The sequence below is a fragment of the Schistocerca americana genome, chromosome 8 (genome assembly GCF_021461395.2).
Source record: "Schistocerca americana isolate TAMUIC-IGC-003095 chromosome 8, iqSchAmer2.1, whole genome shotgun sequence".
NCBI classification, from domain to species: Eukaryota; Metazoa; Arthropoda; class Insecta; order Orthoptera; family Acrididae; genus Schistocerca; species Schistocerca americana.
Window position 1 is genome coordinate 260,839,076 of NC_060126.1, and position 72,089 is coordinate 260,911,164.

The following is a 72,089-nucleotide window of genomic DNA, read 5'->3' on the forward strand; positions in this document are numbered from 1 at the left end:
AAACCAGGAAGGACTTCTGCGACAGAAGTAGATGAATATGGAAAGAGAGAAAAAATAGATAGGTCCTCACATGAGAAGTAAGAAAGGAAATAAATAGAAATGGTTGCTAAGATCAAAGAAGAGAAAGAAGATAGCCCCAAAGACAGGACACCCTTCCCGCCCCCCTTCCCCAGGATCCTTACCCCTCAGGTACGTGAGTGAGACACCGGAGGAGGTTTGGTGTTAAATCATCTCCTACATAACGGACATTCCCACCTTCACCCTTGAGGTCCCCAAAGGAAATATTAGCAACCCTATGGAAATGGCAAATGGTGAAGAATCAGGCACACTTGTTTGTAAGGGTTGTCTGAAAGGTGTGATGTGCGTATTGTGTTAGCCATGATTTGTGTGTTCTCATAAATCATGCTTTTATCCACAATACACACCCCTTACAAAACTGATAGAAACCCTCCTGTCTACATCATACCTCATAAAAGGTATAAAATATTATATATAAAATAGAAAATTATACACTACAGTCTAACAGTCATTCAGTTCATCATATTATATTATATTTTCCCTACATATAATACTTTTTTTCATTTTATTTCATTTAAATATCTCTTTACTATCTGTGATTCTCTTGGATTGTATTTATCTTGTTGTCTTATTCAGTCTTCAAGCACTAAGAATACGTAATAGTTTGAGACTTTAAGAATAGACTACAGAGTAGTTTAAGATTTTAAAGGAATTCGGTGCGGAAAAACTATTTTGGAAGAAACACCAAAAACAACTCGAGACCCGACAGTCATCACTCTGCCTGTTAACTCAGAACGTTAAGGTCCCTGGGGGATCTCATTGATCTGATATTAACTTCACTTGAGCAAGTGCAGACCAGTTCTTCTTGTTAAATTTTGTTTGTGCAAAGCAATCACCACTTCACTAGGTAACACAACATTAGGTGAAATTGTTAGTTTTTCTACTTGTTCCTGGATAAGTTTGACTTCTCTCCAGAGTTCATCTATGCCCTTCCTGGTATCAGTAAGGTCAGAAGAAGCCATAGGTGATGTATTCCCGGATGTTATTCTCTCAGTGACTTTCTGATCTATAATTTCTTCTACCTGTTCCTCCAGACTACTTACATTTTTCATATCGGAGTTTGCTGTCTTCTCTTTGAAGCTTCTTTCTACACTGTCTACTCATGTACCTGTAATTTGCAATTGAATGACAGGCATTAATTCACTATGCTTATCAATGTTCTCTTCCAAAGCATGCCATCCCTGCTTTACAGCATTAAACTTAGCATTACGTACATCCTCCAATGATCCTAACTTTTCATTAATCTCTAATTCTACACTATTACATTTCTCCTCAGTGCTCAATTCTAATCTCTTTGTCAGATCCTGTAAATTATCCTTCTGTTTTTGATTGAAGTCAGTAAACATTTGCTTTACATGAATGCTTAAAGAATCAGTCAATCCCTTCTTTAAATCTAATTTCAGTTTTGGTACTTTACTATTTAGGGTGTCAAATTCAGTCTTTAAAACCTCCATGCCTTCGCAAAGATTACTAAATTCTTTGCTCTGTGTGTCAACTATGGCATTGAACAAACATAGATTTGTTGCTTGACTATTCAAGGTTTCACTTTGGTTATTTAGAACTTCACTCTGAGCATTTAAAGTTGTACTCTGATCATCTAATTTATCATTTAATTGAATATTTACTGAGTCTAATTTAAGACTTTGATTTTCTAATCAAGAATTCATTAAGCCTAATTGAATACTCTGAGCTTTAATTAGATTAAATAACTCAGACCAGTCAGGCCCTTCTTTGGTAATTTTCATAACCATGGCTGGTTCTGAAGTTTCTCCAATTTCCTGTATACTGTCCATGCTTCTGTAGGCTTTAGCTCTTGTGATCATTTAATACAAATTTCAGTTATACCAATTACACAGTAAAAGTTCACCCCACTGTATTTTATAACACTTCTTGCTAGAGTAATAAAGTTTTTATCTCAGGCTCACCCAGTGTAGCATTCTCACTGCATAAGTGGGTGGATGTGGCAGCAGGTCAGTACTGGTGAACAGAAGGTGGTACTGGTGGCGGTGGATGTAGGTTGGTTACCGCATCTGCATCCCTGCCATGTGTGTGAGAACTGTATACTCCCTGCACTGGATCTTCTTGGTCAAATCATTCTAGGCGTATCTCTTCTTAGTCTAATATGTCAAGATTTTCTCTCCGGTTTTTAACGTTGTGACTTTCTTACATGTTCTCTTTTTTTACATTCACAAATTTTCTCCATCTGATACTTTGGGCTTAATTCAATTCCTTGGAATGATTCTTTCATCTCATTATGCTCGGTTGCTGTGGCAACATATGATATCTTCTTATCTCATTTTCATCTCAAAATCCGTGTTTTCTTCTGTCCTGTCACGGTCACCACATTCTAACGATTTAGTTGACTAAGAGTGTGTGAAGTTGGATTGCAGCCTTCCCACTTCTCTTATATGAATTGACTTACTTGGCGTACACAGCCGATCTACTTCTCTCGATAGCCAGCTTCTGGAATCTCTATGAACTTCTTCTCCAAAGAATGATGCTAGGTACAGGAATCGTAAAGACTCTCTCTCTACCTGCAAAATAATTAGATACTTGAAGAATACTTTTCAACAACTATTGGTATATTTGAGCTTCATAAAGAACAAAATTCACACTTTGCATATGAACATTTGACTTCTTGTAAGTCACTCATATTGTCTCACATTAGAAACAGATTTAAGTCCATTTTAGAAAAGAGTTGGCTTAACAACCATAACTCTATTACAAACAAATCATGAAATACATCTCACCTCCAGCAAGTCCAAGACAAGAGTTTTTTTCAGAATTCTGAATCTCAAATGTTTGTGTTACTTATAACAATGGTCACTGATATGATTAACATGGAATAACCCAGAAGTTCCTCAGTTCTTCCTAGCTCTTTCACTACAACTGCCATGGATCGACTGAAAAGTACTTGTCAGTGCCGTTCGACCGCCATGTCTACAATCTTCTCACGACAAACTTCAAACCTGCACACACAAACATGTGATCTGAGTAGACAAAATTCTATCATCCCACTCTCACATCTAAAATATCATGTGTTCAAGATGGTGGAAGGCCGAGTGTTTCTAGAATTTATGCTGAAATTCTCGAAGCACTACAAGTTGGATGTCCTGTCGTGGTGGTACATGGATTTTCTGGGCTTAAGTTTTCGAGACTATTTTACTGTTTTGTTCCTAATTACTGTTAACCAAATGCCAATGATCAATAGCTGTTTGTTGATGACAGCATATTGTTCTTAGACTGTAAGCTACATGATGTTTTTATTTCCTCTAATGCACTACTATAAAGATGGTTAAAGTTCACCTTTTGTGGTCACCTATTGGTATTAGTTAACGACAAAAATATCTGGTGAATAGTTTAAGATTTTCTTTAATAACTTCATATTATGGGCAAGGACCGACTGAGATTTGTTTTGCTGTTGTAATGTCCTATATTGTTTGATGTACAATATGTTAATAGTTCCTGTTTGATTGTATCATTCTGTTTTACATTAATGTTATTTCTGCTGGTACTTGGTTCTGTGGTTTTTAGAGAATAATATATTTACTCTTTAATTGTGTGGAAGTTTTATCAGTGTATATTTTTTGAGTGCTAAGGAATGTCATAAAGTTTATTTAATAATTCTAAGATCCTGAGTGAACATTCAGCAGCTTTCCATTGGGGAAACACTGTTTCCTAGCCATCCTGCTCAGCTGGTATAAAATCTTAATAGAGAATGGTTTGAGATAGCAGTTTTCCTGCACCACATTAATCTGTATGACCTGTGATAAGTCAAAAATATAGGTACTTGTATGGAACAGTTGCCTCCATACCCCATAGCAAAACTGTTTTACATGGTATGGCTGCCCACCATTAAATTTGTGATTTTCTGTACTGTGCCCTGTCTATTGGTCACTATAACCTGCAATAGTTGACCAAAACCTCTGTCACCAATGCAATGTTTCCCATGATGCCTGACTGATTGCAGCAGTTTTATCCAAATCAAGGTACTTTTTTAACAACCTCGATGCAATGAACGATGTCTGCAAGGCCATGGAGACACAGTCTACCATAAGCTGGTTACCCACAGTGTGACCATAGTCAAATAAGATGGCATTTAAAATGACCACTGCTAAAAAATCAATAGTTAGTCTTAAATTACACTAGAAAACAATGTTAATGAAAACCTGCGTGACAAGAACTGCAAGAACAAAAAATGTGTTACATAGTCCTGACCCATTTTGAGACTCTTTCCAGCAGCAGGATCTCTTCAAATCTCCAGAGCATGAGGAAAAGCATAGACTTCTGATCATCCAATTCCTTTGACTATATTCAATGATTCTTAGCAGGATTCAAGCATTTTTGCATGCCAGTTGTGGCCATACATCTTATTACATAGAGTTTTATATTGTTTTTTCTAATCTTTAAAGGAGTATATTTCTTCTTAACAATTATTGAATTGTTCAAATACATATAGTGAGGCTATATATCACTCTATATTTGTTGGTGCCGAGTTGTCCAGGGGTCAATTTACTATACACATTATTAAATGTGGCACATTGAGAGAGGGAGGGAGGGAGGGGGACTGAGGTCTCCGTAGAGCGATATCTGCCACTAACTTCACAAGGCAGGCAGCATATACTACAGACATCCATTAGTAAATACTTACGGAGCAGAGGAAACCACTCACCAAAAAGCGGAAGCATTGAGCTGTCAACAGACACATACAATAAAGAAGAAAAACTTGTTAGCCTTCAGAATGAGTCCTTTATTGAGCTACAATACAGATACACACACAAAACAGATACATATGAGCCTGTGCATCTCCATAGTGCCAGCTGGACACTGGATTGTGCAGGCAGGTATCACCATGTAGGGGCACAGGCACAGTTGTGTGCATGCATGTGCGTGTGGGTGGAGGGTGGTTGGGGGATGGGGGGTGGGGGGTGGGGGGGGGGGGGGAGCTCACACATGTGCTGATACTCTAGTTTGAGGAAGAATCACCCCAAAAGCTAAGGTTTCCTTCTTGTTTTTGTGTGCCTGTCGGTGACTCAATGCTTCTACATTTTGGTTAGTGGTGTCCTTTACTCCTAAAGTATTTACATTCTACTAGAATTTTCCTGCTATAAACATGCATTAGTGTAGAACCCAGGGAACAGAAGATATACAGTGCTAAAAATCATTTAAATGATTTTATATAAGTTTAACAGAAGTACAAAATGCTAATATAAGATGCTACTGCAAACAGTATTGTTTCGTAACTAAGGGTGGCACCCATCTGAAATAAGTCAATAGCAGCTGACTTCTGTTGACATCTCTGCATTTGACTCCCTCCATAAAGTGTCAACTTATTTTGTCCATACATTATGATATACCTGAGAATCTTCTTCTATAGCTTAATTAACTTGTGAATAAGACGTGGACTGCAGCCCCCGTCTTATCACACTTAAGGAGCAAAGGAGACCACTCACCAAAAAGCAGAAAAAAGAAGAAAAACTTATTAGGCTTCAGAATGAATCCTTTCTTGAGCTACAACACAAATACACACGCAAAACACATGCACATGGGCCTGTGCCCCTACACAGTGCTGGCTGGACACTGAATTGTGCAGGCAGGTGGCACTATGTTGGGGCACTGGCACAGACAAGTGTGTGTATGTGCATGTGCATGTGTGTGTGTGGGGGGGGGGGGGGGGGCTCACACATGTGTTGATACTTTAGCTTTAGGAAGGATCACCCTGAAAGCTAAGGTTTCCTTCTCTTTTGTGTGTGCCTGTCGATGACTTAATGCTTCTACTTTTCGGTTAGTGGTCTCCTTTACTCCTAAAGTATTTATGTTCTACCAGAATTTTCCTACTATAAATATGCATTAGTGTAGACCCCAAAGAACAGAATATATACAGTGGGAAGAATCATGTAAATGATTTTATATAAGTTTAACAGAAGTAGAAAATGCTATTATAAGATGCTACTGCAAACGATATTGTTAGGTAACTAAGTGTGGCATCTATCTGAAATAGACAACAGCAGCTGACTTCTGTTGACATCTCTGCATCTGACTCCCTCCACAAAAGTGCCAACTTATTTTGTGCATACATTATGATATACCTGAGAATCTTCTTCTACAGCTTAATTAACTTGTGAATAAGACTTGGGCTGCAGCCCCTGTCTTATAATGCAGTATGATATGTAGTGTGGGCAGATTGGGCTATAGTAAAACATATCTGCATTTACTGTCTCAAAGTGTATCCCAGTTAGAAATGTGCTAAAGCTTATTTTGAAGCAAATCACATGGGTGCAACCTTTACCTGTCTCATTTATATCAGTAATCTTCTACTTCCTCTGAAACAGAATCTAAAAACTAAGACAAATATAATCTGATAGTTATAAAAAATTTTCATATGACATTGGTGGTGGGAGACCACAAGGGGTAGGCTCGGCTGCCAACTTGGAAAAGTGTTATGCTTTGGTGCAATTGACAATTGCCCTTCTTGTAACATGATTGATATATCTCAAGTGTAACTGCTGAGTTTAGGAGACTGTGACATTTTGTATGCATATGGTTTGCTTGTTGCACTGTTTCCAATTGCAGATAGATTTTTTTTTCTTTTCAAAATTATGTCCCATCCTCTCTCATATGTAGAGAAACAGTTAATTCCAGTCCTTTTGAGTCTCCATCTTTTGTGAGTGTAGTGCCATCTGCATGCATTATTATGCTTTAACTAGTACTAATGGTATGTTATTCAAAGATAAAATGATGAGAAGTTCTCCTAATACTTGTACCATAGGAACACTATATTTTTCATTTGAAAATTTCGAGCGTTCGCTTTCAATAGTACTATACATTTTACTCTGATCAAGAGTTCTTTGAGTTTGTAACAAATGACCCACATTTTTTATGAGAATGAACAATAAGGCATGCAGTGAGCTATTTTATTATTGTCTTGTGTACTTATTGTTATTTTTCTGTTTAATTATTTGTTGTCTCTGCTGTTTACTTAACTAGGCAGTGAATTTAACTTAAAATTTCTCTGTTACATAATTATTTATTGTTGTTATCATTCATTTAACTATGCAGTATATTTTATCTTGTATTATTTTCTTGTACTCAGTGACATTTGCCTTGGTTTTTTTCTGACTTTAACAACACCAGTTGCATATAAAGATGATTAAAGGTGTGCAAAGCATTTGTATTTGAAGGAAAATGATCCATCTCTCATTCAATGTAATACAACAATGCAAATATTTGTTCATCAACAATTATTTTAATAAACACAGTGCTACAACAATATATATGCTTTATATTGCCATGCTGTTAGGTAAGCTCACAAGTATTAAGGCATGCTGATTTTTGTGTATGATTTTGTGTGTGTGTGTGTGTGTGTGTGAGTGTTTGCACACGCGCACGATTGCACATGTGGATACTGGGAAGCTGTCTTCGAGAGGAGGAGAGATGGAGGGGAAGAGGGAAGTCCATGTCACGTTGGCTGCGTCTGCGTGTGCCTGCTCTATAAATACCTGGACCAGATGCGCAGCTGCCAGTTGCGTTGTCTGAGCTCTTGCAGTGAACTGTCTGTCTTACTCCTGTCTGTAGCTAATTGCTGGGTAAGTTGATGTGACAGCTGAAGTGTGTGTTGGTTTTTGGATACTGTGGAAGCTGTATTTCTCAATACTAAGTTATAATCAAAGCTAGAAGACTGCTGTTATTTCACACAACATCATAGTTCTTTTTTGTGTTTTGGGGAAGTGATTCAGAAGTGGAAGACTATTTTTATGTTGTTGTAGTGAAATACAGAAGAAAAGTGATATGTGAAGACAACTGGAATGCATCTTAAAGGCAGTAAAACACATGCTGACGTTGTGTACTCTTGGCATATGCACACTACACTTTGTTCTTAGAGGTGTATGGATCAGGAGGGTCATTTAAAAACCATTTTTGCACAAGCATAAAAAGATGACATATAATCCTGTTATGGACCATCATGTACACATGCTACATAACACACCTGTACAACTATTTTGGACTTGCGCTTGTGTCTGCACATACATAGACAAATTTCAATACACACTGTTTACTCTAAAATGTCTTTCAGAGACATATTAGTTATATATGCTTGCATGCTCATTACAGATATCATTTGAGAGTCACAGCTCTTTCAAAAAGGTAGGGGGTGGGGGGCTGTCATGAACCATTTATACATTTATGTACTTCAGGTCTGTTTCTTCGTTCAAGGAGTTAAGCATCATACTTGAAGTGAAATGAAATAAAAGTATCACTGTTGGTAGTTCTTTAATATATCAGAACAAAAAATATGAAACCATTAGGTTTTTCTAACTGGGAATCAATGCTGAACCATGGACCTGATGTTTTGTGATACAATTCACATACTCTGGACAGCAAGATTTGTTTTTAATAGACTTGATGGAAATGTCACAAATAAAAAATGTAAAATGACAGTCTGAACAAGTCTGAACTATAAAAATGGCTAGTAAATTGGAAATGAGATATTCATGAACCTGAAAATAAGTAAGTTGTGTAACAAAAACATAAAAAATAAATCAGCAGTGCTTGGCTGTGAGAGGCAATGCATCAGTTCTTTGTCCTCTCACTGTTCAGTGGCAGGGCTTCCCCAAGAGCATGACCTTGGTAGTTATTTGTGGAGCTTCCCTAATGTCTTGAGATGGCACAGAAATAGCCTCCAAGCACATGGCACTCAAGTTTTCTTTGACAGTTGCCAGACAAATGAACTGAACCAAAGTGGCCAGATATCATATTTAGCCAATGTTTATTTCTATATTATCTTGATTGTTGAGGTATTACATGTACTTCATTAAATCTGTATAGCATTATTAGCTATTGTAGCTTTTGTAATAGATGAAATTACTTCACAAGGCTCTTTCCTGTCTCACAAATTTTCCTAGGTGAATGATCTCCATTTCTCTTTTGAAGTATTGTAAAAGAAACAAGTTTCACTGAACTAACAATATGTAAGTGAAGAACACTATCAACTAAAGGAGAAATGCAAAAGTACTTCCATCAGTAAACCTAGCTGCCACTGACATCATAAAAGCTTATATATATAAATGGTGCTGAACAATAATACCCAGAGCTGTGGTTACATACTGGACTTATATTCTGAAGGTTGGTTAGACTCCTACATGTCAAAGTCCCATGAGTCTTATATTTTCTGATTAAATAACTGCAGTAGATAGTACTGTGAGGTCATCACCAATACACTTCCTTTTCTTAGTATTTCCTCTCACCTGTAAAATTCATAAAATGTTAACACGCAAAAAACATTCTCTATCAAGTGGACCTGTCTCCATAAAATACATTCAGTCATCCATATTTCACTTATAACAAGAATCAATTGATTAATGACCATTGACTGAGGAAACTTTGCTGTGATAAGTATTCTGTTTTAGGACAGTAACAAAATTGAGGAGGACAGTAGTAAATACATTCATTGCAACAGTACTTTAAACAGTTCATCAGGCTGCAAACTCTACAAAAATTTCAACAATGAGAAACTTGTTTTTTACTCTTTCCAAATCCCTGAACATTCTTCATCAGGAATTAGGCAATGAACATAACACATGGAAACAAAATACAGAAAACAGTTTTTTCAAGTTGTTTTTATGGATCAAAGAGTTTCATGGGATGGGACTTTGTGCTGGAATCCATAGAATGTGTTGTATGTTTGTATGTAACTGGAATAGCAACAATTTCAGCAGGCATCTGCATTTCAGACACATCATTATCAGACTGAAAAATCTCCAATTAATTCTGCAATGCATCTAGGAAAGGAGGCTTTTAGATTTCTAATTTTTCTGCTCATACAGATATACTGGGAACAGTTTAGTGGGTGGATAATGTCACTTGGTGTTTGAGAAGTTATGTACAAAACATCAGAATTTGAGAAAGGAGAAGGCATGACTTGGATTTTCATTGGATTATTTATAATGTTGAGAAAATTACTGGTTTCGAATGCAACTCAGGGAGAAGAGGGAGGGCACGATGTGATGATACTTGCATGCTGCAATTACTTTTAAGTAGTATTTCATCAGGAAGTTGCACTGATGGCGTTTTGAACTGCTGATGGCACTTCTCAGCTATGCCATGGATGCTTTCCAGCTGGCCGATGAGACCACAGACAGGTGGGCAGCAGCAAATGTACCAACACAACAGACACTTATTTTAAGAACAATGTCATTAACACTGCCAAGCTCATTGTGTAGGCCACTTCCTCGCACAAAAACCTGCAGAAATACATACACAGAGCTCATTAACTAAGTCAGTAGAGATACATTCTTAAGCATGTTATTACAATGCATAAATTTGTTAATGAAATAGTCTAGACATATATTGAAATATTTTTAAATTGTGAGTTTTGTATCTTGCAGAAAACATTTTACTCCATTAAACTTCAATGCAATTGTATATCCTGATATGTTTCACCAGCTTTTTAAAAACGTTGTAGTGGAAATTATAAAGTACACAAATTCAGGAAAAAATCTATTGTGACAACCAAATAGCAGTAATACTTCCAAATGCATAAAATCCCGTAAATACGAAATAGGTGGCTATCTGCAGATAAAATCAAGTAAAATCACATGTCAGTGAGCCGACTGTCATTCAATATACAATTATTACAGACAGTAGGGTCATTATTCTCTGTATAACTGCTACTCACTTTTAGTATGAATGAATCGTTTTCAAATTATAAAAGTAAGTGCTTTTGTTAACTGTACCTTTCCACTTTTCATGACACAATTTTAAACATTTTTACATACATGGAGGAGGTGCACAGAAATGATAAAATAAACAGTCCACATATAAATAAATAATAAAATATGCATACATTGAAGTTTGATTACTTTCGCTAATGTGTTACGGATGTTATAACTACACTCACTTTGAGCGGTTTTCTTTGAGTGTTCATAAGTGTGTTGCTGAAGATGTGTAACATATCACTTGTTATTGGCACAGTCAGAAAATTTGTATGAATTAGAAATATCAATGATTCCTACACATTTATAAGAAAACAAGCCCTCTTCTTGTTTTTGATCATTTACTGGTAGTATTTTTCTAAACATTTTTCTTGGTAGCACTCTGTAAATGACTTTCTAATACAACATAATCATTCTTTGTACATTTAGAAAAGTGACAGGTTTTCTTGTAATTATGATTTACCATCTTCTGCTGTACTCGTTGCTGTTGTGATCCACTCAACATTTCCAGAGTACTATATTAACTAACACATATTTTTTAGAAAATATAAACTTATATAAAAGATTTCTGCACACCAATTAATAACTCCATGTAATATCATGAACCATACTTTATGTGGTAATATAATTATCATATACTAAACTGTGGAATACAGGAGGAATGAGCAAGCAAAACACATTCTGCATGTAGGTTAAAGCGTTGCAGGAAGTACTCTGAAGTGAAAAGTAGAACTAATTTTCCTGAACAGCTTAGCATAAAATAATTTTATATCACTTCAATTGATTGTATTACCTGGCAACAATGTTAAACTTTCTTTAGTGGGAGTTCAAAACTACGGTTGATAGTAAAAGGAACTTACTTAGGAAGATAATTTTTCTTTTAACTCATTTCATATGCCCGAATCTCATCCTTCTTGATATGGTTCACTTAATGCAGGAGTTTGTGTGCATGTGTGTGTGTATGTGTATGTGTGTGTGTTTTCATGTTTATAAGGGTGGGGTAGGTATTACTCTTTTTATCTAAACCATTTAGTAACAGCCTGATTAGAAGCTTAAGTTGTGTTTGGTGATTTATTTTGAAGATGACTACTAGATAGCTCATGACAACTATCTTCTGAAACTGTTCTTGAATCGCCTATTTGAGAATACTGAAATTTAAAATCAATTATTAAAAAACATCTCTTAAAATATTACAAACATTTGTATGTGATCAAACACAAATATTAACTCTTTTAGAACTATGTGCAAGTTGAATACATAGTAACAGAAAGAAAACTATTAAGATAACAGAAATAAACTGGCATCACATTAATGTGTGGCTCGATAATAATTGGATAAAATGTCAAATTATTACTACAAGTTGAAATTTTCTCTGTGCTAATTTACAAAAATCAAGATTCAACAAAATACTTTTAAAAATTTACAAGATATACGTTTTCATCAGTTAAAATGGTAGAAAGTCCTTTGGAAATCTGTAGCTGTCCTGTTGTCAACAGTGAGTGTAAACTTAATGTAGCAGAGAATGCAGTGTTTAGCAGTTGATCCTGTCATCCAAAGATGTAGTTGTGTGTCATAGGAAAATGCTGTACTCAGAGCCAAATCATGGTCTCCCTTTCTTTTATGTAATTGGAAGGATGTGGCTGTGGTCAATTGGTGGTCTATCACATTTTCTCTGTTATGGAGAACCACTTTTCATTCCACTGGCAAATGGTTCGATATGCAAGGAGACAAGTGTTGTTTGCAACTGCAGTCCCTCCAAGTGTCCTTGGCTACTGTATCAGCAACATTACTGCTCCCATATTCTATATATCCTGATTTTCATTACATCAGGTTTAGAATACCTGTTAGCATTGTCTGTTGCCCACTTTACAGGATTCTCTATCATTGCTTTTATTTTCTATTAAATCTCTTGATCTCAATGCTTCTACAACTCCTTCTTTCCAAGTTTTTCTAAGCCTTCCACATTTTCTGCAGTTCGGTGTTATACACAGGTTAGTTTTCTTAGGTAACATGGATTCATCTATCCTTTGGGCATGGTGGTACCATATTAACTGTTTCCATTCCATGTCAGGTATTAATAGCCCTTCTACATCAATTCATAATGGATCCTATTTGTTATGTATTTTGTGTTGTCTGGATATTCCCAGTGGTCATCTGAACACATCTATTTTGGTGAACTTCAACTTTCTCTCCTCATCCTTTGTATCTCTTCATGACTCTGCCCCATATGACAAGGAACTTTTAATTAGAATTTCATAGATAATGTACTTCCATTTCTTTGTTATTTCGCTACTCCCAAGGATTCCATTTAAACATGTGATCAGTCTTCTAGCCTGAGTTATTCATTTCATAATTTCTTGACCATCTTTACTTATTCCTAAATATGGATAACTACTAGAAGCTGTAATTTACTCTGTAATGAGTTGGATTCTAGACAGTTCTGCCACTATTGCAAGATATTTTATTTTCTTCGCATTAAGTTGTAAAATCCATCATTTACATCTTCCTGAATTTTTTGTACCATATATTTTAGATCATCTTTTTCATTGGCAATCATAACTTCATCATCCACAAATTGCAGTGTAAAGCAGGTTTCTTCTACATTTTCTATTCCATTGATTTAGAGATTTTGCTAAATACATTTCAGAGAGGGTTAAGGTACTGATACCAACATAAATACACTTCCTTTTTCAATTTTATTTGTTTAGGTAAGTGTTGTGAAAATTTTTCCTTGGTTTTCTAGAGCAGACTGAGAGGCTCCTATTGGAGGAGAAATTTCTCCCTGTGGCAATGTTCAGATCAATCAAATTCATTTTGGGTAGCATAAAATTCTATGTCACACATAAACTTATGAGAAACACAATGTTTGGGAGAGTAGCTTGGAGAAAGTAACAGAGTAGTCCTAGATGTTCCCCTTTTTGGACCAATTATGATGTGTCATGGTTAAGAACTGGTGTACCAGGATATTTAAAACACAATTAAAATAGGTTTATAAACACCTTTGGAAATATAACTTACTGTTTGCAGTGTTTGGCCAATGGCTTTGCCACAGTGGTAACATCGGTTCCCATCAGATCACCAAAACAAAGCACTGTCAGGCTTGCCTAGCACTTGGATGGGCCACTGTCCGAGTCTGCCAAGCACTGTTGCAAGCAGGATGCATTCAGATCTTGCAAGGCCAATTGAAGAGCTACTTGACTGACAAATTTAGGAGTTACTTGACTGATGAATAGCAGCTCTAGTCATGAAACCTGACAACAGCCAGGAGAGCGGTGTGCTGACCACATGCCCCTCTCTGTCCACATCCAGTGACACCTGTTGGCTGAGGATGGCACGGTTGCTGGTTGGTACTGTTTGGCCTTCCGAGGCCTGTTCCGAAGGAGAGTTGATAATTGTTTATAGTGTTTTGTCACTTTCGAAATCTATGTGAGTGATATCTCAGATCTGTATAAGGAATGCATTATGGAGCTCTGAGTCCAACTGGTTATACAGGGTGTATCAAAAAGAATCATCTGATTTGGCACGTTTATTTTTCTGAAACTAATAAACCTATACAATGAATTTTGTTTTTTGATGAATGGGATATTTAAAAAAAAAATTCATATCTTTTCATAGGTGTTCAACATGCCCCGCTTGTGATGCACGGCATATGTAAATGCGGTATTCAAATTGTTCCCACACTGCAGTGAGCATGTCTTGATTTACAGTTTCCACAGCTTTTGTTATGTGAGGTCTCAGTTCACTCACTGTTGTTGGTGATGGATGCACATAAACAGAGTCTTTTATGAACACCCACAAGATATAATCACATACAGTCAGGACCAGTGACCTTGGAGGCTGTAATGTACAGCTGAATCATTTGGCCTGGTGCAACTGGTCCATCATTCAATAATCCTGATTTAAAAATTCCTGCACTACTGCTACCTAGATGGAACCATGTAAAACTCTTAAGTTTGCTCTTTGCAACAATATGTTGTTCACACACATATCTCAAATAACATATGATTTTTTTTTAAATTGGGTGATTCTTTTTGATACATGCTGTATTATATGTGATATGTATTTGAGAGCTACTCCTGATGATGATGGATTATGCTGTCAAAACAGAACTCTCAGAGTAGCCACCACATGGCTGAAACTGGCAATTCATCAGCCTAGATGGATCTACTGGTTCAGTAAGCATTGGATATTAACCTTGTCTCTTCACAATGAACAGCATCAATCATCTTACAGCACATCTGTTTCCCATACATTATAAAGTACAATAATATTGAAAAAAAATTCCAAGATACCTTGTAAAAATATGGTACTTGAGACCATTCAGCTCCAAATGTCAATTACCATAAATACTTCATAATTTCTAGTCCTCGTGTGTATCACACATTTAAATCGTTTAGAAATGATAGCTGAGGTAATTTGTTACAAAAATAGTATCCGAAACCTTCTTTGAATGTACAAGATTTGAAATGGTGTCCCCTTCACTGAAGGTTCAACTAAATCAAGCTAAGTTTAAGAATTAAGAACTACATAAATCATGTCTTCTGGTGAAGCAATGAAACCTGCCTTTTCTGATGATTCTTTCAACATTTTAGTCGGCATATTATGGCTGGAAGAAAAGAAAATTGCATATAAATAAATAGTATTTGACATGACTCTGTGCTATGATTGAAATTTTTTGACTGTAATAGTGAAGAAAGTGATGTTTAGTATGTTTCTTTAAGGAAGAAGATTCTACTGCAAGAAGTGTTCAAATACAATATAATGAGCTTAATAATGAAACTAAATGATTAATGGAAAATCTCATATAAAGATGTGAAACAAATACTAACAAAGAGATAAAGGGGCTGGCCAATACTTACCTCAGCTCAGTACAGCCGATAGATACACATAAAACAGAACTGAAAATTTACATTCCTAGCTTTCGGAACAAATGTTCCTTCATCGGGGAGGAGAGAGGGGAAAGAAAGGGAAGAAGGGAAAGGAGATTCAGTTACTCACAACCCAGGTTATGAAGCAACAGGGAAAGGAAAATGGGAGGGTAGCAAGGATGGAGGCATGGTTGTCAGAGGGAAGCCAAAGATATTCTACTGTAAGTACTGTGCCAGCTTCAAACCAAAGAGGATGCATACAGAAGTAAAGAGGTATATAGTATAAAGATAAACACAACTATGTAGGATGAAAAGATGCTTGAATGGCTAAAGAGGAAAGGGAAAGAGGAGAAGACTGAAGAGTGAATGGGAGTGAGGTTGTTTAACGTAGGTTCAGTCCAGGGGGATGGCGGGATGAAAGAATGTGTTGGAGTGCAAGTTCCCATCTCCGCAGTTCAGAGGGACTGGTGTTGGGTGGGAGAAGCCAAATGGCACATACGGTGTAGCAGTTTCCTAGGTCCCTAGAATTATGCTGGAGGGCATGCTCCGCTACTGGGTATTGGGCATCTCCTAGGCGGACAGTTCGTCTGTGTCCGTTCATGCGCTCAGCCAGTTTAGTTGTTGTCATGCCGATGTAAAAGGCTGTGCAGTGCAGGCATGACAGTTGATAAATGACATGTGTAGTTTCACATGTAGCCCTGCCTTGAATTGTGTATGTTTTACCAGTAGCGGGGCTGGAGTAGGTGGTTGTGGGGGGATGCATGGGGCAGGTTTTGCAGCGGGGTCGGTTACAGGGGTAGGAACCGCTGGGTAGAGAAGGTAGTCTGGGAATATTGTAGGGTTTAACAAGGATGTTACGGAGGTTAGGGGGGCGACGAAAGGCAACTCTGGGTGGTGTGGGGAGAATTTTGTCAAGGGATGATCTCATTTCAGGGGTTGACTTGAGAACAGATTTCTCGAGCAATACATTCCTCCCCGTCCAACAACAATGTTCCTACCCCCAGACCACACAGAATCATCCCCCTTGTCACTCAATATTATCCTGGCCTCGAAAACATCAACAAATTACTCCGCCAGGGATATGACTTTCTCAAGTCAACCCCTGAAATGAGATCATCCCGTGACAAAATTCTCCCCACACCACCCAGAGTTGCCTTTCGTCACCCCCCTAACCTCCGTAACATCCTTGTTAAACCCTACAATATTCCCAGACTACCTTCTCTACCCAGCGGTTCCTACCCCTGTAACCGACCCCGCTGCAAAACCTGCCCCATGCATCCCCCCACAACCACCTACTCCAGCCCCGCTACTGGTAAAACATACACAATTCAAGGCAGAGCTACGTGTGAAACTACACATGTCATTTATCAACTGACATGCCTGCACTGCACAGCCTTTTACATCGGCATGACAACAACTAAACTGGCTGAGCGCATGAACGGACACAGACGAACTGTCCGCCTAGGAGATGCCCAATACCCAGTAGCGGAGCATGCCCTCCAGCATAATTCTAGGGACCTAGGAACCTGCTACACCGTATGTGCCATTTGGCTTCTCCCACCCAACACCAGTCCCTCTGAACTGCGGAGATGGGAACTTGCACTCCAACACATTCTTTCATCCCGCCATCCCCCTGGACTGAACCTACGTTAAACAACCTCACTCCCATTCACTCTTCAGTCTTCTCCTCTTTCCCTTTCCTCTTTAGCCATTCAAGCATCTTTTCATCCTACATAGTTGTGTTTATCTTTATACTATATACCTCTTTACTTCTGTATGCATCCTCTTTGGTTTGAAGCTGGCACAGTACTTACAGTAGAATATCTTTGGCTTCCCTCTGACAACCATGCCTCCATCCTTGCTACCCTCCCATTTTCCTTTCCCTGTTGCTTCATAACCTGGGTTGTGAGTAACTGAATCTCATTTCCCTTCTTCCCTTTCTTTCCCCTCTCTCCTCCCCGATGAAGGAACATTTGTTCCGAAAACCAGGAATGTAAATTTTCAGTTCTGTTTTATGTGTATCTATCGGCTGTACTGAGCTGAGGTAAGTACTGGCCAGCCCCTCTATCTCTTTAATAATGAAACTGTAATTCAACCCAGAAGGGTTAACATTAGAAGGAAAAGGTGTATTTGTGAACCACATGTTGTGCATCTAAGTAGCCTTAGAGGCCTCATTGATGTTGAAGAACATTCTCCCGTGGATTTACTTGTGCAGGAAGGTTTACAGTACTGCTGCTGTCAGCAGGGTCAGGTTTTCAGGTGTGCAGTCTGCTGTAGGAGTGATTTGAGGCTTTTGTGCTCCATAATCTCAACAAGATAACAGTGAAATAACTAATAGAAACACACAGCTTCCACTGCAGCCTGACTAGGTAATGAATTCTGGCAGATGGACTCGAAGAAGGGAAAGGGCTAGGGAGAAAAGGGCAGCAAGGGAACAGGAATGAAAAGTGTTCTTACCCTTATACAGGCAGAGGAAATCACAAGTGGTACACAAAGAGATAGGAGCCATGGTTTGGGGGACATGGGGCAGCAAGATAAACTGGAGGAAGAGGGAGAATAATGAGAGAACCATTTTTTTAAGTATGTTATCAAAAATCTTAGCTACAACTTTTGCCTTGTTTATGTGCCTGCCTGCCAGTCATCTATATGGTGAGTGGTTATCTCTTCTTTTACTGTTGTTTAAAAACTATAAATAGCTGAGTCAGAAATGTACTACTATCCTACACTTTAGAAAATGTTCAAAATTTACATATTAATCTAATCAAACCCAGGTGTTATACTGCAAGCCACTCACAGAACTGATTCCAGTTCTTACATTTTGAATAGTCTGTTATGCCTGTGATTCTTCAGTTTCTGTCAGCATATTTGTTGACTGAACAGTCCACAGATGTACTGCCATCCCATAGTGTTCAAAAGGCACAATATTTCAGACATTCCGCCATCTTCAGGAGTTCTGACAAACTGACCTCCTCAAGGTGCACTGCCAACTTATATCCCTTCCTCCCTTGAGTTGTTCTTTATGCAGTCCACTACTAAAATATGCACCAGGGACTGGTGCATATTATCGACTGGCACTACTGGTATAATCTTATTAAGGTTTGGGAACCAGCATTGTGTCTCATTAGGAAGACACTCAGCAAACACAATATTCTAGTAGCAAAGGCAGACAGAGTATACCCACACCACAGCAATTGGACCACAGACATTGTCGCAGTTGCCTCTACAACTGGCGACACATGCTCTTGGGCACAGACAATGTACAGAATGTCTCAAAGGGAAAGGGGATTCAAGTTGGCCGTGTACCCCGAGGAGGTCAATTCATCAGTGGACCATTGGTACACCCATGGACTGTTCTGTAAGCTATATGTATATATCTTTAATATTCAAGGCAAAATGCAGTCATTTACTCCCTGAAGTCTCACAGTACATATGTAATTGAGTATTTGGTTGACTCAATTGGTATTACCATGAAAGCTTTTCTTCATTTCCTGGGATCTAGCCTTGTGCACAGAAATTATAGGCAGGAGTGAGTGGATTTGTTTATCAGCCCTCATGAATTATCCTAGATATCTTTATTTTAGTTGATGATGAAAGAGGTTTATAAAATTCAAGCATTTAATCAATTTCTTATTCTTACTCTCCCTGAAAATCTTTCAAACTTTTGCTCCCTCTGTCTGAAATAATTATACATTTCATCTTGAGAGATCAATTTTGAATCTTTGCATCTGTAAATGTTAATGTAATGGAAAAACTTAGAAATTTAAAGGAAAAAATGGAAATCTATTTAAGCTTTGATTTAATGTGACACAGTATGTCAACGGGAGCTAAAATTAGGGCATTAAATATAAAGGAAGACAGAAGCAAAGTCCATATCCCAGAACTGAAATATGAAAGTGAAATGAGCTGAGTGAAATTAAATGAAAACATAAGGTGCTAATAACTCAAGGTTGATAGATGTGCATATTCCTTATAGAGGTACCTTCATTTTCTTACAGATTCGTATTCAGTTCGATTTTCTTTTAGTTCCTGTTTGCTGGAAAACTTATTTTAAATAGTTTTTAGTGTATATTCACAGTTGCCTCTAGCATCATGAGTAATTCAGTTGCTTCACCAAACAGGTGGTGAGCATTTGCAGCAATGAGGACAGAATGCCTTCAGCGCGAGCTGGCAGACAGCATCGTGCGGATGGAACCTCTGGATGAAATACGACTGTTGCTAGCTGGAGGAGCCAAGGCAAATGAGCCAGTTACTGCCCAGGGTCTGCGACCACTGCACTATGCAGTGTGGCAAAGGTATTCTGGAGCTGCTACTCTGTTACTGGTGCGAGGTGGAGATGTCAACGCCCGGGATGAATGTGGTTATTCAGCTCTGCATTTAGCTGCCGAGCATGGGTTAGTATAGGGAAACATACATTATTATTGGCATTAATAATAAATTCTTTTAGTCTATACCATATGCTGTAAATGTTAAACTGATGAGCCAAAACATTATGGCCACTTGCATAATAGCTTGTTTGTCCATCTTTGGAATGAAATATATCACTGATTCTACATATCACGGATCCAATGGTTTGTTGGTAGGTTTGTGGAGGTATGAGACATTCAATATCCATGCACAGGTTGTGTAATTTGCATAAATAATGGGCTGTTGATTTGCATATGTGGTGGTGGCACCCGACAGTGACCCAAATGGGTTTCGTAGGATTTACATCAGGCGAATTCTGTCGGTGAGACATCAAGTTCACTATAATGCTCCTCAAGCCACTGTGGCTCAGAAATGGCTCAGAGACATGGACAGTTACCTACCCGGTGATCAAAAAGTCAGTATAAATTTGAAAACTGAATAAATCACGGAATAATGTAGATACAGGAGTAAAAATTGACAAACATGCTTGGAATGACATGGGGTTTTATTAGAACCAAAAAAAACAAACGTTCAAAAAGTGTCCGACAGATGGCGATTCATCTGATCAGAATAGCAATAATTAGCATAACAAAGTAAGACAAAGCAAAGATGATGTTCTTTACAGGAAATGCTCAATATCATCATTCCTCAACAGCAGCTGTAGTTGAGGAATAATGTTGCGATCAGCACTGTAAAGTATGTCCAGAGTTATGGTGAGGCATTGGCATCGGATGTTGTCTTTCAGCATCCCTAGAGATGTCAGTCAATCACGATACACTTGCGACTTCAGGTAACCTCAAAGCCAATAATCACGCGGACTGAGGTCTGGGGACCTGGGAGGCCAAGCATGACGAAAGTGGCAGCTGAGCACACGATCATCACCAAACGACGCACGCAAGAGATCTTTCATTCGTATAGCAATATGGGGTGGTTCTAATAAAAACCCAGGTCATTCCAAGCATGTGTGTCAATTTTTACCTCTCCATCTACATTATTCCGTGGTTTATTAAGTTTTCAAATTTATACTGACTTTTTTATCACCCGGTATACCTCTGAAAGATGAAATTGCTGTTGGGAAAGACATCAAATGTGAAGGGGCGCATGTGGTTCACAGCTGTCAGCGTGTCTTCAGTTTTTAGAACAGGTCAAACACATGTGCAGGAGAATGTCTCCCACAGCGTAGTACTCCTCCCATCAGCCTGCATCCATGGCACCCTGCAAGTTTTGAGCTGCTGTTCAGCTCAATGTTGGTATTTGTGGAGATGACCATTGACCAGGTGTAGCAAAAATGTGATTACCCGAGGAGCCAACACATTTCCATTGATCAATGGGCAAATCCCTATGGTTCCATGTCCCCTGCAATCATAATTTATGTCATTGAGTCAATATGTGAATATGTAGAGGTGATCTACTGCGGAGCTCCATGTTCAACAATGTACAATAAATGGTATGTTCTGAATCACTTGTGTGTGCACCAGCAGTGATGCCACAGATCATCCATCCTACTTTAAGGAGCAGACAAATCTCTGAACCTCACATTCTGTGAAGAGTAGCTGAAGTCTAACCATTTAACGGCTAGTGCTAGTTGGACTGTCCTATCTCATTCCGTAGATGCTCACAACATTAGCACATTTGATGAGCTCTGCTGTTTTTAAGATACTCATTTGGAGGATCTGCATGATAATAATCTGCCCTTTCTTTAAGTCACTTATCCCAATGTATTTCCCAATTTCCAGTGTATATCTTTGTTAGGATGGTTACCCAACTGTGTCTGCTCCACTTATACAATTTTGTTACCATGTCATGCACCTGCAATGTCGCCAGGCAGCATCCAACCTCGTGGTGGGCAGTGGCCATAATGTTTTTGCTTATCAGTGTATAACACTAGTTCAGAGGATATATATGCAGGACATCATCTATTATATGTGTAAGTAGTTGTAAATAGTCATAAATATAAAGATAAAATAGGGCTAAATGCAGAAAAACGTCTGCTTATTTGAGCAATGAACTACAAAAAACCGATAGTCTTCAGTTTTTGCCTCTGAAGATAGATCACAACCACAGATTTATTGTTTCATCTTAATTTGGATACATTTGCTGCATACAGTATTACAGACATATACAATCTAAAAGAGAAGAAATCAATTTATTCACCATGTCTCCATTATAAATGGGTTGTCCAATCAATGAAGAAAAAGAAGGGGAAAAAAATTCATGTAAACACAAATTTTTGTACAGTGATAGGGGAGTGTCATGAACAACATACTAGAAGTCCCCACCTGTGATGTGTGAACATTTGGATGGGATTTGGGTGGTGTGGCTTTTAAAGGTCACTTTCTTATGTCTTTCTTGAATAACTGAAAAGCAGCTTCTAGATAAATTTTTCCCTGACATAGAATTTAACTACATGAAACTTCCTACCAAAAAAAATTCTATTGATTTTTTCTCAAGGGGTAATGTTTTCTCTAGGGGTAATGTGTGGTCTCAGCTCTCTGAGACTGCTGATGTGTGTGCAAGTTGCATTTATGTGAGTGTGTGCATGTGTGTACGTGTGTTTACTGCTGACAAAGGCCTTAATGGTCGAAAGCTTTAATTGTGTGAATCTTTTTATTGTGCCTATCGCGACTCAGCATCTCCATTATATGGTGAGCAGCAACTTTCCTTCTCTGGTATTGTTACATTCCATTCTGGATTTTGCATTGTTTGTTTTTTGCATTAGTATTATTAGTAACTCAGTGCACAGTGCAGAAAGTAAATGTGACCTGGGCATGTTTCCACATTGTGTCATCAGTGATTCGTAAGGTGTTCTGCAAATGGTCAATACAACTGTGTGAAACACCCTATAGTTGGCTCTTGTGACTTAGTGGGGTAGGTGGAGTGGGGAATCACCTTCTTGCTCTTCAGTTTGCAGACCTATAAGTAAGGAAAGTCACTTATACTTCTACCCTTCGCCCCTACCTCCCTCTAACCTATTAGATGTCCTTAATATGATTCTATTGCACTTAGATGCGATACACACATTCAATATTTGTTCTTAACTCACTTCATTTAACAGTAATCATTAATTTTATACCATCAAAACATTATTTTTAATAGTATGTAATTTTCTATCCCATGAAACATGGATACTATTAGTCCTAGAGAAGAAATTAATAGTATCCTTTTTTAGGAAATCTAACTTGATTTAAATTTGTACTGAGTTCCCCTATTTGTCCTTTTTTGATCTTTGATGAATGGTTTAGGGTTGCAGAATCATTTCTAGAGGAAAGCAGGCATTCAGGGACAATAAACGGTTTAGTCACATTAATGTGAGCACCACACTATGTTTGATGTCAACATGCAATAACCACGCACAGATGTCTGGTGACGGCACTAGCAGTGTAGGTTATACAATGCATGTCAGGGGGCTTCAGAAAACAGTGCCATTCTTGCAATGTGTCACGGCACAATTTATCTGATGTACAAGAGGTCTTGATCATAGGCATTCGGGGCAAGGCTGGAAGAATTTCCAAAACAGCTGTGTTTGTACACTGTTCGTGTACAGTCATATACTGTGCATGGCAAAATGGCACTATTCAAAACATACTGAGGCAACTGTGCTGCAACATGAGCCATAAATGACAGGCATGAATGATGGCTGCAGACATGTGTATGGGCGAACAGACATTCAACTGCTGAGCAACTCCCTACCAGGATGAACCTAGAGGCTACCAACAGTGTTTCCTTAGTGGCCATTCAGCGAATGTTGCTGTGTATGGGCCTCTGCAGCAGCTGCCTAGTTCACGCACCCATGTTGAGTGCTATTTATCAGTGACAAAGGCTGGACTGTGCATGCCGCTATTGCAACTGGACATCCAGTGAGAGGCAACAGGTAACCTTTTCAGATGAATCATGTTTCATGGTTTATCAGGCAGATGGTCAGAGGCATGTATGGTGTGAAACATCTGAAAGCAAACACCCTGCAACAGTCGTTGGAAGGGTCCAGGCCGGAGGAGGGAGTGATATGATCTGGAGTGATCTCATCATTCTGGAAGGCACAATGGATCAAAGGAAGTATGCATCTATCCTTGGGGTCTATGTCCACCCCTATATGCAGGTTTTTTTCCTTGGTGTGATGGCATCAACCAACAGGACGATGCAATGTGTCGCACAGCCCGCAGTGTACATACGTGGTTCGAAGAGCATGAAAATGAGTTTACTGTACTCCACTGGCAACCAGACTCCCTATACTTAAACCTAATTGAGAATCTGTGGTACCACCTCAATTAAGCTGTACATACCATGGATCCTCAACTCAGAAACTTAGCACAACTGGCCATGGCACTTAAGTCAGCTTGGTTCCACATCCCCGTCAGTATCTTCCAGAACCTCAGTGGCTCTCTTCCTGCGCATCTCACAGTGGTATGTGCTACAAAGGTTGGTTATTCAAACTTTTGACAGATGGTCACATAATGTGATTGTACAGAGTATATCTGAATACAAAAGAATGTTTTAAGAATTGTATGTGGTGTTATTTGTGGAACATCCTGCAGAGACATCGCAAAAAATGTGGTATTTGGGAGAGTTGTTTCGCTATACATGTATTATGGCTGTTCTGTGGTCTTATCAACATTTCTTTTGTCTCCAAAAATAATTAAAAGCGTGAGTGTATATTAGGATAAAAATAACTTCTTACAAAGACTAAGTGTTTAATGTTAGAACATAAAGAAGCCACATTCTAGGATATACATGTATTCAACAACCTGCTAAAGCGTGTTACATGTCTTGTAGTTTTAGGTATAGGGCTGTTTTTAAAGCAACTGTGTTTTGTGTGATCCATTTAAATGAACTAACTGGAATATCATAAATAATTTTTTTGTAATGTAAGTTCATTAAACATTGGAGAAGGCTTATAAACAGTTTGCTCATTCATTTTCAATGGTTTGTTGGTTCAAATGGCTCTGAGCACCATGTGACTTAACTTCTGAGGTCATCAGTCATCTAGAACTTAGAACTAGTTAAACCTAACTAACCTAAGGACATCACACACATCCATGCCCGAGGCAGGATTCGAACCTGCGACCGAAGCGGTCGCTCGGTTCCAGACTGTAGCGTCTAGAACCGCACGACCACTCCGGCCGGCAATGGTTTGTATATGAGCGACTGAATTCAGAGACAAATTTACTGAGAAGTTGATTCATGTTGGGGACATCCCAAAACAGCAACCATATATGAAAATGCAAAGGAAGTGCAAGGTATAGTATCGGATAATGAGCAAATTAATGTGCAAATAGATGATGCCACAGGCATATTAGATGAAAGACTGTGACACTTTTTACCTGGAGAGTTAACCATTGGGTAGTTTTGCACAAAGTGTCATATTTGTTGAATGCTGGTCGAAACTAAATACATAAGTGGATTTTTCAGCATTCCAACTGAATTTCTACACCAATTTTATTACTGTGGTATTAATTTATACCGGAAATGAAACAGAAATTGAAGTAGTGGATGGAACCCCCTGAGCTGTGTGCAAAACGAGATGAAGTCAATTTCATGTGCCAGAGAGGTTAACCAATGCTTTTTGAGATGCTAAAAGGGTTCTTCTGAATGAATGCTGTGTGAAGGATAAAACTATAGCTAGTTAATGCCACACAAGTTTTCTGGACCAATTGAATGAAAGATATTTGAGAAGAAGCCTGGGTTGCAAAAATTTAATAAGTTAATTTAAAAAAAAAAATTTAAATTTTTCACTAAGACCTTGATCTCAACCAAAAAGAAGTTTTGACAGTGGGAAAAACTAAGGAATCTGAATTATGAACAGTTGAAAAATCTGTCTGGGACACTACTATTACATATAAAGAAAATTGTGTCTAAAATGTTATCACAATGAGAAGGATATGGCTGCTGTACATGGGTATTTGCACACCATCAAGAATCAAAATGCAGGGGTGGAATTTACTTGCTGGAAAAATGTTTGATGATGTCCATGGACCAAGAAGGAGACTTTCAACAAAGAAGTGCACTGTTTACATAATAAACACATTCTTCTCTCCTTCATAAACGCAAATGAAATACTATATTGTCACTACAACTTACATAAATGTGTAACACTGAAGAAAGAGCAGCCAAAAATTGTTTAATTGTTTGTTAAATAATTTAAAATTAGGAATTTTTATTTTACATTACCATTAATGTCATTGTTGGGAACTAAAGGCAAGATAGGAAAAGTGCCATAATTTCCAAAGATCTGACAGACTGATCAGAATCATCATAAGACATACAGTAAACTAAAAAAGTAGCATCTGCATGCAGTCATTTAGTAATGAGTATACCTGAAGGACAAGTTTCACATTTTGCTGTATACGTGTTAAAAAACATGCATGTTAACACTTTTAGATAGAACAAAATTTTCACTGTGGGAATTATATTGACAATGGAATTTTGATGTTTCTTGTACCACTAGATAGCTGTACACTTACCTCACATTTGTGTCCAATAGATACACAGAACTGGTATCATTACTGCTGCAGCAAGGAGCTCGCGTCGACTACCGTGAGCCTACTGATGACCCTTTCCCACGCACCACTCTCTGCGATGAGCCTCTGCGTCTTGCCATTCGTAACAGGTAGAACTAATATTATATGACCTAAATTAGTCTTCAATTAAGTACTGTATTGTATTTTGTAATATTGTGAGAATGTATGAAAGTATATCCATATTAAAATAGTCACAATATAGCCAATAATCCCTCACCTTTCTCCCAATATTTTGTTTAGTTTCAGTTTGTAATTAATTATAGCTACTTACAAGTTTAAAATTGAATATCCCATTTTTTATCATCGTTACCTTTCATATTGTTTTTTTTTGCAATAATTACTTTGTAATTTGAAAAAATTATCTATTTGGACATAAATATTTCTGTTTTTATGGTTGTATATATTCCAAAACATTTACATAATTAATTTTCAAATAAAAGTTGTGCCATGATCTCTTATGTTTTCCCAGTGTTACTGATTAATAGTGTACTTCTGGTTGCTCAGCTGAGCTGTTGTTTCCATATTATGCACTATATTTCAAGGACCAATCCAGCCATATTCTTCAAGTGTTGCAAGTTGTGCCAGTATGTGTATGCATTGCTTTGACTGCAATCAGATTAGGGAGTTGAAGTCACAATCAGTTATAAATAGTGGTGTGAGAGCAACAGTAGTTCACAATCTAGTTGTAATCAGATAGCAAGTGCATATAACAGCACAACTCACAGCACCTTAAGAAGATGACTGGGTTGGTTGTCAAAACATTGTGCATACTTATAAAATGGAAAAAAAAATCTGCTGAACACCCAGAAGTATGCCATCAAGTTTGTGGCAGCAAAATTGAGACCAATTTCTATCTGAGTATTTAGTTATGCAACATCAATAGTTTGCTGCATTTGCTAAGCACCTTTTGGCTCCTGAGCACAGAAAAATCTTTGCAAAACTTGTAAAAAAGAAGTTCTCATGAATAATCATCATGAACATCTGAAGCAATAGAAAGACCTCAAATGTTCATTTCGAAGGCTCCTCTTAAATCATTCGTATAAATGGCTACTTAAGTTTTGAATGGAAGTTAGAGAACTTTATGACTAATAGTATGGAAAAATCTGAGGGATATCTCTTAAATTATTAAAGTGTGTCAAATGCTTTAAGGGCACATCAAAATTAAGGGAGCTGCACATTCCACATTGATGTAGCATTCCCTGTGATATGAGACAGCTGGTGAGCACATTTTCATCCCTCCCCAGATGAAAATTCCTTCTTGTGGATATAAAAGTGAATCTTATGAATGATGCTGTGTTAATTATTCATCCCAAGGTTCCTGTTGTGATTGACACTAAGTTGCAGTTAGTTTTACGCACTACATGTTATTTCAAGTAATGTGATTTTTTTCAGAAATATTGTATATGTGAGAAAAGACAGTTATGTTCAAGTTTATTGATGATCTGATGAAGAAGTTAGCATCTGCAAGGGTGTATGAATCCTTGCAAGATGGTGCATTCATAAGCCATTTGAGACAAAACCTGTACTCTGATAATGTCAGGCCTTTCAGTCAAAGGGGTTTTGTTCTGCAGTTAATTAGCCCAATGTAAGCACTCTTTCTTGCCAGCACCATTGACAAGAGACCCAGCAGTCAGTTGAAGTACCCCTATGTGGCACCTCTGAAATTGGTCATTATGCTGACTGACATTTTAAGAAATGAACAGAGAACAACCGAGAGGGTCATATTCTTAATTCAGACCCCAAAAACTTATATTTTTACAGTGAGCACTTTCATGTGATACATTTAGGTAAACAAATCAATTAAACTATTGGAAAACATGCTATTTTAAATTATAAAATTCTTTAATTATGGAAGGGCAACATGTTACTTCATTGCCACAGCTGCAAAGAACTGTTTTTACAAAAACATAACTATTCTTTGTTGCCAACTGTATTTATCAACAATTGTGAAAGAAGCAGCTTACTTTTTCCCCACTTGGCTGCCACATTTGCTTTTACACTCATTTGTGTGCATGTATCAGATACCAATTATAGAGAACTTCATTTTTATGTACAAAAATGCTATAAACAAAGTCAAAAATATGATAATCATTGTGAGCTGTTTAGCACCAGTTAATTTATTTTTTGATAAGCTTTAATATTTTATAGTTGTTTTGACGTATTACACACAATCTAATTGTATTCAATAATCTTTCCCCAAAATAAGCATGCACAGTGTTTTTTGTGTTTTCAGTACATATAATGCATAAGCTGACTGATTTCCAGACTTTCATTGTAATGACATTACAGACATGCAGATGTGGCACGGATTTTGCTAGAACATGGAGCTGATCCCAACAAGCGTTACTTCTTTGGTTCTGAGATAAATCTCGTATCACCACTTGATGTTGAATTTATGCAGCTTCTATTGTCTTTTGGTGCTAATCCAGACTCACGAGATCGTGCTGGCCTAACTCCACTTATGAAAGCTGCTCGTTTGCCACAGGTTGGTGTGTATTATATTGTGTTATCACTTTAACATCAATACATCTGTGCTGGAATCATAAACATAGCCCGTGTTTTGTAGTGCATATTGAAGTTTCTGGAAGCACTACTAGAATTATCTGTGAGGAAGGAACGTAGCAATTGAAAGTGGTCTGATGCATGATTACCTAAGGAAAACAGAAGAACCTACTTTGATAAAATTACATACTGGTTCACATGTTTTGTGGCTCTCCAGGATTTATGATCTTATGTAGTCTATCCAAAAAAATAGATGAGCTTGAGAAAAATTATGTTTGAATTATAATAGTAGTCTTATTTTACTAGAAAGATTATTTCCTACACTGTTATGAAGAATTCAAAGACTCCATATGGTCAGCTAATAAGAAAAATGTGTTGCTGGTGAGACACCGGAGTTTTTAGCATTCTTAATCTGAAAGTGACTCTTGAAACAGAATATCACATAATTTTATTTTGCAGCATGGTTGTTTAATCAAAACTAAATTTCAAAATTAGCTAGCTGTAAATACCATATGCTTATCACTCACTTCTGCATAATAAATATGTTATTGATTTTTAGAGTGTTACTTCAAAGAATAACCTGGAATTCAACTATAAGTTAAAGATTTTATTTTTTGTTTGAAGGAATAAAAGAGTGTTGGATTTTAATGTCTCATTAACACTTAGATCTTTGGAGGGAGCTAAGTTTTGTTTGCAAGCTTCTCAAATTAATATTCTTAATTTAAAATATTGACCTTGGGTAAATCCAGAGTTTCACACATTTTAGGCTCTAAACTTCACTAATAAAGAAATGAGAGACTGTCACTCAGGAGCAGCATTCACTCTTGCTTCTAGGGAATGGAGTCTGTATTGTTACTCCTGTCATTTGGAGCTAATGTGAATGCAATGACGGATGAACGACATGATTATCGTACAGTTCTCCACTATGCTGTGCTCTCAGGAAATGTGGCTACAGTAAATCTTCTACTGAAACAAGGAGCTCGAGCATCATTTCCTCCAGAGTACCAGAAACCAACTCCTTTGGATCTGGCCATTCTAAGAGGTGATCCAGAGCTTGTCCGAATTCTCCTTGAAGCAGGTAATTATTTTGCTGGACTATGTACAAAGCCTCTAATTTGAATTTTTTAATAAATAATATTCAGAAATGGGTCTTTGGTATTTATGAGTATTAGAATGAATAATATAAACATAGAAGTTTTAGTAATTCAGAAATAACTGGTATGCCAACTTCCTCCAGAAATTTCAGTTTATCGTGTATTTTCCTATCCAGTTTCATCATAGAAGTTGTGTCTTCTGTTAATTCCGTATTTTCAATTTTTTATTCTGCTTCCTTGAGGCCCCTCTCTGTTTTGTTTACTTTCATATTTTCCATCAACATTCTTTGAAAACGATATTTTTTGTAACACTTTAAATGGTTGCGGAAATCCTGTCTCTCTTATGTTTTTTGTGATATACAGTAATAATTTGGATTACATCTTAGTTTTAATGTATTACTAAAGCATCCCATACTGTGTGAATTAATAAAAAATGTGTGTATGACCCATAAATGACTATAATGACACATATTTATTTGATAAGGGTCTGATTCCAATTAATGTTCTCTCAGAAGACTAAAATGTATTGGTAGTATTAAAATACTAGTGTTGTTTATATTTACAGACATTTTTCCTTAGTTCCTGCTACAATGTTTATCTTCTTCTTCTTCTTCTTCTTCTTCTCCTCCTCCTCTACTGCCTTTTGCAGATTAGGCCTTTCAGCCTGTTCTGGCCTCAGTTCAACAACCAAATATGCTTCATCTATTTCTATTAGGCATCATCAGGACCTGTAAAAATAAATAAAAGTGATGACATGTTTTTTTATGAGGTATATTTGCTTGTGATTTATCACTGTATTTTTCCTGGTGGTATATTTATGTTCTCCTGCTATTTACATTATTTACTATTATAGGATTGTGGTTTAGCAGTTAATTATCTGTCTTCTGTTCTTTTGATGTGCACATTCACTCTTTTGTAAGCACTCAATGAACATCATGTAGTGCTTACACAAGAGACAGTACATGAACAAAAATATTAGTAGACATAAAATTAAATGCTAAAACACACTGTTATGTTTTGTAAATAGTGTAAATAGTAAGATAACCTAAATGTGCTGACAAGAAACATTACACATTCAACAGTGTAAATAGGAAGACGCCCTAAGTGTACTGACAAAAAACATTACGCAACTCAACAAAAATATGTTGTTGTGTAGTTAAACAACTATACCTTTTATTCTTTTTGTAGAACACTGATAATGCCTAACGTAACATGGTAAAATATACGTGCTTGAAAACAATAAATATTCAGTTGCTAAACATGAATACTGTAAAATTAATCTTTATCTACATGATAAACACAATCAAAATACTTGCACCTCTTCCTATTTCTTACTGTTCTTTGATAGGAGGCATTTTTTCCATTGAATAACATTCTGAATGCAGTATTGTCATATTGTTACAGGAGCAGAGGTGAATGCCAGTTCTCCCATAATTGGTTCCCCTCTGCATGTTGCATGTGCGGAAAACATACCACACCGAGAAGAGCTTTTGCGTCTGCTGTTGACAGCAGGTGCAGATCCTAATTTGTTGGTTGAAAGTGATGGTGGGTCAAGTTTAAGGCCTGTGCTGTCTGAATATGTTGCTTCATCAGAGCATGTGTCTCCTGAGATAGTTGCACTACTGCTCAGATATGGGGCTAAGGTTTGTATTAAAATATATTTGATTATTAATATGATATGTTTCTTTGTATGGTAATACTGCCCTGTTTATGAAGATTTATCCTTCCCAAGATGGTTGATTTCAACAGTTCTTCCATGACTCAAGCTGTCAGGATGCTTCTCTCAACTTCAGCAGCTCTGAACTGCACCGATGAAAAATATTTCTGTTGCAATCTCCAAGACCACAAAATCCCCTTGGCCTGAATCTTCTCTAGCCCCAGTTCTCCTTTGTCTCTGTCCTCTTTCAGGCATCAAACTACTCCTTATCAATTGTCTTCCTCCATTTCAATTCCCCTTGATGCCTTCCAACCTCATTTCTTATTTTATTTGTTATTTTTAATTTATTTTATTCTTCCAGAGATTACTTTCTGTCACCTTTAATTTCCTCCCAAACATTTTTTTTATATGCAAACTCCCCCTGTTACTTCTTGTACATAATCATAACTAACTAACATCAAAGTATTAAATATTTTTTGTGATTATTTGAGGAAAGGATCATGATCAGTATTCTTCTGTTCACAATGCAGGTTGTGATGAAGACACAGTTTCGAGACCCCCATGGAATACTGAACTCTCTACACAACCTGTCCAAATCACCTCCAGGACTGTTCTTTCAACTAGCATCAGCAGCAGAGAGCTTTGATCCATGTATGATAAAGCGATCAGCAGCCCTTACAGAGGAACAAAAAGAATTTCTCATCAGCTTGGCCAGGAGTCCACTCCCACTTCTTAGTCAGGTCAGTAAACAAAAGCAATGTTATTGTACCTTGTACAGAAAATTGTTGGGAAAAAAATTAAAATTAATATGCCTTAGTAATTGAGATAACCACAAGTTCTGCTTAATTTAGAAGTGTGCTGAATACTACTTATACTGTGTTATTGTGAAATACTCTTACTGTGAATCATTTTAAACATTTCCAATATTGGCAGGTGTAACCTCGTAAAAGTATGTTGAGATCATATATTCAATTTTCTATTGGTACCATGCTTGTTGCACTCACAAGTTGCTGAGCCACAGAAATTATCTGAATGCATGTTTCTCTAGTGTATGTTGGTGACTTGCTCCAAGTGCCATATGTGTAAAGGTCTTACACAACATTGCCAGTTGGTAACAACTATTTATTATTACTGTTATTTTTTCCTGTATAATCAATCTTCTGTGAGTAATATATACCACTGCTCTTAACAGAGCTATCTGATTAGCCATTTAATGTAACTTAATCATTTCATGCACCAGCCCTCTTGTCATTGGCAGACAAATCATCTCAGTGTCAAATTCTCTGAAATGACTCGTACAGTCATTCTCTACAATTGCTTGCCAAGCATTCTGCTCAATGAATGTTACTCCTTATGATGTTAAACACAGGCAAAAGCCCCTTCATTGTAGCCTGAGATGAAGTTTTTACTTATTCTCACAATGCTCCAATGCTGTTGCTCAGTATTCTCATATGGATGAGCTGTACTAACACTAATTTTTATGGTAGCAAATTGATCAACCTTATTTGCTGAACCAGTATAAAAAAATGCAGATAGGGAAGTGAGTGTCCTCATGAGAGGATATTATGCAGTAGCCAGCTGGAGCCCGCCATTCCAATTGATGTGGTTTTTCAAAAGTCATATTTTCCATGATTCCCTGATGATCAAGTCTCAAAAGTTGGGTATATGGCACACAATTTTCTGTTTGTTATTCTCCATTAAATGACTTGTGGAAATAACAATATTCCACAATAGTGGATTTACTGGTTTGAAAGAGGTGAGTATGCTGTAGATTCATAACACACCCCTGAACTGTGCATTTGGTTCAACCTACATAAGACTTGACAAAGCCATGTGAAATCCTGTAAATTTCTGTGTCACATTGTGAAAAGCCATTCTCACTGAACCAGCAAGCACCAGTGTTTTAGTTGGAGGATAAAGGATTGTTTCAAAATGTTTCCTCATAAGTGTCCTTATTTTACTGGAAACATACCCTATGTATGATATGGAATCTGTCATCTAGTGGTCCCCATCTTCGTCCCTTTTCTATCATGTATACAGCTGTAGTGTTCTCTGTATTTGATAAAAGTATATCAATTTTCCTTTAATAAAATTCAGACATGTCACAACTCCAATTGCAGGCTGTTTGTTACATTCACATTTTATGTTAAAATTGACATTCATTGTATACAAATCGACTGGGGAAGGATTGAGATGTAAATGTAATTAAATCAGACTGATATTAATTTTGTTTCTATAGTTTTGAGGATACTTAAGCTGTTTGGTGAATCATTTTGGCAGTAATGTAAATTTGTGTGGAAAATGCCAAAAATTCATGTCCAGTTTGGCCAGTGCACCAGACAAATAGTAATTAACCTGGCACACAAAGAGATAATGAATTCTAATTTTTTATACAATCCTGAATGAATCTCATATTATGAAATGATTTTGGTTGCAGGCACGACTGTTTCTAAGGAGGTGGCTGGGGAAAAGGCTGCCAGAGGTCGTACCGCAACTTCCACTGCCAAGTGTGCTTGTCGGCTACCTGTTGTATGAGTGGCCTTAATACCACAAATGCAACTCAGGTGGCCTCCAGGATGTACATTCAAGCTACTCAGCCTGTGATCAAAATATGTTTTTTCTACTGTATTTGTACTTTAGTAGCTGATTGTTTTATATCCATGATTATTTGTAGATTAGTGTTTCTTAAAGAAAAAACATTTTTTACTGTTTATCACTATAGATGTGTGAACCACAATAAGGCAAAAGCTTCCTTAGTTCAGAATAGTTTTCAATGTCAAGCAAGAATAATGTAATCTGCAAATGTAATATGAATTACCATGAGAAAGCATGTAATGCCTTTAGGCCTGGCACTAGGATTGATAAGGCTCAGAGCACTTATAAGTGAGTGGTGCCCAAATTTATTTCATTATAAATAAACATTTAATTTGCTTAACAGTTTCTGATGTGAGCACATACTGGAAGTTAAATACGAAATTGTCCTTTCACTTGAATTCTTTTCTACCATAAATCTCTCTTTAACTTTTTGTTAATCATCTGTCTCTCATTTCTTCCTCTTTACCATTATCCATTTCCTTTAATCTTCTTCTTTCTTTAAATTATGTAAATAGGGCACCACAGAACATTTATAGAGCATAGAAAAAAAAACAATGAGACAGAAAATAAACACATCAATTGAACTGTGCTTGTGCCTATCCTGAGTGCATCATGTGACGTTGATCACATAATATAAGTTTCATCTTGTAAGGAATTGCATGCAATTTAGACAGAAAACATTTTCAATATGTGCATTGCGATAACTGCATGTTTATGAAGAAAGAGAAATTATTTGTTGTTATGTTGGTGGTTATTGGTATTTGTGTGACTTAAAATTATTTCTACATCTTTGATTAAAAAACATTCTACACATGTTTACAGTGCCACAAGTATGCTCTTAAGAAAAGAATTATCAGTTTCTTGTTATACTTTTCAAATATCATTCATTATGAGCAGATGCTTATGAGTATACAATTATTTGAAAAGATGTCTCCAGCTGTTGATTAAATAATTGTATCTGCACATTTCTGGAGATTTATATGTATACCAGTCTGTTGGTTATCTCTGCATATGGAGGTAGATACTGAAAAATGACTGAAGTAATTGTTGATTATTGTGATTATTTTTGTAGGTTTTAGAATTGTATATTTTTATACCTTTGCTATGGTGTTGAGATATGATGCAAAATATATCAGCCACTAGGCTCATTAAGTAATCTCTTTGTGTCACATTGTTCAAACAACATGCAGTATTTCTGAAGTATTACAACTTTTTATCTAAAGCTTAAAATAAATTTATTATGATGAAACATTTTGTCTTTTTTCAAAAGAAAGTCAGTTCCAGATTCCCTAATCCTGCACCCCCTAACAGAATTTCAGCAGCATCTAAGAATACCAATGCACAAGACAACATTGACAAATTTGTCTAACAACTACAGAAAAAATTAATGTATTTAATTGTGAAATTATGGCAGACTCACAGTTCTCTGTGTGTTTGTCTTACTTTGCAACAATTGCACAGTGCATCATCGAGCTTGAAGTTTTTGCACCTTGTAAAAAATTTCATGGGTGGGATCGCATGAGTGCTTTATTTTAGGACAATGGAGGAAACCTGGTTAACCCATATCTGTGGTGACTGGGGGGGAAAGGGAGCGGGGCAGGGGGGGGGGGGGGATCTGGAATTGATCTGCAAAACAAGTGAACAGGCAGAAAAGTCAGGAACATTATCTGTTACAATACTTCTCTCATAATGCTTTATGGATACCACAATCAAAGTAATTGCAGTTTTACAGAAGACATACTGATTCATACAAAATATGGTTCACATCAGAGAACAAGGACTGACAGGTCACACAATTAATTTTTTTTTTTTTATTACTGGCCATGCTATCTCTTCCTATGTTATTCTGTTCAAAGTACGCCAAAGAGGTGGGTGGGGGATCTTCTTCTAACCTATGTGCATTCTACTTCCAGTGTTGTGTTGTGAGAGAAAACTTCCAAACTGAACTCCACTCTTCACATACAAACAACCAGAAATTCTAGTGTTTTGTGAGAAGCAACTAATTGTCCCATCATATGATCATATTATCTGCTTTCTCACATCTTAAAGATTCATATACATTCACATTTTATGTGACAATGTGTTTTCTTGGCGTCCAAAAGAGAGCAAGTTAAATTTTCTTTCAGTGCTTGTCATTGAGCATTTTTACAGCAGGATGGTTTGAGAACCACTCCAAACACAAGAAGGTGCTCTGTATGCCCCACTTCCAATCTCAATCTTCCCTTCCAAATCATCTGGTATCAGTCCCATTGAGCAAATGTGGGATGTCATTGAGCAATATGCGAAGTCTGACATTGCTGGGGTGCCTATAGATCAGAATATCTCCTCGTTGCTATGGACATCTTGTAGAAACCAAGACATGATGCACCACTAGTGTGATTGGACTGAAAGTCATGCTACTAAGTAGGTGCCTCTGATTTAATTCCTCATAAGAATATGTTTTATAAGTCTCATAACCAGAAACCTTTACCTACTTTTTATGTAGTAATTATGAATGGCTGTCTCATATTATCATCTTATTCTTCACTTTTACAGTTTCCCAAAAGTTCCACTACTGTTTACTCCAATTTGTAGGTCATATGTCATAGTCATAGAGAAAAAAACAAAAATACAATGGTATAGAAATCAAGAGCCTAGCCAGACTCTTAGTTGGCAGGGTGTGATGGGGTGGTAAGTCATATCAATTTCTTGAACAAGGGAGGTGGATGGGAGGGGTTCAAAGAAATGATGGACAATTACTTAAAAATTAAAATTAAAAACTATCAAAAATTGAGTTTTTTCTCTAAACACAGTAAGCCTATTATTTTATAATAGGTACTACTGCCTACAGTGTACAGACCTGTTGACTGTATGGTTTGTGAGAGATTTGTGCTCCTTATATTTGCTTGTAGGCCACAAAATAATACAAATGATGTCATTACTTCATCCAAGATAACCACTTTTTTCAGGTCTCCTCACCTGAGCAAAGGCCTAAAAAACAACAATGTGAAAACCATTGCCGGTGAACTTCCATTAGTCTACCACACAGTAGCACACAATCTAAGCTATACCAGCTTGGACTGTGCAATCAAACTATCTTGCAAGTGAACTAGAGCTGAAATGATCATAATGAATGTATTGGTTCTCAAACAGTGTGAACGATTTTTTGAAGTTTTAAATTACCGCAAAAAGTGTGGCATGTTCTTTCCCTTAAAAACAGAAGTTTCCAGTCACCTAAATAGGAAAATGTTTCCAGTTGGAACAGAATATTTTGACCCCTTTAGTGAAATTCAAAACAAATTGTTGGATTTCGTAGAACACGTGGATGAAACTGCAATGGTTTTCCATAGGTTGTTAAAATACTCACTGAAGTCAAATAATTTGAATGTCAGTAATATGTCATCATATAATTGCCTATATAAATTATGGCAAGCAGTGTTCAGTCATGGAACTATTAGGTAATGAGAATGAAAAAGTCCTCAAAGCCAGTTGTTTTAACTGTATGCTCCATAAAGCCATGAAACGCGCATGCAATTGTTTAGAATGTGTACATGTTGAAATGATAGTATTAAAAACATACAGTCACTTTTCCTGTTCTGCCAAATGAAGGGAAATGTTAAAATCATGTTTTGAATTTGTTGATGTTGAATGGGCTGAAATCCTGCAACATGTAAATGCTAGATGGTTATCTCTCACATCTGCTGTAGAAAGGCTTTTATAAAAATTGTGAGCCCTTAAAAAGCTATTTTAAAAGCATAGATGATTCAGACTTTCCTACAGTTTTGAAAAAGTACTTTTGCAACTAAAATACAGAGGTAGACAATTATTCAGGCTTATATTAGTTTCTTTGTGAATATTGAAAATGTTTTCATTCAAAAAGCAAAATATTCAAATCTTGGTATTATGGAATCCTATGAAGCTGTGCATTTACTAATTAGTAAAATTAAACAGAGAAAAGAAGACAGATTTTTTGGTAGTGGTACCCATAAATTATTAGCCACTGTTCTTTATTCAAATTTGAATCTACTAATGAGAACAACTTCCATGAATTCTATGATTATTTAAATTCTTATTTAGTTAACAAATTTGATGACAGTTTAAAGTGTTTAATCCCACAACACTTAAAAAGGAAATTAACAATCAATGACATGCACGAAGTTGTGGAATGTGTCAAGCTGGATTTGGAGAAAGTGTAGAGCGAAGTCACCATGTTTTTGTGTGTCCTGTGGTGCAAGCTGCTTTACGATATGGAGCTTGTACGGATACAATTTAAGAATGGTTAGAAGCACCTTCCGTTCAGTGGATCACGGGGTATTCAACTGTCATGACACAGCACGCGCACTGCCTGACGATCTGGAACTGCGCGCAGCGTTGTCTGCCATAGCAACAGCGATTTCATCAACCACCTGTAGTGCAACCGGGGCATCAGCCTCGTCCTGGAGCGATGCCCAGTTCTCCTGCTGTTTCGAACATCTTCATCATGCTCTGCACAGCAGGCGGAGAAAGAGGACCCTTCTGTAATCCTTTGAGCCAGTGATATTATCGAAGTGCAGCTGCACCATTTCTTTTGTTTTTATAATAGAGCTTCACTAATAACGCCCTGCTCCTTTTGTCCAAGCTCATGTTGACACATCAACAAGTGCAGTGCGACTGGTCAGCTGTATGAGACTATGAATCACGATGACTGATCACGGCACATGCTGGCCATAGTTGGAACTGGACTGTGCCGCTGTGTCGCATGAAATCTTGCACTCCATACTCTGGAAATTAATACTACCAAGTCTGGTACTCATACAGTAATTATTTTCCGTGTTATAACGTGTTAAATAGGAAACGTTTAATTATAACCACCCAGTATATATTTTGTGGCCACGGTGTTTATCTGTGGTACTCTCCCAAACACTGCAAGAATTTTCGACCAGATTCCTCATTTTACCAACTAAATTGTTTTCGTAAGTCTGAACATCATCACATCATCAGCACTTCGGCCCAGTTTCAGTGTCACAGTCATTCGGTATACCAAGTGGACCAGCGTCACTGGTGTCAACATCACTGTTGTCCTGACCCTTGTCAAAATTAAATGAATAACATCATCACTAACGCTAAGTTGAAAAATGTACAGAAACTGCACCTCATAGGAGTGTTGCAAGACCCAAGCCACGTTCTCTAAGGTCTAAATGAAAACCTTACTCACTGGCAGGGCCGGCTCCAGGGTTTTGCCGCGTCGTGCGAAAATTTCAAACGCACCCTTCCCCTCCCCATCTTTGCATTTTCAGCAAAAATCGCCCTTTTCACTACGTCTTTAATCCATGACATTTTACTGTCACATACACACTTACTCATACGTTTTTTTGACGTGAAAACTTTTTTAAGACCAGAGCCACGATGGGGCAGCAAACAGTGATACACACAGTAGTGAAAAGTTTACAGTGTAATGCATTTTGAGTTACAACTCCGAAATTACTTATGTCAATCAGTAATGATTTATGTCACTTGCAGAGCATCTAATTAAAATCTGTTTAGTTTTTTCGTTCCCTGACCAGAGGGGAGCGTGCGTTTCAGTGGGAGGAATGTCGTGACCGCTCTTTACTTTCTGTTTCAGGCTGAATTCTCTTTGTTCACCAGTATCACCTTCATGTTAAAGGATGCTGATGACTAAGCTGTTTGGCGACCAATAATTTTAAATCCGTCCATCCTACATCATGACCGCTGCGGAGAGAATACCACGCAGAAACTACAGTACTAGTACTTCCAAGCTCACAGTTTACGTTTCGTACCGATTACTTGGTGTGCTGTAAATGACGCGCGGGTGCGACAGGTTTCGTGAAGGCACCCATTTACACAGGCATTTATCTTCACATGCGGTACATACTCGCAGCACACCATAAAGACATTGAACCAAATGGACACCTGTTTACTGGGCCCCGAACGACTGTTCACTGCAGAGCTGAACGGTGGTAGATAGCATACGTTGGCAGAAGTTGCAAAAGGCACAAAATTACGTCAACAATTTCCGAATTATGTTAACGAGTTCCAAGTAGAAGTGTGGGTCTCGGGGAACAAGAAAAAGACTATCGTATATGAACTAGCATCTCCAACGACGGGTTTTCACAAGCCTTTGACATTTGGCGACGTATTCGCTGTTAGAAGAAACAAATGTAGGCCTACCCTACAACAAATCTTTATTAAGTTCATGAATGTAAAAGCACGAATACATAAATAAATCAAAACTAAATTAATCATTAAGGTATGTTTACACACCTACATTACCGTATTACACTGATATTTTTCTTGCTTTGGCATCAGTGAACTCCTGTATGACTTCGCTGAAATCCAAACATTCAGCTAGCTCATATTCAGTCGACACTGTTTTCAGCCCACACAGTCGTGCCTGCCCCATTGTTGATACGACATATGTTTTAACCCCAGCAATACAAACTTATTTTCCATAGCGCATACTATCAATGGGGGTGGTGGTACTTTATGTCCACCACAAAAATTTTAAAAAACGTCGTTATCTGTTATTAATTTTTACCAACAACATTCTTTTTATATACGCTCTGAGGTGTGATAAGGCTCCAAGATCTGAAAATAGCTTTCAACACAATCTTTCAGTACCAAAGCATTTTCCGCAATGAGTACTTAGAGAGAAGGGGTACTTTATGACTACCACAAAAAATTAAGAAAAATAGAGATTTCGATAACTGACGTTAAGCTTTATTCACAACATACTGTTTAAAGATATATGGATGTGTAAGAAGGGTCCTAAAATTGAAAATATCGATATGGCATTTGTTGCGAAAATCACATTTACTGCTAAAATTTAAATTTTTGGGTTACATTTAAATGAAAACTATAAAACAATTACGGAATCTGGTATAAGACATCATTAAAAAAATAAATTTTTTTTTCAACATTTTAAAATATGAAGTACATGACTAGATTACGATATTTTTAAAAGGTGGGAATACAGTATTGCGACGGTTAATCAGCTTAAACTTTCAAAAAACTTCTTTCTCCACTTGCCACTATCATCGATTGTGTTAATGGAATTCTTAATACTAGACTCAACATTGGGTGCGAAGTCATTCTCTTGTAGGAATTCCAAAGTACCAGAAACAACCATTTGACGGCGTGAGACCTGTAGCAACCAGCGCAGCTGAGTACTGCATTGTCGGCGGTATTTCGGTGCATTTGTTGTTCGAAATGAAAGATAATAGGACAGCGAGTGACTTACATGTAGGTGCTTTATTTTTTATAAAAAAGTGCATAAATTGCCAGAGACTAAAAATGCATCCGCAGTACATAAAGGAAAAATGGCTATCGTTGGGTATCGAGGAGGCGTTCTTTCCGACATGCGACGACGATTATTTACGGCTAAAGAAATCAATTTTGAAAGCACTATCATTTATTATAGCGAAAAGTTAAATCCCAAATAAAGTGTGAAATACGACGAAACTGAATAAACAGTTCCTGCAGTGCAGTTTAGTTGCTTCATCTTCGAAATAGGGTTTGATATCTTTCTTCCGTTCAAATAGTTCAACTGGCTCTGAGCACTATGGGACTTAAATTCTGAGTTCATCAGTCCCCTATAACTTAGAACTACTTAAACCCAACTAACCTAAGGACATCACACACATCCATGTCCGAGGCAGGATTCGAACCTGCGACTGTAGCGGTCACGTAGTTCCAGACTGAACGCCTAGAACTGCTCAGCCACAGCGGCCGGCTTTCTTCCGTATGTTCTTAATATTGACCTCTATTGATTATGGTTGCAATAAAGATAAAGAAGAGGGAATGAGGGAAAACTTAAACTAAGTTAGAGGAAAAGCAGAAAAAATTAATTTAGAGGAACGTGGCAAGAAGAATAGCAATGTAAGTGGTACTAATGGCAGATCGAAGGAGAGGAAGTGGTAGGGGAAGGTTGCCATCCATCTTTCCACAAGTAAACGCCGCCTCACCAGAATATACCGATTCAAAAGGCTATGCCATGTGACGGGAAGTTCATATTTTACTTTTTTTCCATTTATTTTGCTACATCCGGGAAGTGCAGAGTAACAAAGACTGGAGGTGTGAGTAGAAAAACACGTTTTTCTCTCAACTGAATTTCACACAAGATGTGACTATAAACATGTGCCAGACGGAATTGTTCTCTGAGGCCCTATCACAATTCCACAACATTGTCACTTCAAGTGCGTATATGTCCGTAGTTACTAGCGGTGAGTTCAAACACTTGGTGAGACTGCAGCCTGACGTAGCACTGCCGTCCGTTCTTTGTTGGCGAACAGGTCCAACGACTTGCGAACAGGACCTTCGGCTTCGCTGATTTTCCGTGTATTAGCGCATCAGTTGGGGGTAGGTTGTGCTGCTGGGACACAATTTATTTTTCTTTTCGCTTTGGAGCATATGGTCGTAATTTATATGAACATAAGTTCGCCAGCCAGCCGCCACTAGAGGGGGAGGATTCCGTGCCTGTGAAGGCTTGGTTTTGTTGGGGTTCTGTACCTGTGAAGCCTTAGTTTTTATGTTTTTCTTTTGGTGTCTGATTGTGTGATTGCAGAATTCCCTTACAGATGCTGTCCATCCCTCCCCGCATTCCCTTCTCGGTTTTGCCATTTATCCCAGTCGCCCAGTGTGGTGTGACTGGGAAGGCAGGCGTCTCTCGTGTGGCGGCCTCCACCCTCTCCTGAGGGGAGACCTAATTGGCGCTGAAGGTGAACGGCACCCCGTCATTTCCCTGCTGTTCAGGCGATGTGGGGGCAGACAGGTATTGACGCGTCAACCGATTGCTTTGCAGCAGTTTTGCCGGCACAATGCAGATGTGCAAGGGCCGTGGACGCTGGCTGCATTCTTCTTTGGTCTGTGCTTTTCGGCTTCCTCGTCGTGGGAACAGCGTGCGGCCCGGTCCCAGTGGCGGCGGCATTCGCCAGCTGGATTTCATCCATGGCTACCATCAAGGCAGTCACGAATTGCTCTGACAGTGTCTGATTGCCCACGCCATCCTTTGTGGGTCGCTGGATGCTCTGTCGTCGGCGTCGCCGATTCTGGGGTCGGCGTTCGTAGTGTCGATGGTAGAGCAGGGGCAGGAGGTCCAGCCTTCCTTCTGCGCCTGCGTCTGGACTTCCTTGCGCAGCGCCAGCCCAATATGTATGGGCAGCCACGAAAGCTGGCTGCGCCTTTGCCCCACAGTTGTGGGAGGGGCGGCTCGTGGCTGGGAGCAGGTGCGCACTTTGCGCATGCCTTGGCATTACAGCAATGTTTCACTACGTGGCCCAGTTGCTGGCAGTGGAGGCATTGCTCAGTCTTTTCCATGTTCAGGAACATTCGTGCGATTTTGACTTCAAACCGTATCAGCCTCCGGACACAGAGGTGCCTTCGTTCTTCTTGTGTGAGGAGGGTCTACAAACAGGTAGACTGGTGGCCGTTTCCCATTTGTCAGCCCACACTATACAATCCAAGCTTACTCAACACCCCAATGACATCCCGTGTTGAAGCGAGCCAGGGAAGGACACTTATGGTCACCCTCGCAGTCTCGCGCCACCTGAGGCCCCCGATCGCATTCTCGGCGACTAGGTGTTCGGGCAGAAGCTCCTCGGCCTTTGGGGGCAAAGAACGATGATAATAAACTACCGTCGCCATCCTTGCGCAGCAATCTCCACATGTCACCTCAATGATGATGGCTTCCAAGTCAGTCCACCTCCTGTCCCCTGTGTATTTCACACGTAGGACAGGAGTTGTAGTGTTACTGGAGGTGGTAGGTCTTTCGAGGCAGTTTCACAGGTAGTGGAAACCTCATCTCTGGAGACTAAGATTCGGATTGCGGCCGTGTAAGGCATCTCTACCCAGTCTGTGGACGTCATGGCTTGCCACTTCCATTGGGGTTTTCCAGGCTCTTATTGTTTGGCGTAGGAATCTTCGTTTGTGGAAAGACGAGTGTTTGCTTACATGACAATTGCTCATTCTGTGTAACTCACTGTGCCAGAGCTCCTCATTCAGAAGGTGGTGCGTGCAGCACAGGCGGCATCGGCGACTATTCTGCAGGGAACTATGACACGACATGACAAACAGCCTCTTTTGTTCCCAGCTGGCAAGTGAGCGCACTGCTGCCTGCGCAAGACTGACTGCCGTCCCTTTTTATTATTTTTTTCTTTTTTTTTGTTACGGTAGGTATGGGTACAGCGTCACCAGTGGATCTCAGTCTAAGTGTAAAATTTTTCTTTTCTACAGTGACATTATTATTGGACGGCAGACTGAAGGTGTGATGGCGGGACTTGAAGTCCCATACCGCTCTCCTACGGTGGAAGTTCAAGATAGCAGGCTACACAGGTACCAATATTGGTGCTCGTATTATGGATTCCACATAATGAGTGACTGTATCAAGGCTGACACTTTATTAGTGGCCATAACCAGGCTATTGTTAGCCATGGTCCTGATTCTTCGAGTATGGTAAGAGGAACAGGATGGCTGTGCCAGTGCTAAGGAGTCATGGTGCCAGCATGGGTCAAGCCAGAGACCGTGTCGTGCAAGGCATCCACTTTATCACAGAGATGCCTTGCCTTCTCTAGAATGGACATCTTTAGAGTTACCATGTTTGTTTCCTCATGGAGGGTAATAATCCTCGTGAGAGGAGGGGCATCCAGGCTCCACTGAAGCACCTTACTCTGCAAGTGCTGGAGGGTCTGCATCCCAGAGGCACTAATCGTGGCCCACACAGAGGAGCCATAGATGAGAGAAGGGTGTACACGGCCCGGTACAGCTGCAGCTTGGATTCTAAGTTCAGTTCCCTGTTGATGAAGAGTGCATACAACGCTTTTATCAGTTTCTTTCCTTTTTATGTGACGTATTCTGCATGGCGATATAAAAGCAGTTCTTTATTCATTCAGATACCTAGATATTTGATATTCAGGGAGCCGGCCGGGGTGGCCGAGCGGTTCTAGGCGCTTCAGTCTGGAACCGCGCGACCGCTACAGTCGCAGGTTCGAATCCTGCCTCGGGCATGGATGTGTGTGATGTCCTTAAGTTAGTTAGGTTTAAGTAGTTCTAAGTTCTAGGGGACTGATGACCTCAGATGTTAAGTCCCATAGTGCTCAGAGCCGTTTGAACCATTTGGACCATGGGAACTGGACGCCTGTAACAGTGATGTTGTGGTGGAGGACTGTGCACCGTTTGGTGAAGTACGACTGCCGTATTCTTGGCAGCATTGAGGCAAACTGCCCCGCGGTGGCGTGACATGGCGTGATCGGTCCGTAGTTGGTAGGTTGCTATTATCCGTTTGTACGCTGGGGTTACCGCAGAAGAGGCTTAGGGGTAGTCGCGCCTGCGCTGTTAAGAGGCGGTGTTGCCGCCGCCTACGGCCCAAGCTGAACGCCGTCTGATTTCTGGCCTCGAAACGCTGTGCAGCACGGTGCAGTCATTGGTGATACTGCGTATTTATAACAAAGTTTTTTTGTTATCAATACTGCTATAAGAGATATTAGTTAACATCGAGTACAGATTTAAGTGTCAGCAAGTAGTTTCGGGAGTATTTGTATGGAGAGTAGCCATACATGGAAGTGAAACATGGACGATTAATAGTTCGAACACGAAGAGAATAGAAGCTTTCGAAATGTGGTGCTACAGAAGAATGCTGAAGATTAGATGGGTAGATCACATAACTAATGACGAGATATTGAACAAAATTGGGGAGAAAAGGAGTTTGTGGCACAACTTGACTAGAAGAAGGGATCGGTTGGTAGGACATGTTCTGAGGCATCAAGGGATCACCAATTTAGTATTGGAGGGCAGCGTGGAGGGTTAAAATCGTAGAGGGAGACCAAGAGATGAATACACTAAGCAGTAGGTACAGGGGGATGAAGTAGCTTGCACGGGATAGAGTAGCATGGAGTGCTGCATCAAACCAGTCTCAGGACTGAAGACCACAACAGCAACAGCTGCTGTAAGTGTTTAGCGTTGCTGTACTGGAGCTGTTAGATTATTATATTCTATCATTTATTCTTATTTCTTTATTATGGACGTTTCCGCTTCCGTAGGGACTTTCAAGTTGATGTAGGTACATTTCAAATGTTTTGTCGGTGTGTGATACAAATTTAGGTGGCAACAGTTGCCGCTAGCAAGTGTTGCTGTTTTGAAAGACGCACATGCCCCAGCGCTTCATTTGTCACCTGTTTCAAAATACCGTAGATGATGCAAGATTTTATGTAAGGTTTGTATTTCCAGCTTTTTCTCACATACATTCATTTATGCAGAACTTTCACTGTCTTATTTAATTCATCCTTTTGGAACCATATTAAAATTTAAGATTTTGCCTGCCCCAAAAGTCTCCTGCTCTTTGCGGTGGCATGGTTCGCGATTCTCCACCCCCAACCCACCTCCACTCCTAGAGCCGGCCCTGCTCACTGGAAGCCAGTTGGTAAAGTCAGTAAACAACAATTAGCTAAAATTTCACAACGAGAGTACTTTATCATGAATGAAAAGTTGAGAGAATACTAAAGATACTAGATCACTAGTATCCACCAACAACGAAAAGTAGAGAAAAATATATCGTTGAGGGTCCCAAGAACGTAGATGATCTAGTGCTTTGAAACGTATCTGAGATCGCCATATTACTCCCACGTCCTAATTTATATTGCTTGCTCAGGAATGGCTTCACCCAGGAATTTACTTATTTTTGCACTTGGAAGGGAAACTTAAATGTCTTGACTAATGAAACTGCGCCCATAAAACTTGGTCATGGCGTTTTTCCTTCGCTGTACACTGAGGCGACAAAAGTCATGAGACTCTTCCCAGTATAGTGTAGGACCTTCTTTTGCCGGACATAGTGCAGCAATTCGATGTGGCATGGACTCAAGATGTCGTTGCAACTCTCCAGCAGAAATATTGAGCCATGCTGTCTCTATAGCGGTCCACAATTGCGAAAGTTTTGCCGGTGCAGGATTTTGTGCTCGAACTGACCTCTCGATTATGTCACATAAATGTTCGATGGGCTTCATGTCAGGCGATCTTGGTGGCCAAACCGTTCGCTTGAACTGCCCAGAAAGTTCTACAAATTAATCATGAACAATTGTGATCTCGTGACATGGGGCACTGTCATCTATAAAAATTCCATCCTTGTTTGGTTGCAAATTGTCTTCAGCTAACCGAGCAAGACCGATGCCAGTCAATGATCGGTTCATTTAGACAAGAGGACGCAGTCCATTCCATGTAAACACAGTCAACTTGAACCCTACCATCAGCTCCTACCAACTGAAATCGTGAATCATCTGACCAGGTCACGGATTTCCAGTCGTCTAGGATTCAAGCCATATAGTAACGAGCCCAGGAGAGGCGCTGCAGTCGATGTTTTTTCTGTTAGCAAAGGCCATTTGTGTCGATCGTCTGCTACCATAGCCTGTTAACTCCAAATTCCGCCGCACTGTCCTAACGGATACGGTCACCGTACGTCCCACATTGATTTCTGCGGTAATTTCGCCCATTGTTGCTTGTCTGTTGGCACTGACACCTCTACTCAAACGCCGTTGCTCTCGGTCATTAAGTTAAGGCCGCCAGCCACTGCGTTATCCATGGTTAGAGGTACACAAAAATTCGTGGCACACTCTTGACACTGTGCATCTCCGGCCGAAGTGGCCGCGCGGTTCTGGCGCTGCAGTCTGGAACCGCGAGACCGCTACGGTCGCAGGTTCGAATCCTGCCTCGGGCATGGATGTTTGTGATGTCCTTAGGTTAGTTAGGTTTAACTAGTTCTAAGTTCTAGGGGACTAATGACCTCAGCAGTTGAGTCCCATAGTGCTCAGAGCCATTTGAACCATTTGAACTGTGCATCTCGAAATATTGAACTCCCTAACGATTTCCGAAACTGAATGTCCTATGCGTCTAATTCCAACTATCATTCCATGTTCAAAGTCCGTTAAGTCACATCGTGCGACTGTAATCACATTGGAAACCCCTTCACATGAATCATCTGGGCATAATGACAGCTCCACCAATGCACTGCCCTCTTATACTTTTTGTACGTGATACCACCGCCATCTGTACAGGCTCATATCGCTATTCCATGATTTGTCACCTTCACCATTCATTGTGACACATCTTTCGTAACGATGTATGATGCAGCGACATTGACTGTAGAAGTCGTGCGTTTGGCCGTTCAGGAAATGTTGCATCTCTAAAATCATCTCGTCGTCATTCTTGAAAATGCCTGCGATGCGATGCAACTTAACTTTCATATTAACAATGTCCCGAAGGCTTTTTGAACATGGTATACGGCACGTATAATATTTAATTATAAAAAATCGTAAAAAGAGTGACATTCTTGTGATTTGGCTTCTCCTGAGCTAAACAGCAGAAATGGGCACCCTGGACCCATAAAGTACCATAGCAACGACACTGTAGAGACATCTAATGGATTGCTGTATAGTTAAGCGTCTCCAGTTCTGTCTATACTGGGCGCGATTGCACGACTAAGTGAACCAAATTTCGCTCGAAGCTTACTAAGAAATGACGTCAAAATGACGGGTAGGCCCTATTTCTAAAACACACTTTTGTCGACTGCTGCCGGCCGAAGTGGCCGTGCGGTTAAAGGCGCTGCAGTCTGGAACCGCAAGACCGCTCCGGTCGCAGGTTCGAATCCTGCCTCGGGCATGGATGTTTGTGATGTCCTTAGGTTAGTTAGGTTTAACTAGTTCTAAGTTCTAGGGGACTAATGACCTCAGCAGTTGAGTCCCATAGTGCTCAGAGCCATTTTTTTGTCGACTGCTATCGATTTTTGTGGTCTCGTCAAGTTTTAGGGAAGTAATGTGTCACTACCTTCACATGCGACTCGTCTTCCAAAAGACGAAAACCGAAATTCAGAAACGGTTTTTCCCCGTTGTGTATGTAAGTTAAGGTTTGAAGCGGATTTGTTAGCCCAATTAAATATGGCGTCTCAAAAATAGTTGTTCCAGTTTTTGATTTAGTCAGCACTATTGTTGTTTCTCTTCTCTTAAATATAAGAGGTAGGCAGTTTCATGGTGAGTCTAATATTTCTGCTTCTTCTTCACTGCATAAGTCAACTCGCCCATATTAGTCGAATATTTTGAAAACAAGACGTAACCTGACAGTCAAAGTAGGTTTCAAGAACGATTGTGCGTTTATATGGGAGCGAAAATCGATTGTGGAAGTGGAAAACTACAAGCTAGAAACGGATTTCCAGGATCGATTTTGCAGTGTTTCCACGTCATTCAGAAACGGTATTCTAAAATCGATTTACGAAATCCGGTTTTTGGAGGCACATGTAAACATAGTTTTGTATGTACGGATCGACTGGTAAACCCACTGAAATCGACACACATTCGAAAAATATCAAGTAAATATTTGTGACAAGCTAGAATATAATTGTAATTGCTGCTCGTTTTATTTGCTGCAGTTTAATCTTTCGTTTTTTAATCAGACTGAAGTCACAAAATTGAAAAAAAACCTCACTCTTGTAAGAGAACGGTCTTATAAGTAAATAACGTCGAATATTGCAGAATATACTTCTACTACATTAATAAGAAAGTCGCAAAATTTCTAGGAAATAAAAAGATATAAGGAAATTGGTTATAGGAGGACGCTGTAAATGAACATTATAAAAGAAAACGCATAGCTCTCCAAGATCTGAAATGAAGTAGAAATTATAACATCTGTGAAATATTTTCGCTATGGTTTTGTTTTGAAACAATGGCCAGCTTTCGCAGATTTTTTTTCCTTTTGTTCCACTTCCTGCCATCTCTCCTGTCTGCATGAAAAGCAGAAGGTGAAATCATTATTCGATGTAGAACTCCGATTAATTATATATAATTCAAAGCTCAATTTGCTTTGTTTAGTATTAATAATATTTCTGTTCCAACATTCGTTTTAAATGTCGATTTTAAACCCACTTCCAACATCAAGATAATTCCATCTTTTCTTCTTGGTGATCATATAAAACAAATAACAATTAATCATTTAGAAAAGAGAGAAGGGATTGTAATGGCAACACCATAACATGACTTGTAAATGTCTTACACTGTTTCTTTTAGGTTTCTTGTACAATATATATTTGGAACCATGAAAATTGCTACTATGGAAATGAAAGATTTCACTCCATGGAATGAAAAATAGAAGAATTTTTAACAAAAAAGTTAACAGGAACTGTGATGGGAATCACAACATGTCACTACTTAAGGTAAGGACAGAAGAATTATTTTCCTTATCCTAATGTGCGTAGAGCTTTCGACATTGATATTTTCGTTCATTATAAATGAAAAAAAAATTCTTAGCTATATGTAACGTAAATTTTATCATACAACAATTTTTGCTGGACACAAGATGGATGCTCTTGTAAGATAATTCATGCAATGGCAGAAGATACTTTTTCATGTCATAATTTTAAACTTTTTTGCTTAAGTTTCATGTTATGATAAAATAGGAAAGAACAAGAATGGCTACAGAAGAAAGTAATAGCTTAAAATTTAACACTGAACGATGTGACTTCGCTAACATGGAAGTTGAAAATTCAAGCAGCACAGAACACAATCTAGGAATGTGCTTTCAAAGTGATGCAAATGTTTCAACCGATAATCTTTTATGCGTATGTGATGCTGACCTACACAGTTCTTTATGTAAACTCACTGTTCAGCATGATGGTGCTTCACAAGCAGTAAGTGTTCGAATGGATGATACTTCATGTGAACCAAATGTGCAAATAAATTATCAACCAACTGGTCCGATTGCACTGCTACTACGAAGTCTTCTAGCATTGGAAGAAAACATAAATGGTCTTAGAATTGAACATCAAACGTACTTCAGCTATTTATCAACACAAAAGAAAAGAATTGTCAGCTGATTTACAAAAACAGTCCAATGATAAATTTGTACCACATTCTATTGTCGTCATGAAGGTTTTCAAAGGTGTGCTAACCCAATCGTGGACTGCAAAACAAAATGTCGGCTTTGCAACAGGATACATCCAGAATGATGGCTCCCTTTTTGCGACGGACATGGCAGAACTTTACCAAACATACAAATAATTTGAAAGAGCATTTCTATCTAAGTGCTGGTCAAGATGGCTTCAGGAAAGACTAAGGAAACAAGTATTAAAACACTGAGTTCTTCCGTACTAAACATACTAGTTTCCATAGATATTAGCCTATTTCTCACGAATATGTGTTAAGAATTCTGAAAGGAAAGTTGCTTACAGACATTCGTGAGAAATTAGAACATGTCAAGGATGATGACTTAGAACATTTTGTATCAGTTCTAGCCTCCATGGACTTGATACATGAATATGAAGGGTTCAGTAATAATAACAGCAACACCTACAATAACATGCTGCCACCATACCAACTGTCCGCACATAGTAACAACTTAGTTTGATCCGAACAACATGTGACGTCACGCCCATCGCCACCCGGGAATGTCGCTCAATATGCAACTACTGCCGGCCGAACTTGAATCACAACAGCAGGATAAAATACAATAATCGGTATCATCATGGTTACCAAGGTAATGGAGGCGGACAGTTATATGGGAACAACAGTAAAAGTTACTAGAATTCACATAATATGAATCTGAACCAAAGAAATGTGAGTAGTACTCACCTGCAGAACAATGTTATATATATAATGGTCCACCTGATTGTAACTAGCAGAATCATGGCTTGTCAGAATATTTGAAGTGAAAAATGTGCGGCAGCCGACAAACAAGAATGAAGCTTCATCAGACTACTTCTGACCTCATAAAGCCTTTGATGATGGTCATCACTTCACAGGGTGAGGGCAATCAAGGAATCACATAAAACTGTTGAGTCAGAATGAGATGAACTGAGTGTAGATGAACACACATGTTCTAATAACACAGAGGTGCCCATTCAGGCTTCACTTGGTGCCATAGTTGAAAAAATTTCTACCTTTAGTTTTTTAGACACAGTTGCTTCTGTTAACTTTATGTCACATAACTTGTTCAATAATATTCAAATGTTAAAATGTGTGTGAATTCCTAAGGGTCCAAATTGCTGAGTTCATCGGTCCCTAGACTTCCAAACTTATTAAACTAACTTATGCTAAGAACAACTGACAAACCCATGACTGAGGAAGGGCTCAGCAGTCCAATAACATGGCGCCTCAAACCGCACGGCCACTCCACAGGCTCAATAAGATTAGAGTGATGAACAAAGAGCTGTGTATCTGGTGCTTTAGGTGCAAAGTCGCAACATGTCAAATGTCAAACACAAGTAGATGTCATAATAGGACTCAAAGTATTGTTATGACCATTCTTAATTTTGAAGGGTCTCCTAGTAGAATGCTAGGTATGGAGTTTTTTTAATAAAATGATATAAAAGTAGACTTTTCGTTGGCTAAATGCTATTTATGTACCAAATGCAAAAATATCATAGTTGATACAACGCAAACCCCAGTATATAGCAAGTATCACCAAGGAATCAAGGTAAAATTATAAAAATGGAAGGCTGCACCTGTGAATTATTCTCCAAGGTTCTTACGAATGAGAACAACAAAATCTACATCCATGACAAAGTAATGGAATGAATCTGTCTCAGTTCAGAGCAACAACAAAAACTAAGTAAGATACTTACAAAGTATTTACATGTATTTGACGAGAAATCAGGTATAATAAATACCTATCTGTACTGTATGAACATGATGCCATTTGATATGTTTTACCAGAAATCCTGGTCCATTATGTGGGTGAAATGAGAGGCTGTTGGTAGAGAAATAAAATGAATGTATTGTTGGAATGTCATTGAACCATCTAATGTCCTGTACTGTAGTCCTTTATTGGCAATAAATAAACCAATGACCAATTTCATTTAGTCCTGAATGCAGGTGCCATTAACAAAATAATTGTGCCAGTTCACACACAACCCAAAAGTTTGGACACGTTGTTGCATATATTTCACAGTGTGAAATTTTTAACTAGCATCAATCTTAGATATTCCTACTGGCAGGTCTTATAATCCAAAAAGCTAGAAAGTATACAGGTTCTCTCCATGCTGGCAGGAGCTACTATTTCTTTGTATTACCATTTGGACTCAAAGTATTTATTTCATTTATTTACTTAACATGGTTTGATTAAGACTATCAGGCCCTTTCTTACTTTGGACTGGGGAATGTAAGTTCTGGAGTGTTCACTGCTGCTCTAGATACAGTTCTAGGAACAGACATGCTGGATAAGGTTACACAGTATGTAGGCAAGATTATAATTTTTACCACTACATGGGAGGAGCATCATGATTTATTTGACGGGACATTGTGTAAATTTTCACAGGCTGGTGTCACAGCCAACCTCCAAAAATCTAAGTCTGGTGTAGAAGACATTAAATTTTTAGGACATTATCTCTCATTCAGGAAGCAAAATTAATGTGATTAACAATTTCCCAGCTACTAAGACAAAGCGATAGCTAAAGGCTTTCACTGGTCTCTGGTCATTTTTCCATGTTTTGTATCAGATCAACTGCTCAATAGCCCAGAACTATAAAATTTATTAACACTTAGCATGTGGCTGACATAATATTATAGCGCTTGCGGGAAATGTGAATATGTAGTATTATGTCACACCAGTGATGATGACTTTCTGTGGTTTTGAACGTATTTTTTCGGCTCCAAGAATCATCTGTGATGTCTGCAGGCTTTGTAGATGATGATAGTGGTATCACTTCAACGTGTCATGGTTTCTCAAACCTCTATTATTGTCTCTTGCTTCGTAGGTATTAGGTGACGTTCGAGTTCTATATGTTTCGCGCATTTTCTGTGCTTTTCTTTTGTATTGTTGTTCAAAATGTGCAGTGAGGAGGAGAAACTGTTGGAGAAAATGATTTACAAACCCTTGACGGATCTATAGATGATGTAATCGAAGCATATGATGACGATGCATATTACATAGCATCTGAAAATATAGCAATTCTCTGCTTTTGTGAAAATGAGTTGCTGCATCCATTTATCATATTATTTTCACAGACTGTGTTGTTATGAAGGATTCCCATTCAGGTATGTCAGGAAATGAATGTGAGCACAAGGGTCTATTGAATGTAATGTTGGACTGCAAATCTCTCCATGTTTCAATTTTCATCACACTGTAATCCAGTACAAAAGCAAAATTTTGCTTTGATCTTGTGTTATTTGTGTGTCTTTAGATGCAAATTGGTTGTAAAATAATCATAAACAGAAAGATAACATATTTGCTCATATATCTGAATATCAGAATTCCTTTTCAGTTTTTTCTGTGATGATTACTGTTTCATCTGTGTGTTCAAGATTTAACGCTAGCGATACCAAAATATGTTTATTTAAAGTAGAAAGTCTTGTAAACCTAAATAGTTTTGAAATTCCAACTACATATTTGTACCCTCAGACATTTTAGTCACTCCACAGAAAATGGCAGCTACCTATGAGACCAGCACTGTAAGTGCAGCAGGGTGCTGGACAGACAAATGTCAGTCAGATTTTTATTAATTTAGAAAAATGCTTTGGCAACTTCTGAAATCTTGTGTCATCCCTGCATGAACCTAGATTTCTGAATTGGCATGAATTCATGTTTGTCTGGACTCGGAGTCTGTCTGTTTCAAATGCCTGAAATAAATATGATTATTTTTGCAAGTAGAAGACTTTCAGAGTGTGGTTGTGTGTATTTGGCTACTGAACTGGAAGCTTTAGCTGTAATATGGCCATGTAAGATATTTAACTATGGTATTTATGGCAGACACATTAAGCTATTGTGTGATCAGTAGGCACTGATCTTGTTATTAACCTGCAGATTACTTTATGCTAGAACAATTGTATGGACAGCTTTTCTTCAAGAATATGGTTTTGAGATAATGCACATAAAAGATAGAGATAATACATTAGCAGACTTTTGTCACGTCTACCACAACGTTCTACTGATCTTGTTGACTTATCCGAAAAAATGATTAATTACAGAATTCTCTTAATGAAAGACACATATTGTGCGCAATACTATCCAGCCACATGTGGTAACATGACCACGCCACAAGATGCAAATCCCTGATGGTAGAAAGTCAACATCCATCTGTGCAACTCATGCAACACATCAAAATAATAAACAACGTATTGTTTTACAGATGTAATACTCAAAATAATAACTTGTGTGTGTGTGTGTGTGCATGTACCTGAAGCCTGCTGAAGGACTTTAGTTTGACATACACGTTATATTTGGGGGTACTATGGTGCATCAAAATGTCTAAGAAAAGTGAACCTTGTTATTTTCCTAATGTGCAAAGATATGTAGAACACATGAAAACATGTTGGATCTCTAAGGGAGCAGAATTTACAAATGCATGCTACTGCACAGAACTACACCCCATATTACCAGTTCAACTTCTGCAAGTAGCACCTTTCGATGTTGCTGGTCCAGTAATCTCTGCACGAGGTGGAGTTAAGTACTTAGTAGGCCTTTATGGTCTTTTTTCGAAATATGTCAAGCTGTATGCAATAAAGATTAGAAGAGTGCCTTTCGTCATGAGGAGAAATTTTACGGACTACATGCCGACAGTTGGTACACCTTCCATGTTACTAACAGATAATGCTTCAAACTGTACATGAAAAAAATGGAAAGATTTCCTGCAGGATTGTAACATCAAACACATTTTGATATCAAAATTTCATCCACAAAGTGACACAATTTAGCATACACTCTAAGGAAAAATAAAAAAGGGATGAACCACGAAGGAATTATCTAAATGGGACGGAAATCAGCAGGTGTGATGTACATGTACAGACAAACAAATGATTAAAATTTCAAGAAAACTGGATGATGTATTCAAGAGAAAGAGCTTCAAAAACTTAGCAAGTCAACAAAGCGTTGGTCTGCCTCTGGCCCTTATGGAAGCAGTTATTCGCTTTGGCATTGATTGATAGAGATGTTTGATGTCCTCATGACAACGTACCATATTCTGTCTAGCTCACGCGTTTGTTCATCAAAATCATGAGCTGGTTGGAGGGCCCTGTCCATAATGCCCCAAACGTTTTCAACTGGGGAGGGACACAGCGAACTTGGTGGCCAAGGTAGGTTTTGGCAAGCACGAAGACAAGAAGTAGAAAGTCTCACCATGTACGAGCAAGCACTGTCTTGGTGAAATGCAAGCGCAGGGTGGTTGCCATCAGGGCAGCAAAACGGGATATAGAATTCCGTCGATGTGCTGATGTGCTACGAGGGTGACACAGATGACAACCAAAGGGATCCTGCTATGAAAAGAAATTGCACCCCAGATCGTCATCCCTGAATGTCAGGCCTTATGGCAGGTGACAATCACGAGGATACCCCATTGCTGTTTGGGGCGTCTCCAGATACGTCTTTGACCTGGAATCTCATTCACCGGAGTAGAATTTTCTTCAGTGATGAGTTGAACTGAGTCCCAATGACCAGCGAACACATGTCTGGAGACGCCCCAGACACTGGTGGGGTATCGACTGATGCCCGCCTTACGGCCAGACGATCAGAAATGCTGATCTGGGGTGCCATTCGTTTTCATAGCAGTACCTCTTTGGTTGCTGTCCGTGGCACTCTTACAGCATAGCGGTGCATCGACGATATTCTTTGCCCCGTTTTCTTGCCCTTCATGGCAAACAATCGTGGGCTTACATTTCACCAATATGATGCCACCCCCTCCTCCCACACGTGGCGAGAGTTTCTACTGCTGCCTTTGTGCTTGCCGATCCCTACTTAGGGCAGAAAGGTCGCCAGATATCTCTCCCACTGAGAACGTTTCGAATATTATGGGTAGGGCCCTCCAACCAGCCCAGGATTTTGTCAATCGAGCACCCCAATTGGACAGAATTTGGCACAATATCCCTCAGGAGGACATCCAACAGCTCTGTCAATCAAGGACAACAACTACTTGCATGAGTGTCAGAGATGGACCAACACGTTATTGACTTGTTCAATTTGTGAAACTCTTTTTCTTGAATAAACCACAAATTTTTCCGAAATTGTAATTATTTGTTTGTCTGTACTTGTACATCACATCTATCTATTTCTATCCCATTTGGGTAATTCCTTCGTGGAGCGTCGTTTCTTTTGTGTTAGAGTGTATTTTGAGAACGTGTGCGAGTACACAACATATATGTTGCGTGGAATTTATTGAACCATTTGAGGACATAGTAAATAACTTACCAATTTACACAGCCCCCTTACACCCTTCAGTCTCTTAATGATCAATAGAGAAACCCACTGCCACGCCTCCTAAAAGAACAATTAACGGCAGTAGAAAAGGCGAGGAATACATAGACTGAACTCACAGAGTCGCTACAATTCGAAATAATGCCTATGACAAAATGTTAGGGCATGTACAGGAATGTTCAGTTGGAGAAACCATGTTGCTAAAATCACATCCGAAATCTTCAGCCTTACAATAAAGAAATAGTAAATGGCGACTGCTGTACACAGAACCATATAAGAGTGTCTGGATCCTACATAGAGAATCCTACCTTTTGGCTATTCCGTAAACAAACAAAATTAAAAGACTTTGCAGTCACATAGACTTTAAAATGTATCTGTCCAAGTAGTAGCGATGATTGTATTCCTTTGCATTGAAAAAATGTAAAATATAAAAATATTTAACTAACAACACATATGAAATATGCTCTAATCAACTTCATATCTGAATAGTTTTACTACAGTGTACTAACATATACACATAGAAGTACTAACTTTTGCTAATGGAGAAGTAGTGATCACTTTAAAAAAGCCACTACTTTAGTTCACAGCAAAGAAAATAAGAGTCTCTTTTCAGACTATTTTCTAGTTTCATATTACTGTGCTTCTTTGTCTTTAAAACGCGTAAGTGCCACATATGAACATATTGTACGTGAAGTAGACCCTCTTGCAGTATATATGTAAAGTTATCTTCTTTCTGATTAATCTAGTTACGAAGAAACACATTTGTTTGCAAATTCAGGCAAAACATTTTAGAGTGTGATGCACCATTCGCTCTAAATAAATTTGTGGAACGAATATTGCATGAAACTTTTGTCATAATCTAGCTGTCTCACATCAGCGAACACTCCCATAATCGGCATGTTTCCTCTGCACTCAAAATCATTTTCACTAATGATAGTATCTCGTGGGTAAATTAAAAATAATGTTAATTCAGAACATAAATGACCATTTTCTTAAATTAAATTCTTGTTGCAGTAAGACAAATTACACTGCATTCCTTCATCTTGCGTTTGTAGTTCCATACCCGCAGACCACCGAAATTACTGAGTCAGTTCGTGCACGACGGTGCACGGTACTAATACGTTCCAAAAGGCCGCACTCAGAAAAGGCTATTTTTCAGGGTCAAATATCAGGTCTATCGATCACATAGATAATGGGTCAAGTGGTTTGGATAGCGCTTGGCCTAGCGGCCATTTGTGTACCTTTTGGAAGACGGGCATATTGTAGCTATCCTAAAGTACAGAGTCAAAATTTAGGCAGTACACACTATCTCCAGTGCAGGTAAATTGGTTCTTTTGCAATAATTGTGGTCTAGGACTGGCCTCAGGCGGTTTATGGCTCTGAGTACTATGCGACTTAACTTCTGAGGTCATCAGTCGCCTGGAACTTAAAACTAATTAAACCTAACTAACCTAAGGACATCACACACATCCATGCCCGAGACAGGATTCGAACCTGCGACCGTAGCGGTAGCTCGGCTCCAGACTGTAGCGCCTAGAACCGCACGCCCACTTCGGCCGGCTCAGGCGGTTTATAGAAGCACCATTTGTTCACGGGCAGTTCCTGAGAAAATCCATGATTTTTGAATACAGAAGTACCAATTGCGGAGATGGCCACTTCCAAAGTTTCTACTCATGGCAAATCGTCGAAATTTTTATCGTGTGTTCTTAGGACGATGTTCTACGTGAACCGTGAAACTTTTGTCGATATCACTATCTGTTACCGAGATCCAGAGGTTCAAATTTACCTTACTTACGGACGTAAAATATGCACGTAACACCAGGTCTGAGGCGCGAATGGAGTTTCAACTAACGTAGTGAACGCATGGCAGGGCTTCTGGAGTCATCGAGAGTGTTATTAGGTCATCAAACAATGTTTTTAGTCGCCATTTCAGCTGGATATTATTCGATGTTGCGACCTGCCGGCGTAAGTACTTAAACAAATAATTTTGTAAGATGAAATTCTTTGTACCTGCAAATCAAACACCGCATTTTCTGATAAACTGTTGTTGTAGCCTAAAAATGTACTGCAGTTTTATGTACAATAGTGTGAAGTGAACTTGCATTCGATTGGAGATGGTTTTGTGTTAATCTTATACACTGAAGCGTTAAAGAAACAGATATAGGCATGCGTATTCTAATTGAGTTATGCAAATAGGCAGAATACGGCGCTGCGATAAGCAGCGCCTAAATAAGACTAGTTCAAAAAATGGTTCAAATGGCTCTGAGCACTATGGGACTTAACTTCTGAGGTCATCAGTCCCCTAGAGCTTAGAACTACTTAAACCTAACTAACCTAAGGACATCACACACATCCATGCCCGAGGCAGGATTCGAACCTGCGCCCGTAGCGGTCGCGCGGCTCCAGACTGTAGCACCTAGAACCGCTCGGCCACACCTCGGCAAATAAGACTAGTGTCTGGCGCAGTTGTTAGATCGGTTACTGCCGCTACAATGGCAGGTTCTCAAGATTTAAGTGAATTTGAACGTGGTGCTATAGTCGGCGCACGAGCGATGGGACACAGGTAGCGATGAAGTGGAGATTTTCCCGTGCGACCATTTCCCGAGTGTATCGTGAATATCAGGAATCCGGTAAAACATCAAATCTCTGACATTGCTGCAGGCGGAAGAAGATCCTGCAAGAACGGTAGCAACGAAGACTAAAGAGAATGGTTCAACGTGACAGAAGTGCAACCCTTTCGCAAATTGTTCCAGATTTCAGTGCTGGGCCATCAGCAAGTGTCACCATGCGAACCATTCAACGAAATATCATCGATATGGACTTTCGGAGCCGAAGGCCCACTAATGTACCCTTGATGACTGCACGACACAAAGCTTTAAGCCTCGCCTGGGCCCGTCAACACCGACATTGGACTGTTGATGCATGGAAACATGTTGCCTGGTCGGACGAGACTCGTTTCAAATTGTCTCGAGCGGTTTGACATGTTCGGGTATGGAGACAACCTCATGAATCCATGAACCCTGCACGTCGGCAGGGAAGCTGGTGGACCTCTGATGCGTCTAGATACGACTCTGTATGTAAGCAACCTGTCTGATCACCTGCATCCATTCATGTCCGTTATGCATTCCGACGGACTTGCGCAACTCCAGCAGGACAATGTGACACCCACACGTCCAGAACTGCTACAAAGTGGCTCCATGAACACTCTTCTGAGTTTCAACACTGCCGCTGGCCACCAAACTCCCCAGATATCAACATTATTGTGCGTTGTTCTTGCCACTCGGCGTGGCCCGCTGTGAGGCACTGACACCACCATGTCTTGCAACGTGCTATTCAGAAGAGATCTCCCCCCCTCTCCCCCCCCCCCCCCTCCTCCTACTGTTACGGATATATGGACAGCCCTGCAGGATTCATGGTGTCAATTCCCTCCAGCACTACTTCAAATATTAGCCGAGGCACTTTTGCGTGCTCGTGGGAGCCCTACACCATATTATGGAGGTGTACCAGTTTCTTTGGCTCTTCTGTGTATTATGCTTACTTATTTCTTGTTTACATGTGTCAAAGTATGTAAATGTATCGTAGGATATAAATAAATTCTCAAACCTTTACTGACCTACAGAATTCGTTTTATAATGTGTATAAGGAGCACACTCTGCTGTAACAGGGAAAAGAAGGGAATCAGCTGAAAAATCCTCCAGTCAGAGTACAAAAAAGGCAAATATGCTCCTCTTTAAAAGACTCGACAGGAAAATGGGGAACCATCTGCCTTAGTCCTCACACCGCCTACCTCAACAAAAAATTTTGGCATGTGAACATATTTGCGCTTCTTTGTGCTGCAAGATAGGGGGGCGAGAAAGAGAGAGGAGACAGACATGGTGGTAGGGAGAAAATGACAGTGATAGAGAAAGAGTGATGGGTAGGACAATAACAGTGGGGAGCTAAAGAGAGAGGAGATAGTGATGGTCAGTGGGAGACAGGGCCAATAGAAGAGGAAGACACATAGATGGAAATAGTACCAGTGGGACAGTGGGAGCAAACGAGAGAGGAGATGGTGTAAATGGAAAACAGAGAGGACCATACATAGGTTTGGGGGGAGGGCGGATGGCTCTGGACCCTCCCGCTCCCCAGACTGCCAGACTGGCGAATTTTAACACGACAACATTTGACCGCTTCCCCCCATCCCCTACACCCACGTATTAAACAAACCATCCCCAAGGACTTGCATGGAGAGGAGACAAACAGTGGTTGATGAGACAGCATAATACGAGCAGAAGGACAGAATGAGACAGCGGCAATGGGAGAAAGAAAGAATGGGACAAGGACAATGGTAATGGGACAGAGAGCCAGTGAATGTGGCAGAGAAGGAGGCAGTGATAGGGAAGAGAGAAAGAGATGAAGACAGTGACAGTCAGACCTGACAAAATACCAATGGGAGAAGAAGGAGACAGTGGGAGAGAGAGACATATATTGACAGCAGCAGTGGGAGCAAGATGCTACGTATGAAGACTTCACTACAGAGAGAGGCAAAGGGGGAATAAGATTTAGAATGTTACGTTAAAAGAGCACGGATATGTTCATATGCCAAACATTTTTGGTGGGTTAGGCGGAATGAGGACTGATGCCCTGGTTCCCCGCTTCTTTGTCAGCGTATTTTAATGAGGAACATAGTAGCCATTTTTGCGCTCTATATTTGAGAAGATTTTTTTTCGACATATACCAGCCGTTTCCTTTATCTTCTTATGTAAGCTGAAGTCGTCGTGTATTATCTGCAGTCCTTCCAACTCTTCACATTGTTGTTTCAGCCAGTCATTTTTTGCTGCTCTTATCTCCTTTCTTATGTCTTTCTCCGTGTCATATTTGCCCGTCTTTCTTTCGTTTAAAAAAAATGGCTCTGAGCACTATGCGACGTCACTTCTGAGGTCATCAGTCCCCTAGAACTCAGAACTACTTAAACCTAACTAACCTAAGGACATCACACACATCCATGCCCGAGGCAGGATTCGAACCTGCGACCGTAGCGGTCGCTCGGTTCCAGACTGTAGCGCCTAGAACCGCACGGCCACTCTTTCGTTTTTATATTTTCTTCTTTTTTTTTCAAATAATTCCAAATTTCGTCTGTTAGCCAATATTTCTTTCGTGTCTTTTTCTTGTAAGCCTTTTCACTCTCCGTGACATCTGCCGTAATTTTTTCCATTTACTCGCATATGCCGTTTATGTCTGTTCCCTCTTCTAGTTGTGGATTGATTGTATCTGTAATTATTTCTCTGACTTTTGTGGTTACCTTGCTTTTGATATCTTCATCCTTTCTGGACGATCGGTGAACTAAGTTGCGTGGTGTAGCTGATTGCGTAGGAATACCTGAAGAAAATGTACGGTACGTTTTATATATAGAATTTACTATAGAAATGTTTGTGCAAGTTGTTTGTGCATGTCCTGAATGTCGCCCAAAATGATTTACGAAACTGATTGTCAGAGCAAGGGTTCGACCACTTTAGCGCGACAGTCTTATGCTTTGGATGAAACGTTTATCCACCCACCACTTCGTACTAAAAACTTAACGGTATGCAAAATAATAAGGGAAATCCGGTACCCATAAACGAAAATATGCAAAACCGATTTCATCTGTCAGGAAGGTTATGGTCAGAGTTTTCTGAGACGCAAACGGATTCTTCAAAACCATAACCTCCAGCCCCGATTCTCTAAAGAATTAAAATCCCCCCTTTTTTCTATTTTCTTTTTTTAAATAAAAAGCTAGTTTATCGCACACTCAGTGTCTATGACGTGATGCTCTCGAACTATGTGTTCAACACGGATACAATTCTGGAGATAGATCCAGTGGTATCTACATCTACATCCACATAGCTACTCCGCAAGCCACCGTATGGTGCGTGGCGGAGGGTGCGTTGTACCACTACCTTGCACTTCCTTTCATGTCCCACTCGTAAATAGGGCGCTTGAGAAACGATTGTCTATCGCCTCCGTACGAGTCCTAACTTCTTTTACTATGCGAAATATACCTTGGGGACAGTAGAATCGTTCTGCAGTCAGCTTCAGATACTGCTTCTCTAGATTTTTGCGCTAGTGCTCCTCGGAAAGAATGTAGTTTTCCCTCCAGGGATTTCCATTTGAGTGCAGGCAGCATTTCCGTAAAACATTCGTGCTGCTCGAAGCTATCGGTAACAAATCTAGCAACACGCCTGTAAATTTCCTCTTGAGTCACAACACAAAATAAGTCAGATTACACGCTTTTGCACTCAGAAAACTTAAATTGGGTTGATGAATTACCACAAAAATGATCCCGCATAATGTTATAGAGTGAAAGTAATAGAAGTAAGCTATCTTTTTTGTTTTTGTATCCCCTATGTCTGACAACACCTGCATTGCAAATAAAGATTTCTTTAGGGGTTTCAGACGTTCTGTGGTATGCATTCCCCAATTGAAGTAATCATCAAGTTCTAATAACAATTATTTAATACTGTCAACCTCTTCTACCTGTTTGTCGCCATCTTTTGGACATGTACTTGAAGGAATCTTCATACAAGCTCTGAACTGCATGCGGTGTCTTTTAAAGGTTTAGTGACAAGGAATTAACTAGGAACAATTTATCAACGGCCATGAAATGGACACTTAAGTCTAAATATTGTTGCAATTCAACATAAAAAACTAAATCACCGAGACAATGTCAAACATTTCTCACACACCCTTTCTTTAATAGACGATTTACCATTCAAAACTGTACCCGCTGCGAGTGGCCGCGAGGTTTGAGGCGTCATAACACGGATTGCGCGGCCCCTCCCGTCGGAGGTTCGAGTCCTCCCTCGGGCATGGGTGTGTGTGTTGTTCTTAGCATAAGGTAGTTTAAGTTACTTTATGTGGTGTGTAAGTCTAGGGACCGATGACCTCAGCAGTTTCGTCCCTTAGGACTTCACACACATTTGAACAGTTTTCACAGCTGTAGCATCTGTGACAGATGCTACAGACTCACATCCTTACCCGCCCCATCCGTCCTTTAAAACCGTTTTTGAGCAGCAGCCTTGAATAGTTTTGTAAGTCTTGCCAAGTGAAATTTTATTCATTGTACATGTCTCACTTTAGAATTACATTGTATCTGGTTTTTACTGAATGGTAATAATCTAGATGTCACTAAGATATCGCAAGATTGCACCACATTGGATACTAGCCAGATGCATAGACATTATGGGTTATACCCGTTGGTATTCCCTGTGATTGAGATTACGTTGACTGAGTGATAAAACACTCGAATTTTCGATTAGCCAGTACATCAGTCGGTTCTTTGGACTGGCATTTTATCAATGGAGTTCCAAACGTGCCTAGAGTTATCTCTCGTAATCTCAATATCAACACCTTTGTAGCCAGCCATTCACACCAACGTCAGAAGACTTCCATATTCCGTTAGAGTACGGAATAAACAAGCAGTGATTGATTAAAAACCCGCTTCTCACCTCCACAGTGTCGATTTCTAGCTGCTTCGGGTTTAAAAACATACACACGTTGTGCAATAGGTATTTTATACCCAGCAATTATCATTGGAGGGCTTACGTTCACTGCACTTAACCAGCTACAGTCTGTCACCTAGTGGTAGCTCCAATAAATTGCAAGACGCACTGAAAAATTATTTCCAAGTCGAAGAATAAACCTACTAACCTCGTTCTTGTTCAAGAATTTCCTCACAAAGAATCCTTTCAGATGACTCATTACTTCTCTTCTTGTCAGCATTTGAATGTTTCTAAACCTTATTTCTTTTTTTGCTGTCTTATTTTTACAATTTCTTCAATTTCTTCAATTGAAAAGAGTTCACTTACTATCCAGTGCAGTTCACGATAAACACGACCTGCTTTGATCCACTGATCAGTAATGTATTCGAAAAATTTTATAGGTACAGCGAATGTCAGTGTCTACTTTTGAAAACGACAAACTTCGAAATCATATTTAGGGATCGGAACACCATACGTAAGATACTTCAGATTTCTTATGATTTTCTTAATTCGAAAGAAACCTAACAAGTTGTGATGTTGGCGGAAACTTGAAACCCAGTACCGGACACAATTATACTATAATGACAACACGTGAAAAAAATGTGCTTATCTCAGAATGGTGTACGAGAGATCACGCAGTCTGTGCTGTATACAGGGTGGTCCATTGATAGTGACCGGGCCAAATATCTCACGAAATAAGCATCAAACGAAAAAACTACAAAGAACGAAACTCGTCTAGCTTGAAGGGTGAAACCAGATGGCGTTATGGTTGGCCCGCTAGATGGCGCTGCCCTAGATCAAACGGATATCAACGGCGTTTTTTTTTAAGTACGAACCCCCATTTTTTTATTACATATTCGTGTAGTACGTAAAGAAATATGAATGTTTTAGTTGGACCACTTTTTTTCGCTTTGTGGTAGATGGCGCTGTAATAGTCACAAATGTATAAGTACGTGGTATCACGTAACATTCCGCTAGTGCGGACGGTATTTGCTTCGTGACACATTACCCGTGTTAAAATGGACCGTTTACCAATTTCGGAAAAGGTCGATATCGTGTTGATGTATGGCTATTGTGATGAACATGCCCAACGGGCGTGTGCTATGTATGCTGCTCGGTATCCTGGACGACATCATGGAAGTGTTTGGACCGTTCGCCGGATAGTTACGTCATTTAAGGAAACAGGAAGTGTTCAACCACATGTGAATCCTCAACCACTACCTGCAACAAATGATGATGCCCAAGTAGGTGTTTTTAGGTGCTGTCGCGGCTAATGCGCACATCAGTAGCAGACAAACTGCGCGAGAATCGGGAATCTCAAAAACGTCGGTGTTGAGAATTCTACATCAACATCGATTGCACGCGTACCATATTTCTATGCACCAGGAATTGCATGGCGACGACTTTGAAAGTCGTGTACAGTTTTGCCACTGGGCACAAGAGAAATTACGGGACGATGACAGATTTTTTGCACGCGTTCTATTTAGGACGAAGCGTCATTCACCAACAGCGGTAACGTAAACCAGCATAGTATGCACTATTGGACAACGGAAAATCTACGATGGTTGCGACAAGTGGAACATCAGCGACCTTGATGGGTGGTGCGGCATTATGGGAGGAAGGATAATTGGCCCCCATTTTGTCGATGGCAATCTAAATGGTGCAATGTATGCTGATTTCCTACGTAATGGTCTACCGATGTTACTACAAGATGTTTCACAGCATGACAGAATGGCAATGTATTTCCAACATGATGGATGTCCGGCACACAGCTCGCGTGCGGTTGGAGCGGTATCGAATAGCATATTTGATGACAGGTGGATTGGTCGTCGAAGCACCATACCATGGCCCGCACGTTCACTGGATCTGACGTCCCCGGATTTCTTTCTGAGGGGAAAGTCTAAGGATATTTGCTATCGTGATCCACCGAGAACGCCTGAGAACATTCGTCAGCGCATTGTCAATGTATGTGCGAACATTAAGAGAGGCGAACTACTCGCTGTTGAGAGGAATGTCGTTACACGTATTGCCAAATGCACTGAAGTTGACGGACATCATTTTGAGCATTTATTGCATTAATGTGGTATTTACAGGTAATCACGCTGTAACAACATGCGTTCTCAGAAATGATAAGTTCACAAAGGTACATGTATCACATTGGAACAACGGAAATAAAATGTTCAAACGTACCCACGTTCTGTATTTTAATTTAAAAAAACTAAATGTTACCATAAAATTGTGAGCCATATGTTTATGACTATTACAGCACCATCTATGACAAAGCGAAAAAATGGTGCAACTAAAACATTCATATTTCTTTACGTACTACACGAATATGTAATAAAAATGGGATTCCTATTTTAAAAAACGCAGAGTATATCCGTTCGACCTACGGCAGCGTTATCTAGCGGGCCAACCATAGCGCCATTTGGTTCTCCACTTGAAGCTAGACATGTTTCGTTCTTTGTAGTTTCTTCGTTTGACGCTTATTTCGTGAGATATTTGGCCCGGTCACGATCAATGGACCACCCTGTATATACTGTGCCTTAAAACCAACGGACTTCATTCTTATCGTAGACCTGTACTTCCATAATTATTTAGAACGGAAAACAACGGGATTGTGCTGTTTTCCAGATTGAAGAGTGCTGCAGCCTGCTCTCGTGACATGTGGGCCTAGATAGATCTCTGAATGGAAGGGAGGTCATCTCCTTGGGGAAGGTACTGCAGCCATTTTGACTTGGTTTGGAGTGCGAATTATAAGAGAATGGCTTTCATTCACGTTTCCAGTTGTGTTTTTATAGATTTGATTAAATTTCAACGCGATATAAACCTTCAATTGTTAATTTACGCACATAAATGATACGTCATCTTAAAGTACGTGCCATTCGCCATACATTAGTTTCAGTGCGTCAGTTATTATGTTCTACACGAGTTGTTAATCTGAAATGTGCTCTTGGGCCGGAATTGGACGGGACAGAACGCGATAGTATCCTGTTATGTCATTCATTTTTTGATGCAAGTAGATTTCGAACTATACATCTCTTTTGTCCCTAGCTTTTTCAGATGGTGTGAATTTACATTAGAAAGACCGGTAGACAGCAGTGGGACATTAAATCAATGGAAATTCTAGTTCATCCATTTTGTCATCTGAAAAGGGACTTTTAAAAGCATCTAAGTAGTTTAATATACCGAAATCAACGTTCAAAGGATAGGTTCGTAAAGGTAAGAAAAATTCCCAACTATAGACATGATGACAAATTAGGTGCTCAATTAAAAAGTGTGTTCACTGCAGAACAAGAAGACGAGCAGGTAATATACCTGAAGTCAATGGAGAGCAGAATCTTTAGTTCAACAATGGCACATCTCATTGTCAGTCAATAAACCTGTCAACTAGTAGAAAGAAATGGATCACCACACAGACTTGACAAAGAAACTATCCAGATAAGCAGGAAAGCGTTATGGTATTTATTACTAGGAGTCTTATATTGTCTTTCTCGCAAGCCAGAAAATACACCAGGTGCATGACCGATGGAATTCGATAAAATAACCGTAACAGTAACTCAGTATTGAGCATTGAAATAGTTGTACATTTTTCAAAGTGCCATTAAAATATCCCCACCCCCAAGAACCATGGACCTTGCCGTTGGTGGGGAGGCTTGCGTGCCTCAGCGATATAGATGGCCGTACCGTAGGTGCTACCACAACGGAGGGGTATCTGTTGAGAGGCCAGACAAACGTGTGGTCTCTAAAAGAGGGGCAGCAGCCCTTTCAGTAGTTGCAGGGCAACAGTCTGGTTGATTAACTGATCTGGCCTTGTAACATTAACAAAAACGGCGTTGCTGTGCTGGTACTGCGAACGGCTGAAAGCAAGGGGAAACTGCAGCCGTAATTTTTCCCGAGGGCATGCAGTTTTACTGTGTGGGTAAATGATGATGGCGTCCTCTTGGGTAAAATATTCCAGAGATAAAATAGTCTCCCATTCGGATCTCCAGGCGGGGACTACTCAAGAGGACGTCGTTATCAAGAGAAAGAAAACTGGCGTTCCACGGATCGGAGCGTGGAATGTCAGATCCCTTAATCGGGCAGGTAGGTTAGAAAATTTAAAAAGGAAAATGGATAGCTTAAAGTTATATATAGTGGGAATTAGTGAAGTTAGGTGGCATGAGGAACAAGAGTTTTGATCAGGTGAGTACAGGGTTATAAATACAAAATCAAATAGGGGTAATGCACGAGTCGGTTTAGTCATGAATATAAAATAGGAGCGCGGGTAAGCTACAACGAACAACATAGTGGACGCATTATTGTAGCCAACATAGACATGAAACCCAGGCCTACCATAGTAGTACAAGTTTACATGCCAACCACTGTAGCTCCGCAGACAACGAAGAGACTGAAGAAATGTTTGATGAGATAAAAGTAATTATTCAGATAGTGAAGGGAGACGAAAATTTAATAGTCATGGGGGATTAGAATTCGATAGTAGGAAAAGAAAGAGAAGGAAAAGTTGTAGGTGAATATGGAATGAAAGTAAGTAACGAAAGAGGAAGCCTCGTGGTAGAATTTTGCACAGAGTACAAATTAATCACTGGGTTTAAAAATCATGAAAGAAGGTTGTATACGTGGAAGAGGTCTGGAGACACTGGAATGTTTCAGATAGATTATGTAATGGTTAGACAGAGATTTAGGAACCAGGTTATAAATCGTAAGACATTTCCAGGGGCAGATGTGGACTCTGACCACAATCTATTGATTGTGAACTGTAGATAAAAACGGGAGAAACTGCGAAAAGGTGGGAATTTAAGGAAATGGGATCTGGATAAACTGAAAGAACCAGAGAGAGTTTCAGAGAGAGCATTAGGGAACGATTGACAAGAACGGGGGAAGAAATACGGTAAAAGAAGAATGGGTAGCTTTGAGAGAAGAAATAGTAAAGACAGCAGAAGAGAAAATAGGTAAAAAGACGAGGGCTAATAGAGATCCTTGGGTAACAGAAGAGATATTGAACTTAACCGATGAAAGGAGAAAATATAAATATGCAGTAAATGAAGTAGGCAAAAAGGAATACAAACGTCTTAAAAATGCGATCGACAGGAAGTGCAAAATGGGTAGGCAGGGAGGGCTAGAGGACAAATGTAAGAATGTAGAGGCATATATCACTAGGGTAAGATAGACACTGCCTACAGGAGAATTAAAGAGGCCTTTGGAGAAAAGAGAACCACTTGTATGAATATCAAGAGCTCAAATGGAAACCCAGTTCTAAGCAAAGAAGGGAAAGCAGGAAGGTGGAAGGAGTACATAGAGGGCCTATACAACGGCGATGTACTTAAGGGCGATATTCTGGAAAAGGAAGAGGACGTTGTTGAAGATGAAATGGGAGACATGATACTGCGTGGTGAATTTGACAGAGCACTGAAAGACCTAAGTCGAAATAAGGTCCTGAGGTAGACAGCATTTCATTAGAACTACTGATAGCCTTGGGAGAACCAGCCCTGACAAAACGATACCATCTGGTGAGCAAGATGTATGAGACAGGCGAAATACCCTCAGACTTCAAGAAGAATGTAATAATTCCAATCCCAAAGAAAGCAGGTGTTGACAGATGTGAAAATTATCGAACTATCAGTTTAATAAGTCACGGCTGCAAAATACTAACGCGAATTCTTTACAGACGAATGGAAAAACTGGTAGAAGCCGATCTCGGGGAGGATCAACTTGGATTCCATAGAAATGTTGGAACACGAGAGGCAATACTGGTCCTACGACTTGCCTTACAAGATAGTATAAGGAAAAGCAAACCTACGTTTCTAGCATTCGTAGACTTAGAGAAGGCTTTCGACAATGTTGACTGGAATACTCTCTTTCAAATTCTGAAGGTGGTAGGGCTCAGATACAGGGAGCGAAAGACTATTTACAGTTTGTACAGAAACCAGATGGCGGTTAAGAGTCCAGGGGCAAGAAAGGGAAGTAGTGGTTATGAAAGGAGTGAGACAGGGTTGTAGCCTATCCCCGATGTTATTCAATATGTATATTGAGCAAGCAGTAAAGGAAACAAAAGAAAAATTCGGAGTCGGAATTACAATCCATGGAGAAGAAATAAAAACTATGAGGTTTGCCGATGACACTGTAATTCTGTCAGAGACTTCGAAGGACCTGAAAGAGCAGTTGAACGGAATGAACAGTGTCGTGAAATGAAGATGTAAGATGAACATCAACAAAAGCAAAACGAGGATAATTGAATGTAGTGGAATTAAGTCGGGTGATGCTGAGGGAATTAGATTAGGAAATGAGACACTTAAAGTAGTAAAGGAGTTTTGCTATTTGGGGAGGAAAATAACTGATGATGATCGAAGTAGAGAGGATGTAAAATGTAGACTGGCAATGGCAAGGAAAGCGGTTCTGAAGAACAGAAATTTGTTAACATCTAGTATAGATTTAAGTGTCAGAAAATCTTTTCTGAAAGTATTTCTGTGGAGTTTAGCCATGTATGGAAGTGAAACATGGACGATAACTAGTTTAGACAGGAAGGGAATAGAAGCTTTCTAAATGTGGTGCTACAGAAGAATGCTGAAGATTAGATGGGCAGATCACGTAGCTAATGAGGAGGCACTGAATATAATTGGGGAGAAGAGGAATTCACTGCACAACTTGACTAGAAGAAGGGATCGATTGGGAGGACATGTTCTGAGGCATCAAGGGATCACCAATTTAGTATTGGAGGGCAGCGTGGAGGGTAAAAATCGTAGAGGGAGACCAAGAGATGAAAACACTAAACAGATTAAGAAGGATGTAGGTTGCAGTAGCAGATGAAGCTTGCGCAGGATAGAGTAGCATGGAGGGCTGCATCAAACCAGTCTCTGGTATGAAGACCACAACAACATTAAAATATTTTCTTATTGCTAACGAATGTTTTGTAGAGTTGTATTCCTCAGTCTAAATTGCTCATTAAATGACTTCATGCTTTAGTTTCAAGTTTGTATTCCTAATAATTTCAACGTTAGTGCAATAAAATTTGCCTTATACAATTTCGCCCAGTGGGTGGGGTAG

At 39.3% G+C, this 72,089-nt stretch overlaps 1 protein-coding gene across 2 annotated transcripts; it reads left to right on the forward strand.

The window, feature by feature from the left end:
• The first annotated feature begins 7,594 nt into the window (after positions 1-7,594).
• On the forward strand, positions 7,595-34,501 carry LOC124545260 (ankyrin repeat and SOCS box protein 14-like). 2 transcript variants are annotated; one of them, XM_047124136.1, is made up of 8 exons: positions 7,595-7,664; positions 19,777-20,049; positions 26,541-26,666; positions 28,867-29,062; positions 29,914-30,157; positions 31,578-31,816; positions 32,361-32,570; positions 34,268-34,501. In XM_047124136.1, exons 2-8 carry the CDS (start codon positions 19,796-19,798, stop codon positions 34,373-34,375), a joined length of 1,377 nt encoding a protein of 458 aa, XP_046980092.1. In that variant the 5' UTR covers positions 7,595-7,664; positions 19,777-19,795; the 3' UTR covers positions 34,376-34,501. The 2 variants fall into 2 exon arrangements, with proteins under 2 accessions (XP_046980092.1, XP_046980093.1); XM_047124137.1 differs by lacking the exon at positions 7,595-7,664 and having other exon boundaries at positions 19,860-20,049; positions 26,572-26,666.
• The last annotated feature ends 37,588 nt before the right edge of the window (positions 34,502-72,089 follow it).

Excerpts from the sequence above, each read along its gene's own strand:
- LOC124545260 (XM_047124136.1), top strand. The coding sequence starts at position 19,796 with ATGAGGACAGAATGCCTTCAGCGCGAGCTGGCAGACAGCATCGTGCGG. Across the intron at positions 20,050-26,540 it reads CATTTAGCTGCCGAGCATGG|ATACACAGAACTGGTATCAT; the intron begins GTTAGTATAGGG and ends TGTGTCCAATAG. Across the intron at positions 29,063-29,913 it reads AAGCTGCTCGTTTGCCACAG|GGAATGGAGTCTGTATTGTT; the intron begins GTTGGTGTGTAT and ends TCTTGCTTCTAG.